The sequence below is a fragment of the Oryctolagus cuniculus genome, chromosome 19 (genome assembly GCF_051225735.1).
Source record: "Oryctolagus cuniculus isolate XC-2025 breed Fujian yellow rabbit chromosome 19, ASM5122573v1, whole genome shotgun sequence".
Lineage (NCBI taxonomy): Eukaryota > Metazoa > Chordata > Mammalia > Lagomorpha > Leporidae > Oryctolagus > Oryctolagus cuniculus.
In genome coordinates, this window is record NC_142885.1 from 24,067,091 (window position 1) to 24,139,179 (window position 72,089).

Below are 72,089 nucleotides of genomic sequence, written 5' to 3' on the forward strand. Positions count from 1 at the left end.
TCAAAATTATATTGTCATAATACAACATTGTACTGCCATAATTACATAGTGATGACATTTTGGTATCACAAACCTACTATTGTGATATCACAGTCAAGTGTGTTGTCAAAAACCATCTATTATGCCATCCTAACCAATTGTCCTGTCATAGACCACCATAAAATATTTCAGAAGTGTGATGTCCTAATCAATATATGATATGCCACTATTGTGATATAATAAACTTACTGGTGTGCCATCACAAATAGTTACGATGACATAAAACTACTGTGTGCCATCATAATCAATTTTGATGTCATAAACTTACATTTAATATCATAACATTGAGATATCATAATCTATTTTCTGATAAACCACATTTTTATATCATAAACATACCATTGTGATGTCATTATCAATTGTGATGTCATACATAAACTATGTCATCATAACCAATTTTGATAAACATACACAACCATTGTATTGTGATAAAAAACATAATCTACGTTTTGTGATAAACTGCCATTCTGATACTATAATGCTATAACTGTGATGTCAAAACTAATTCTGATGTAATATACCAATTGTTAAGATGTCATCATAGGGGCTGGCAATGTGGCGTAGCAGGTAAAGCTGCTGCCTGCAGTGCCAGCATCCCATATGGGCACTGGTTCAAGTCCTAGCTGCTCCACTTCCCATTCAGCTCTCTGCTATGGCCTCAGAAAGCAGTGGAAGTTGCTCCAAGTCCTCGGGCTCATGCCCCCATGTGGGAGACCTGGAAAAATCTCCTAGCTCCTGGCTTCAGATCAGTGCTGCTCTGGCCATTGCGGCCAATTGGGAAGTGAACCAGAGGATGGAAGACCTCTCTCTTTCTCTCTCCCTCTCTGCCTCTCCTTCTTTCTCTGTGTAACTATGACTTTCAAATAAATCTATAAATAAACAACCAAACAAATCTTTAAAAAGAGATGTCATCATAAATGTTGGTGTTATAAGTCATCCAATGTGATCTCATAGTCAATTGTGATGTCAAAAATTAACTGTTTTGTCATAAAAATTGTGATATCATAATCAATTGGTATCTGACAGCCATTCTGTAATTATAAATCTACCAATGTGATACCCTAGAGTTTGTGATGTCATAAACTAAACAATGTCCCATCATAATCAATTTTAATAAAATAAAACATCATTATATTGACCTAGAAATCTGTTGTGAAAAGCATTTTGTGGGGCTGTCACTGTGTCATAGTGGGTAAAGTTGCCTCTTGAAGTGTTGGCATTCTGTATGGGTGCCAGTTTGAGTCCTGGTTGCTCCACTGCTGACCCAGCTCTCTGTTATGGCCTGGGAAAGCAGTAAAAGGTGACCCAAGTCCTTGGGCCCTTGCACCTGCATCAGAGACCTGGAAGAAGCTCTTTGTTCCTGGCTTTGAATTGGCCCATCTCTGGCTGTTGCAGCCATTTGGAGAGTGAACCAGTGGATGGAAGATCCCCTCCGGTAACTCTGCCTTTCAAATAATAAATAAATGAATCTTTTTTTAAAAAAATCAACTGATCAGCCCTTGTCCTGACTGTCGAGGAATAAGTTAATACTTTATTCTTTTTAGTATTTTTTTGTTTTACTTAATATCATTGGTTGAACTCTTTAATTAACACAAGATTATTCTTAGGTATTTAAATTTAACTGAAAAGTGATTCCTGTTAAATATGAGTGGGAGCCGGTGCCACAGCTCACTAGGCTAATCCTCCGCTTTGTGGTGCTGGAACACCGGGTTCTAGTCCCAATTGTGGCACCTTTCCCGGTTGCCCCTCTTCCAGGCCAGCTATCTGCTGTGGCCAGGGAGTGCAGTGGAGGATGGCCCAAGTCCTTGGGCCCTGCACCCCATGGGAGACCAGGATAAGCACCTGGCTCCTGCCATCGGATCAGCGTGGTGCACTGGCCGCAGCACGCTGGCCGCGGTGGCCATTGGAGGGTGAACCAACGGCAAAGGAAGACTTTCTCTCTGTCTCTCTCTCTCTCACTGTCCACTCTGCCTGTCAAAAAAATATAAGAGTGGGAATAAGAGGAGATGTACAGTTCAGCACATGCTAAATCGGACTTGCCCCTAATGGTAGAGTTAGAAACGTGCAAGGGATTCCAATTCAATCCTATCAAGGTGGCATGTACCAATGACATGTCACTAGTCAAAATGATCAGTTTCAGTTCATAATTGATCACAATAATAGGATTAAAAGTCAAAGGGACCACATAAACAAGACTAGTGTCTGCTAATACTGATAGAATTAAAAAGGAAAGAACAATCCAACATGGGATGCGGGATACACAGCAGACTCATAGAATGGCAGATGTCCTAAACAGCACTCTGGCCTCAGAATCAGCCCTTAAGGCATTGAGAGCTAGCTAAAAAGCCAATGAGAGTATTTCAGACATGGAAAGCCAAGGCACTATGGCAAAAGAAATGATCTAAATGAAAGATCTCTGTGAGTGAGATCCCAGTGGAAAGAACGGGCCATCAAAGAAGGAGGTACTTTTCTCTGAAGGGAGGAGAGAACTTCCACTTTGACTATGCCCTTGTCTAAATAAATCGGAGTTGCTGAACTCAAGAGGCTTTCCTAGCCTTGGCAGCTCATGACAAGAGCCTTGGGTGATTACTGACATCATAAATGTGTCAATTGTTAAATCAACAACAGGAGTCACTGTGCACTTACTCCTCATGTAGGATCTCTGTCCTTAATGTGTTGTACTATGTGAATTAATGGTATAACTAGTACTCAAACAGTACTTTATACTTTGTGTTTCTGTGTCTGTGAAAATTGTTGAAATCTTTACTTAGTATATACTAAGTTGATCTTCTGTATATAAAGATAATTAAAAATGAATCTTGAGGAAGAATGGGATGGGAGAGGGCGTCAGAGATGGGATGGTTTGTGGGTGGGAGGGTGGTTATGGGGGGGAAGCAGCTATAATCCAAAAGTTCACTTTGAAAATTTATATTCATTAAATAAAACTTAATAAAAAGCAATTGGTATGTGATAAATGATTCTGGTATTATAGAAGAGCATTGTGCTGTCATAATCAATTATGATATCATAGTCCTACCATTGTGCCATCATAACCCATCATCACACTGTCATAAAACACACTATGATATCATAATAATAATTTTTCAAATGATGAACCACCATTCTGATAACATAAGAATTCCCTTTGCCAATATAATCAATTCTGATGTAAAAGCCTACTGTTGCTGTAATAAAGTACCATGATGCAATCAGCCAGAGCATTATGACATCAGAATTAATTTTGTTGCTGTTAATCACAATTGTTATCATAAGAAATTTTGATGTTATAATCAATTGCTATGTGGTAAACCATGATTCTGATATAAAATACCATTGTGATGTCAACTGCTATGTCATTAACCTACCATTGTGCCATCCTAAAAATTGTGATGTTATAAACCAATCATCTTGCTACATCTACCAATTTTGATGTCATAAACCACTGTTGTATTTTCATTTAACACATTGGAAGATTATAATGTTTGTTATGTTAAACCTCATTTCTGTTATCATGATCCTGTCAGTGATATCATAATCAATTGTGTTATCATAATGAAAACAATATGCCATCATAAGAAATTGTGATGTCATAGATCAACATTATATTTTCATAATAACATCGTAGTATAATCAAATGGTCTGAGTAAAAAACCATTCTGATATCATAAACCTACATTTGTGATATCATCATCAAAAGTGATATAATCTTTTCTGCCTTCATACCAATTTTGATGTCATGTACCACCTTTATTGTCATAAAACATCATGATATAATCTATTGGTTTGTGATAAGCTATCATTCTGATACCATGATTTTACATTTGTGATTGTGATGTCAACAAATCTGTTGTCATATCTCATATATTGTGATGTCATAATTAATGAACTCATAAATATACTACTGTGATATGATTCTGATATGATTATGATGTCATAATAAATTTTGATATTATAAACTTACCATTTTGGTGTCCTAAATGATTGTGATTTGATAATCCACATTGTGAAATCATAATTAATTTTGATGTTATAATTGACTGGTTTCTGATAAACATTCATTCTGATATCATAAACCTACCATTGTGAAGTCCTAATAATTTGTGATGTCATAATCCAAATTTTATGACATCATAATGAGTTTTGAAATCATAAATTGCCATTGTATTATCAAAAACCATTATGTTCTCATAACAAGTTGATACATGATCAATTATAGTTCTGATAGTATAAACATACCAATGTGCTATTGTAACAAATTGTGATATCATACCTACCATTGTTCTTTCATAAACTTTGGTGTCATCATGATATTGTCATAAGACACATTGTGAAACTGTTATCAATTTTTATGTTATAATCTACCATTCTGATATCAACCTAACATTCTATCATAATCAATTCTGATATTAAAAATGTTTCTGATGCCATAATTAGTTGTGATGTCATAAACATTATACCATATAATCAATTTGGATGTAATAAACCCCTTTATATTGCCATAATAATATAGTATCATACATTCTGGTATCAGAAACATACCCTTAATATGTCATTGTCATAACATCGTTTTGTCATAATCAGTTTTGAGTAATAAAGCTACCATTTTTCTTTCATAAATTTTTTGTTAAATAATCACACATTGTGTAATAATAAAATTTGATGTCAGAAATACCCTTGCTTTGTCAAAAAAATGTAATGTTGAAATAAAATGTTAAGTGACACAGTATGTTAATCATCTTCCTGTGGTGCCGGCATCCCATATGGGTGCACATTGGAATCCTGGCTGCTCCTCTTCCAATCCAGCTCTCTGCTATGGCTTGGGAAGGCAGTGGAAGATGGCTTAAGTCCTTGGGCCCCTGCACCCACTTGGGAGACTGGAAGAAGCTCCTGGCTTCTGGCTTCAGATCGGCTGGAGTTGCAGTCATTTGGGGAGTGAACCAGTGGATGGAAGACCTTTCTCTCCGTCTCTCCCTCTCACTGTCTGTAACTCTACCTCTCAAATAATTGAAATCTTTAAAACCCACCATTCTTCTATCATAAAACTGTCTTTGTGAATCAGTTGTGATTTTATCAACAGTGTTCCATAATAACTAATTTTGATGGCATATACTTTCTTTGCATTATCATAGAAAAAATTGTGGAGGCAGGCATTCTAGCATAATAGATTAAATTGCCATGTGCCAAAACAACATCTCATATGGGGACTGGTTCAAATCCTGGCTGCCCCAGTTCCAATCTGTCTCCCTGCTAATGAGCTTGGGAAGGCAGCAGAGGACAGTCCAATTCCTCAGTCCCTGTTCCCATGTGAGAGACCTGGATAAAGCTCTTGGCTCCTGTCTTTGAATTGGTACAGCTTTGGCCATTTTAGCCACTTGGGGGAATGAATATCCTTCTCTACTTCTGCCTTTCAAAAAATTAAATTAAATAAATATTTTTAAAAATTGTGATATCAGTCTATTAGTTTGGATAAGCCACCCTTCTAATATCATAAACCTACTTTTTTGTTGCCATATTCAAATTGTGATGACATAAAACTACCTCATGCCATCATAATCAATTTTGATGTCATAAATGACCATTATATTGTCATAAAACACTGTAATGTGATTCTTCCAACCTTACCCTCCTTCACACCCACATTCCCACACTTCTTCCTCCTCTCTCTCCTATTCTTATTCTTATTTTTTACAAAGATCTACTTTCAATTAACTTTGTTTTTTAAAAATTTTATTTATTTGAGAGATAGAATTACAAACAGTTTGTGGGAGAAACAGAGAGAAAGATCTTCTGTCCACTGGTTCACTCCCCAAATGGCTGCAATGATCAGAGATGGACCAATCCAAAGCCCCAGGCCATAGCCATAGCAGAGACACTGGATTGGAAAAAGGAGCAGCTAGGACTAGAAGTGGTGCCTATAGGGGATGCTGGTGCTGCAGGTGGAGGATTAGCATACTGCACCACAGTACCAGCCCCTCAACTTTATACTCATAAGATTAACCCTACAATATATGAGTTCTACAAATAGTATGAAAAAATTATCTCTTAACAATTGTGACAAGAGTTGTTTAAAACCATTGCATCTAAAAGTGGCAACTTCACTTCTATAGATTACCTTTTAGGTACTCTATTAGTTCCCACAGATCAGGGAGAAAATATGGTATTTGTCCTCTTGTGGCTGGCTTATTTCATTAAGTATAATGGTTTCCAGTTTCATCCATTTTGTTGCATTTTATTTTAAATCACTGTGTAGTATTCCATAGTGTATATAAAAATAATTTACTTATCTAGTCTTTAGTTGATGGACACCTGTGTTGATTCCATATCTTAGCTATTATGAACTGAGCTACAATGACCAAACACTGCCATCACAATCAATGTGGTTGTCATAAACCATGATAGTCTGTGTAGCCATAATCAATTGTTATGTAATAAAACAACATTATCATATCATAAACCATTGTGCCATGTTTGTCAATTGCACTGCCATAAAAATAATATCATGCCCTATTGTGCCATCACAATATGTTGTGATGTCATAAACCAAGGAACCATCGTGAAATCATCAATATTGATGTCATTAAACACCATTGGATTATAATAAAAATTTTGATGTGAAAATCATTTTGTGATAAACCACCATTCTGATGACATAAAACTACCTCTGTGATGTCATAATGTATTGTGTTGTCATAACAACCATTTTGGCATCATAATCAATTTTGATACCATAACCATCATTGCAATATCAAAGTCAATTGTGCTGCCATAATACCATTGTGATATCCTATTCAATTGTGATGTCATAGTACATTGTTGTCATAAACTAATGTTGAGATGCCACAAATTATCATTGTCATAAACCAACCATTATAATATCATAAACAAATTTGAAGTAAAAAATGTTGACATAATCAATTTTGATGTATTAACCATCATTGTGATATTTTAGCCAATTGTGATGATAGAAAATCATTGTGATACCATAATCAATGTGAAGTCATAAACATTTTTGATGTCATAAACTAATATTTAGATGCAATATGCAAAACTTTGTCATATAATAAACCATTTATTGTGAACACACAAAAGAACTGACATCATAAACTTATCATTGACATAAACTTAGCACTGTGATGACCTAAACCTTAAATGACACTACAGCCCAAATGGATCTAACAGATATCTACGGAACTTTTCATCCTACACTTAAAGAATTTACATTCTTCTCAGCAGTACATGGCACCTTCTCTAGGATTGATCACATACTAGGCCATAAAGCAAGTCTCAGCAAATTCAAAAGAATTAGAATCATACCATGCAGCTTCTCAGACCATAGGGGAATGAAGTTGGAAATTAGCAACTCAGGAATCCCTAGGGCATATGCAAATACATGAAGATTTAACAACATGCTCCTGAATGAACAATGGGTCATAGAAGAAATCAAAAGAGAAATCAAAAACTTTTTGGAAGTAAATGAGGATAACAGTATAACATACCAAAACTTATGGGATACCGCAATAGCAATGTTAAGAGGAAAGTTTATATCAATAGGTGCCTACATCAAGAAATTGGAAAGGCACCAAATAAACAAGCTTTCAGTGCATCTCAAGGATCTAGAAAATCTGCAGCAAACTAGACCCAAATCTAGTAGGAGAAGAGAAATAATTAAAATCAGAGAAGAAATCAATAGGATTGAATACAAAAATATTACAAAAATAAGCCAAATGAGCAGTTGGTTTTTTGAAAAAATAAACAAAATTGACACCCCATTGGCCCAACTAACTAAAAAAAGAAAAGACCCAAATCAATAAAATCAGAGATGAAAAAGGAAATGTAACAACAGACACCACAGAAATAAAAAGAATCATCAGAAATTACTACAAGGACTTGTATGCCAGCAAACAGGGAAATCTATCAGAAATGGATAGATTCCTGGACACATGCAACCTACCTAAATTGAACCAGGAAGACATAGAAAACCTAAACAGACACATAACTGAGACAGAAATTGAAACAGTAATAAAGGCCCTCCCAACAAAGAAAAGCCCAGGACCAGATGGATTCACTGCTGAATTCTACCAGACATTTAAAGAAGAACTAACTCCAATTCTTCTCAAACTATTCAGAACAATTGAAAAAAGAGGGAATCCTCTCAAATTCCTTCTATGAAGCCAGCATCACCTTAATTCCTAAGCCAAAAAAAGATGCAGCATTGAAAGAGAATTACAGACCAATATCCCTGATGAACATAGATGCAAAAATCCTCAAAAAAATTCTGGCCAAGAGAATGCAACAACACATCAGAAAGATCATCCACCCAGACCAAGTGGGATTTATCCCTGGTATGCAGGGATGGTTCAATGTTCACATTAACAGACTGCAGAAGAAAAACCATATGATTATCTCAATAGAGGCAGAGAAAGCATTCGATAAAATACAACACCCTTTCATGATGAAAACTCTAAGCAAACTGGGTTTGGAAGGAACATTCCTCAATACAATCAAAGCAATATATGAAAAACCCACAGCCAACATCCTATTGATTGGGGAAAAATTGGAAGCATTTCCACTGAGATCTGGTACCAGACAGGGATGCCCACTCTCACCACTGCTATTCAATATAGTTCTGGAAGTTCTAGCCAGAGCTGTTAGGCAAGAAAAAGAAATTAAAGTAATACAAATTGAGAAGGAAGAACTCAAACTATCCCTCTTTGCAGATGATATGATTATTTAGGGAATCCAAAGAACTCTACTAAGAGACTATTGGAACTCATAGAAGAGTTTGGCAAAGTAGCAGGATATAAACTCAATGCACAAAAATCAACAGCCTTTGTATACAAAGGCAATGCCATGGCTGAGAAAGAACAGCAAAGATCAATCCCATTCACAATAGCTACAAAAACAATCAAATACCTTGGAATAAACTTAACCAAGGATGTTAAAGATCTCTATGATGAAAATTATAAAACCTTAAAGAAAGAAATAGAAGAGGATACCAAGAAATGGAAAAATCTCCCATGCTCATGGATTGGAAGAATCAATATCATCAAAATGTCCATTCTGCTAAAAGCAATTTATAGATTCAATATGATACCAATCAAAATACCAAAGACATTCTTCTCAGATCTAGAAAAAATGATGCTGAAATTCATATGGAGTCACAGGAGACCTAGAATAGTTAAATCATTCTTGTACAACAAAAACAAAGCCAGAGGCTTTCAGGACATACTACAGGGCAGTTGTAATCAAAACAGCATGGTACTGGTACTGAAACAGATGGATAGATCAATGGAACAGAATAGAAACACCAGAAATCAATCCAAACATCTACAGCCAACTTATTTTTGATCAAGGATCCAAAACCAATCCCTGGAGTAAGGACAGTCTATTCAATAAATGGTGCTGGGAAAATTGGATTTCCTAGTGCAGAACCATGAAGCAAGACCCCTACCTTTCACCTTACACAAAAATTCACTCAACATGGATTAAAGACTTAAATCTATGACCTGACACCATCAAATTATTAGAGAGCATTGGAGAAACTCTGCAAGATATAGGTACTGGCTAAGACTTCTTGGAAAATACCCCAGAAGCACAGGCAGTCAAAGTCAAAATTAACATTTGGGATTGCATCAAATTGAGAAGTTTCTGTACTGCAAAAGAACAGTCAGGAGAGTGAAGAGGCAACAACAGAATGGGAAAAAATATTTGCAAACTATGCAACAGATAAAGGGTTGATAGCCAGAATCTACAAAGAGATCAAGAAACTCCACCACATCAAAACAAACAACCCACTTAAGAGATGGGCCAAGGACCTCAACAGACATTTTTCAAAAGAGGAAATCCAAATGGCCAACAGGCACATGAAAAAATGTTCAAGATCACTAGCAATCAGGGAAATGCAAATCAAAACCACAATGAGGTTTCACCTCACCCTGGTGAGAATGGCTCACATACAGAAATCTGGAAAAAAAAAAAAGACCTAAATGGAAGATCTCTGCGAGTGAGATCCCAGTGGAAAGAATGGGACCATCAAAGAAGGAGGTACCTTTCTCTGAAGGGAGTAGTGAACTTCCACTTTGACTATGACCCTGTCGGAATTAGATCAAAGTCGGCGAACTCAAAAGGCTTCCATAGCCTTGGCAACTCATGACGAGAGCCTAGGGAGATTGCTGACGCCATAAACAAGAGTGTCAAATTGTTTAGTCAACAACAGGGGTCACTGTGTACTTACTTCTCATGTGGGATCTGTCCTTAGTGTGTTGTCCAATGTGAAGTAATGCTATAACTAGTACTGAAACAGTATTTTACACTTTGTATTTCTGTGTGGGTGCAAACTGATGAAATCTTTACTTAATATATACTGAATTGATCTTCTGTATATAAAGATAATTGAAAGTGAATCTTGATGTGAATGGGATGGGAGAGGGAGTGGGAGATGGGAGGGGTGTGAGTGGGAGGAAATTATGGGGAGGGAAGGCATTGTAATTCATTAACTCTACTTTGAAAATTTATATTTACAAAAGAAAAAAAAAACAAAAAATATATACTGAATTGATCTTCTGTATATAAAGATAATTGAAAATGAATTTTGATGTGAATGGAATGGGTGAGGGAGTGGGAAATGGGAGGGGTGTGAGTGGGAGGGAAATTATGGGGGGAAGCCATTGTAATCCATTAACTGTACTTTGAAAATTTATATTTACTAAATAAAAATAAAAAAGAGGGTAAAAAAAGACTCCAGAAAACAGTTATGCTCCACTTCAAAAAATGAATAAGAGTTATTACAGGAAGAAAGGGATGTAAGTGTGTTCTTCTAAAGGAAACAGAATGGGCAAAAGATCTGAGGTAGAAGAATCCATGGCAAATCCATGGTATCATCCTATCAGATATTGCCAGGCAGACTCTAGAGGTTGTTAGGATTCAAATTCTACCTCTACTGGCTGATGCTGTGGCTCAATTGGCTAATCCTCTGCCTGCGGTGCTGGCACCCCAGGTTCTAGTCCCAGTTGTGGTGCCAGATACTAGCCCCAGTTGCTCCTCTTCCAGTCCAGCTCTCTGCTGTGGCCTGGGAGGGCATTGGAGGATGGCCCAAGTGCTTGGGTCCCTGCACCTGCATGGGAGACTGGGAGGAAGCACCTAGCTCCTGTCTTTGGATCAGCACAGGACCAGCCATAGTGGCCATTAGGGGAGTAAGCCAACGGAAGGCAGACCTTTCTCTCTCTCTCTCTCTTTCTTTCTCTCTCTCACTGTCTAGCACTGCCTGTCAAAAAAAATCAAATTGTACTTCTACCAACTACAATTTGTGTTACTTTAGGCAAAATATAAAACCATGATAAGTGCCCTTCTAATGTAAAATGAAGACGATTATTTTACTTCATAGGCAGGTTGAATCAAGCAAATTAACATATAGACAGCACATATCTAGTAGTAGTGTTAGTATTATTGTCAGATATTATTTATATATATTATATAATATATTTGATATTTTATACTACTTGTCTAGATAGAATTAAAACATTGATTATTCTTTCTTCTGTTAAAGGTAAAAAGACTGTGCATACATTTGTTTTAATTTTTAGATTGAAATTAAAATTTGTGTATATCACATACATAAAATAATCATACATTCTAACAATACTGTTCAATGACTTTTGGTAAATGTATACCGGTGGGAAACCATCACCACAATCCAGCTTTAGGGAAGTCCCATCACTCCAAAAGTTCTTACAAGCATTTTTGAAGTCTTTCTCCAATTATACCAATTTTACCTGGCAGACCCATGTAAGTCATAAACTGCTATCTCTCCATATATATTTGCCTCTTCTGTATAAATGGAATTATAGACTATGCAAAAAAAAGACTCTGGTAGAATGAGGTGTGTGGTTGAAGAAGGCTTGGAAGGGCAGTGGTTTTATGCTGTGCAGTGCTCCAATGAAGAGCAAAATCAGTAGAATTTCAACTTATTCTTTCCTCCATTTTGGAATCTCCCAAACCCACAGTCAATAAAACCATGAGATTGCAACCATTCTGTTATTTTCACAGCAACATGTTGTAAGCAATGACCAGAATCACAAAACCATCTTTGAGAATTGTGGTATTTACTTTGAAACATGAAAGGAAAATATTCCATAATGCAGTTCCAAGGATACAAAATAACAGTTAATGTCAATTAACTGACATGAAAGACCTAGAACATATTTTAAGTACAAAAGCCATCATACATTTTAAATAGAAATCTATTATGCTCCTTGCTTCATTCAATAATCCTATAAACTCCTAAAATACAGGACTGAATTCACAGACTACACTTGTTACACTACAGGCGTGGACAGACACACATATTTTCAATAAATTCTTTCTGAGTTTATGAGTGAACTTTACCAAGAAGCTAAGAAAACACAGTTTTCTGATTATATCAAGCATTGAGAAATCTGATTGGGATGATTTGCGTGATGCACCTGGCCTTACATGACAGTATTACTCTTTCTTGAGAGGTATAGAAATTTTCCATAGCAGCTCTCTAATGAAAATTGCAAGTGAGGTGGAATCCAGTGTTAATTCTAAGAAACAGTAAAACAGCTTTGTAGGATCAACATTAGAATGGAGTCCTATTGCCACAACACGTGTGTCACATTATATTGTGATTGCCAAGAAAAACAGAGAGAGTATACTCATTCTAAAACTAGTAAGAAAACATGTAAATGAGCTATTTGTCCAGCATACTTTCCAATAATTCATTTTGCAAAAGTTTCTCCATTCCTTCTGGTTCCCCTCTGCCTCTGGGTTTATGTTGCCCCATATTCAGTCCATCCCAATCTTGCTTTACATGTGAAAATAGAATGAGGATCTTTCTAATGTAATTGGACCTAGATATTTACATATTAAAATATATTATTCATTAAACACTTACTGTTTACCTATTTTAAATCACCATTTGAGATGTGTAGGATAGATGAATAAAACTGATACAAATCAGTGGCTTTGTAAACCCTACATTGTATGAGAACCACAGTTTGTCAGACACTGAATTGTATGAGAACCACAGTTTGTCAAACACTGAACCATTTTGTTTTTATTTATTTAAAAGGCACTTAATCGCAGAATAGAATGGTGGTTGTCATGGGCTGAGAGTGAAGGACATGGGAAAATGTTAGCTGAACATACATTTGCAGCTATGAGATAAATTAACAAAATTAACACCTCAAGACCTTAATATTCAACACAGTAAATAGTTGATTATGATATCACATACTCACAACTTGCTAATATCTTACATATTCTTTAATAACATAGGGATGTAATGTGATGGATATGTTAGATTGTCTTAATCATTTCACAATGTATATGTACAAGAGGATTCCAGAGAGTTTATGAAAAAATGTAATCAAAAGATAATGTGAATTGTCCATAACTTTTTAACGTCCCTCACATAGCAAAACATCAGTTTTCATACCTTGATGATACACAAATTGTGTCATACTCTGACAATCGTGAAAAAAATTAAAACAAGCAAAACTAAACAGACTCCTATATTAAAATATAAATCCAAAATAACTTAGTAAACTAGACATATCTACAGGATTTGGAAGACTTTCATGCAAGAAAAATCATTTTTAAAACACACATAAATTTCAGTGGTCAAAATTTCTATTTTGAAAGTGCACATAGAGATGGCACCCTGTACAGAGAAAGTGCAAGTGCTAAGACGATGCCCAAGTACCAAATTACAGGGTCTTTCTGCTTCTCTAAAACCTGGGTGAAAACCCCAAGCCAAGTAAAACTTCTGTTTCTACCTTACTCAGTCTATGTTACTGTGATATTGGAAACATATGAGGGAGTGAGACATCCTAGAAACAGCTGTGTAAAGAGGTCAATGCCCTGGAAAATACCCTGCAGGCCACATATTAAGAAAACTCGGGGGAACCAGGTCCCTGTGGGGAGGGAAGGAGGAACCTACAGCGCCTGTCCTGCATGAACCGCATACGCAGAGCCCACATTCTCCCTAGAGACCGCCCAGTCCCCACTGCACAATCGGGGGAGACGTGGAGCTACTGCCACACAGCTGGCCTGCTATGGCTCCGGGCTGAGAAGTCTCACCCAAGCAGGGAAGGGGCAGGACCTCGGGGGTGCTGGGTGCCGGTAAAACCCCCAACCCACAGGTCTGAGGGGACCGAGGGGAAGCCCTGTGCCAGCGCCAATATGGAGCCCGCAGATGCCGGAGGCCTGTGTCCTCCTGGCCTTCGGCTCCGTTTTCCCCTCTCGGTACAACCAGGTCCACACACTCACCATGTCGCGGTTGTCAGCTTCCGAGGTGCCCAGCGTCCCCGGTGAGTGAAGGTGGAGAGCTGCAGAGGTCGACTTGCTCGGGAGCCTCCTGGCGGCGGAGCTGTCTCCCAGGAGTTCACTCTGCAGGCAAAACTCTGAGAAGATTGTGACGTCCAGGCCCTGCGTGCTGATGCACTGTGGACGTCACCTTGCCTGATTGGACAGTTTGCCAGCCTTGAGTGCACGGAACGTCACAAAGCACGGAGCCAATCAGCGTCCCCCATAGCAAGGACCCCTAACTTCAAGTTGTCCTGGATGGGAACAGCGAGAGACAGACCTGGGTTCAGGTCTGAAATGGCCGCCCCTGGGCTCTGCCTCCCCGCGGCTGGAGGGCTCTCACCTCCGAGCTCCTGCTACCCACTGGCCTCGCCCTGGGTCCCCGTCCTTCTCCCTGTGGATGCTGCCTGGAGCTGGCGGTAACCTGTTGCAGTGAGTTACAGTTCTGTTTATCCGCTTCCGGCGCTTTCGTTTTCCTTGTATTTCTGCTCATTCTGTTGGGTCGTTTGTATTACTTATTGATTTGAATAACACTTAGATGTAACATAATTTACTCTTTTTTTTTCTTTTCTTCTGTTTTCTACTCTGCCTATTGATCTTTTATATTTTCTAGTTATTTCTTGCTGGCACTTGGTAATCTAATGGATTTTTAAAACATCGATCTTTCCCACAACATTAAATTCATTTATCAGTTTATTTGTTTTTAGATTTTATGGATTCTCCCTAAATAAATATTTCCAATATATTGGCAATTTATTGTTAAGAAATTGATCTTTACATCTTATTTTATTTCTTTTTGCTCTCCCCCTCACTCCCAACTACTCCTCCAATAAGAAGTTGGCACTAGTGGAGACTTCCTGGTCTAGGTTTACTTCCAGGGTAAAAGCTGTCAATGATTCTGTATTAATCATGGTTTTCGTTGTAGGATCCTTTTAAAAAATTTTGATCTGAATAAGAAAGCCATTGCTCTTTTTTACTATACTGCAAGCAGTTTTTAAAAATTACATGCTGATTTTTAAATGTTTTTGAACATTAAATTGTCATGTGATTTTCTCCTTGAATTTTTCACCTACCTGGAAAATTTACATGACTTGTTAAGAAATGTTAACCACCTCTTGTATTTTTTATTATATGTGACTTGTTATTCATTATATTTTCATATGCGATTTCATTTATTATAAAAATACTAAGGATTTATACATCTGTATATGAAAGAGAGTTTATACTTAATTTATATTGAAAGTTCTAGTCAACCTTGCATCATTATCAATGTAATGCTGGCTTTCTAAAAGAAATCTGAAAGTATGCTTTGCTTATTTATACTTTGATACATCTGAGAAATATAGGTGTTTTTTATTTCTTAAATGTTTGAAATATTTTGTGTTTCTATAACTGAAGTTTTGTTTCTCTAACTGTTTTATTGGCTGGTGGCCTTCAAATTGGGATTCAACTTCCTTGTTTTAATTTGGAGTTTTCCTATTTTATACTTCTTATATTGGATTTTAGGAATTTATATTTGTGTTTGGGAATTTGATTTTCAAAGTATAGTGGATTTTTATCTCTAGTCAAGTTTTTACCCCAAGAGGTTTTTGTTTTTTTTTTTGTTTGTTTGTTTTTGTTTTTGTTTTTGACATGCAGAGTTAGATGGTGAGAGAGACAGAGAGAAAGGTCTTCCTTCCATTGGTTGACCCCCCAAATGGCCGCTATGGCCAGAGATACACCGCTCCAAAGCCAGGAGCCAGGTGCTTCCTCTTGGTCTCCCATATGGGTGCAGGACCCAAGGACTTGGGCCATCCTCCCCTGCCTTCCTGGGCTACAGCAGAAAGCTGGACTGGAAGAGGAGCAACCGGGACAGAATCTGGTGCCCCAACAGGGGCTAGAACTCTGGGTACTGGTGCTGCAGGCGGAGGATTAGCCTAGTGGGCTGCGGCACCGGCCTTACCCCTAAGAGTTTTACAATATTTTTTTCTAATCTTGACAAAGTTCTTTTCTCTGTAAACAATTGTTTTAATACATGAAAATGGTCACTAGTGTTACTTTTCCCTGTGTTTCCTCAATCACTTTTACTCATAGTTTATAAACTTTGTTAAAATTAAAAAGTATATCCTGGGCTGATGCTATGGCATAGTGGGTATAGCCACCACCTGCAGTGCTGGCATCCCACATGGGCCCCAGTTCAAGTCCCAGGTGCTCCCCTTCATATCTAGCTCTTTGCTATGGCCTGGGAAAGCAGTAGAAGATGGCCCAAGTCCTTGGGCCCCTGCACCCATGTGAGAGACCTAGAAGAAGCTCCTGAATTCAGATAAGGGCAGCTCTTGCTGTTGCAGCCCTCTGGAGAGTGAACCAGTAGATGGAAGACCTTTTTCTCTCTCTGCCTCTGCCTCTCTGTAACTCTGCCTTTCAAATATATAAATAAATCTTAAAAAATATTTCCAGAAATGAATGAAAAATCTGTCCCAGTTGCTCCTCTTCCAGTCCAGCTCTCTGCTGTGGCCCAGAAAGGCAGTGGAGGGCGGCCCAAGTGCTTGGGCCCTGCACCTGCATGGAGACCGGGAGGAAGCACCAGGCTCCTGACTTCGAATCGGCTCAGCTTGCCGGCCATGGGGGCCATTTGGGGGTTGAACCAATGGAAGAAAGAACTTTCTCTCTGTCTCTCCCTCTCATTGTCTAACTCTGCCTGTCAAAAAAATAAATAAATCTATGAGTGTGTGTGTGTATATATATATATACACATATATATGCATATATTATTATATTATATATATTATATAGTTATATAACATAGTTATATAGTTACATAACATATATAATAAACATAATTATATAATTTATAATAACATAATTATATATCAGAATATATCACATTAGACTATATTATATATCTTAAATATAATATAATATATAATATAATAATAACTATATATAATATATATAAAATTATCAGCAAACTCAGTAAGAAGTTTAATTTATTTAAAAATTGAATAAATACAAATTAAAGTATGTGTTTTTCATCAGATTCAAAACAATTATTGCAACTGTTGACATTTTGACATATATGAGGCAATGGCCATTGAATAGAATGTGAATTTGCAAAAGAAATCGGTGATGTGTACCAAAAGTCTTAGCAATACAGATTATGTTTATTATATACTCTTGTCCCAAATAAGCACTTCCTAAAAAAATCTTTCTATGGAAAAAATAGGTTTCAGAAGTGTCTATGGAAACTTTTTCTTAGGGAAACTTGAGGATAGAAAAGTAAATATCTAACAGTACAGTATTCATTAAATAGTATATGATAAATCCATATGAAGAAACACACTGTTTAGCTATAAAATATATTTACATTATTAAGCAAAAAAAAAAAAACCCTTGCAGAGCAGGATGTATGATATATATATATCCACTATTTTTCTAAAACATGCTTATTTATTTTTTAAATATTGATTTATTTATTTGAAAGAGTTACACAGAGAGAGCAGAGGCAGAGAGAAAGAGAAAGAGAGAGAGAGAGAGAGAGGTCTTCCACCCACTGGTTCACTCCCCAGTTGGCCGCAATGGCCAGAGCTGCGCCGATCCCAAGCCAGGAGCCAGGAGCTTCCCCTGGGTCTCCCACACGGGTGCAGCACTTGGGCCATCTTCCACTGCTTTCCCAGGCCATAGGAGAGAGCTGGGTCGGAAGTGCAGCAGCCAGGTCTTGAACTGGTGGCATTTGGGATGCCAGCATTTCAGGCCAGGGCGTTAACCTGCTGCACCACAGCACCAGCCCCCAAAACATGTTTATACAGATATATTTCCTCAAGCCTTGTGTTATGTGAGCGAAGCCATCTGTTTGACTCACATAAGCGTACCTTAAAAAGATTGTGGAAATGGAATTAAAAGTTAAATTTATTTTGGTTCAAAACATGTTGAAATTTATATATACATGGGTTATTTAAAAAGTTCATGGAAAACATGTATTATGAGAAATACATATTTCAAATGTTATGCACCAACATAAACTTATCTTCTCCTTCTATTTCCCATGAAATTTTGAAATCCATCAGAAAAACATGCTGTTCCTGGGAAATATCTGGCCATTATTTAATATACTGTAGAGATGCTAAATCTGCCTGAAGTTACTAAGAAAGAATGTGGTCGTGATTAGACACTTTTTCATTTAACCTCTCTGCGTTGTAACCGATCGTCACATTTACAGAAACTATTTCCAGGTGTTGTGCAATCTGTGATACCGAAATCAGAGCAGAGAGTGTCTTCTTGACGCGGCGGCTCACCGGCCGGTGCCCTAGGGCCAGTTGAAGGGGCTGCCCGCCAGCAGCGAGTCCCGGGTGAGCGTCTCGGTGGGCGTCTTGCCCACCAGGCACAGGAAGTGGAGCTGCGCAATGAGGGGCGCCTGGAGCGTGCTCAGGGCCGGGCGCGCTGGGGCTGGGACTGGTACTGGGCGCGCAATACTCCATGAGAGCCACCTGCGCCTGCTCCTGCAGCCTCTCAGCGCCCGCGGAGGCCCAGAGCGCCATGACTTTGAGGCACCGGACTCCACCGAGTCCCCCTGCAGGCGGCCCAGCTCGTCCACCTGCTCCTGGTCCAGGAAGGCCACGCGCGCTTGGCCAGCGATGGCGCCCTGTGCAGGCAGGGGCAGCGCTAAGAGCAGCCACGCCACCAGCGTTCTCACCTGGTCCATGCCCAGTGCCGCGCTGCCGCCGCCCGCACCTGCCGCGTCCGCAGCTGCACCGGGGACAAGCCTCTGTCCACCACCGCGCCAGCGCCCAGCCAGGAGGGCTGCCAGAGGAGGCGGCCAGCGCTGCCGGGCAGCGATTGCGGGATATGGCCGCGCTGCAGTGCTGCGGGGCGGTAGGAGGGAGAGAGAAGGGCAGGGAGAAGACAGCCAGAGCTAGGCTCTCTCAGAGTCCCCACCCCACCCCACCCCAGCTCCAGGAGAGCCCGGGTGGGGAGGGAGCCTGGGGTCTTCCCCAGGTGGGACTGGGAGCTGGGGCCTCACCCTCAGCAAGCAGGTGAGGTGGGAGGAGGGAAACCGAGGCAGGGAGGGCTGGCTGCCAGGCAGGGCAAATTAAGGAGCCTTAATGAGCCCGCCCACCTGGCCTGATCGAATCCATGAGCTCCAGCCTTGGACCAGCCTCAGGCCTCACACAGGGCACATTACCAGCCCTGGAGGGGACTCAGGCTGGAGGTGGAGCTGAGTCCTGCGAGGGTGGGAGTCAGCTGTCCAGTAGGAGTGGCCAAATGGGGCCCAAAAGTGCTGCCCTGGTTATAAGCCCCGCCTGCACCACTCCTCCCCCCATCCTACCCCAGGGCCTTTGCACCTGCTCACCCCCCCCCTTCTTAAAACCCCCACCCCAACTCTTCCACCTCCAGCCCAGGCTAGGGCATAGGGTTCAAATCCCACCCACAACTCCCTCTTTAACACCAACCCCCGAATTAACAAATCTGCTTTAGAGCAGTATTGGCCATGAAGGAAAAGCTACCCTGGTGGCAACTGAAGCCATGGGCTATTTATTGAGGGCCAACTGTATGCAGAGACCCTGGGTCACAACAGTGCACAAGACAAAGAGAGTCCCTGGAGAAGTCATTGGGTTCCAAAGCAAAGTAAGGGGTTGTGAGCTGTGATGGTGGGAAGCCGCGCATGGGGTGGGGGATGCAGCACGTGGCTGTAGGCGCGCCAACCTGAGGGCTGGGCCAGCGGGATTTCAGATCAGCCACATGAGAAGAGGGGCACAGGTGAACCCCCCAAGCTGAAGGGAGTGGCTTTTCCAAGGGGCTCTGTGCCGACTTTATCAGCTTCCCTCACAGACCCAGTGAGGGGGGAGGACTTCAAAAGTGTGAGAGACTGGAGTCAGACCCTGGGAGGAACCGGCAGACAGAAAGCAGGTATGGGGTGCGCATTTATCCTGAGGCTGGAACCCCCTCTACCCCTACCCCGAGACCACCGCCCTCCCTCCCCATGTGGAGCCTGGAGAAACTGCAGGGCATTGGAGTTTAGGGCCGCGCTGCTTGGACTGTGTCTGCCCTGGGCCAGGCCGGGGCTCCTGGGGAGAGAACAAGAGTGGGGTCCCCATGGGCTCAGGATGCCCAGCTCCTGCCTTAAGCAAACAGAGGCAGGGGTGGGAGCAACGGAAACCAAATAAATGTGTGTATGTGCGTGTGTGTTTGTGCATGTGTGTGCATGTATGTGTGTGTGTCTGTGTGTGTCTGTGTATTTCTTCAGGATGCAGTGGCCAGGCCTGGGCAGGGGGACCGGGCCCTGGCCACAGCTGTAATTGGATTCCTGTGCCAGTACAGGGTGCAATGGCCCTGGTCTTGTGGTTAGCAGGTGCCAACCCCAGGCCCCACCGGCCGACTGCAGGGAGAATGGGGGCCGCTCACCCTCCTTCCGCAGGCAGCGGGGCTGGGGTGCCATTCACCCACCTACCGCACGCCCCCACCAGGCTGCAGCGGGGCTGGGGGCCACTCACCCTCCTTCTGCACAACCCCCCTGGAAGCACTTCTTGAGCCGGCAGGACTGGCACTGGTCACGCTGATGTTGGTCCATCTGACAGTCCCAATTGGACCTGCAGGTGTAGCAGTGTTAGGAGCCGATTGTCTAATGAATATACAGGTGTGTGTTTTTAAAGCCTGATAATTTTAGGCATAACTTTCTCCACGTTTTATATTCCTATATTTTAGTTTTCATGTATCCATTTGAAAGGCAGAGAGTAATTCTACTGTGTGTGTGGCAGGAACCCAATTCCTTGAGCCCTCCTGTGCTGCCTCCCAGCATCTGCATTAGTAGGAAGTTGAAGACAGAAATGGAAACAACACTCAGACACCCTCATTCCATTGTAGCAAGGTTGTCTCAAGGGGATTCTTAACCACTTGGCCAAATGCTCGCTCCTGCTTACTACTTTTTAAACACCACTCTCTTACATTACATAGGCCCAGGATCACAAAAATTACCAATTCCAATGTTGGCAAAGCCAATGAAAATGGAGCTCTCACAAAGAAAATGAAAGCCAAGCAAATTATTTAATTAGAAGTATTAGCTTGAATAAAATAATACTTTGAGTTTCATGTTTCATCAGGTTAGATAAGTGATGGATTTTGAATATCAATATACACTGAACATAAAAAAGATGTACAAATATTTTCAACCATCAATATTACACATTTGCAAAAGCAGTGGATGGTTGACTAGTTCTACAAAAATGTGTTCTAAAATCATGTGATTAGTCTTTAAATAAAGGAAATGAATGTTTATCTCAATGAACCATTTCCAAAAAGGCAGAAATACAAAATAAAGCCCCTAACAGGAACTGGATATGACAATAATTATCTTTGAAAATTCATTTTGTTTTAAGAACTGTTTCTGAAAACTATATTTTTTAAGAAGTAAACAATATTTTAATGGGGAATTACTAACCATGATATAATAAAATATTTTCTGGAATTCTTGATCACAGTTTGAAGCCAGATTTAATTTAAAAAGTTACTAAAGGTGGGAAATAAGGCATACAAGAAAAACTATTTTTAATTTTTAAATGTATCTATATCTAAGCATATCAAATGTCAAAATGAGATTATTGAGAAAACACATGGTAATAGAGAATTATTAGATTTATTTCAAAAATTCTTATTGAATTTTTATAGGCTCTCAAAACTTGATGTAGCAATCTATTTTTTCTGGGACCACGTTTGTTCCTTTGTCCACTCCTGTTAGCATTATTTGGCAAAAGTTGAACATTGAGGTACACGTGAGAGAATTATTACTCAGTTTTCCTGGCCAGTTTTAGGTAAGAAATCAGGAAACAACCACAACCACCACAACAAACACCACTTTCTCAAGAGCATTTGCAGATCAGTTCTGCAGACTTCAAACGTTTTCAGGTTTGGAATGTTTAGACTACCGCTCTCATGCTAAATTCTCTGTGGCTTTCTTTCTATTTCTGAATTGCTTTTTACAAACAGAATGCAGCATAAGGGACTGACAGCAAAATACACTGTTCCCCAGATGGTTCAAATAATAGCTATGCCAATTGTTTGTATTTATATTGCAAACATCATATTTTCACCTAAGTATCACTTACCTCAAATGTTAACTGAATAGTTTTATAGAATTGTTTTTTAAGATTTATTTTCTTTGAGAGGCAGAGTTATTCTACAAAAAGAAATAGATATCAATACAAGCATAATTTTTATTCCTTCAAGTGATTGATAGAAAGGCATATTTTGTACCTTTAATTTGAACAGGATCTCCCCAAAATTAAATTAGATATATTGTTTACCAGTGTGATAAAATGTATCTCACAAAGAGAAAATATGATACAAAAATATAATTTACTTTATTTCTTGAATACTCATATATGTCTTGCTAGACTAAGTTAGAATAGAATCAATATATTTTTGTCAATCTAATTCTGAAATAAAATCAAATAATGAGTAATTTGGAAATGTTTATGAATTATTTTTCAGTTTATTTCTATGGAGGAAGGAGGAATGATGGTAATGTTTCCAAATTCTTCTGGTTAAATGTGGAACAGTTAAAAAATAACATGATATAGTTGTAAGTAGGTCTTAGGCATCCAGTGCATGTACAACCATACATGACACGAAATGTATTAAGTTAATACACTCATTGACTTTTTTTTTTTTGACAGGCAGAGTGGACAGTGAGAGACAGAGAGAAAGGTCTTCCTTTTGCCGTTGGTTCACCCCCACAATGGCCAGGATACAGGTGCTTCTCCTGGTCTCCTAGGCAGGTGCAGGGCCCAAGCATTGGGCCATCCTCCACTGCCTTCCCGGGCCATAGCAGAGAGGTGGACAGGAAGAGGAACAACCGGGACAGAACCAGCACTCCGACTGGGAGTAGAACCCCATGTGCAGGCACCACAGGTGGAGGATTAGCCTATTGAGCCGTGGCACCAGCCTATAATCATTGTCTTCTGATACCTGTGGTGTCCATTCCAATGAAGATTCTGATTTGCTAGCTCAAGGACTCTGGTTGGTGTGACTTTAAAACAACTATTGGATTGATTCACATATGTTAAACATAAATTTTAAAATATATGGCTACTTTACTTATTTGTCGTGGCAGTTAGTGTTATCTTTTCTCTTTGCTTTGTAAAACACACAAAAACATTAATTTGCCATATTCTTCAAATTAAGAAAATGGTTTACTGTATGATGATGTTTAGATTCTCTTCGATCACCCAAAGATTGCTTTTTTTTCTTGCCATAATAAATCTACAAATGAAAAACTGATTCATTAATGATCTTGATCTGAATTAGCACAGAGCAGTTGAGTCTGGGGCACTCTTAGATATGAATATTAAAATCTATAGAAATTAAGGAAATCACAATGGGGAGACCAAAATTATTTATAAAGGATCATTTATTAAACATTTTTCACAAAATACAAAGATGGTTGTTCTGCAAGAATACATCACATATTAAAAAATAATGTGTTTTTACTGAATTTAATTTGAATACATTCAGAATTGTTTTGTCTATCCCCTTGGGGAGCCCATTTGGCTTTGCTCCTTGTCTGACACCATTTCTAAGAAGGAAGAAACATTTTCTTGTTAATTAAGTCATATTCATAACAGCTTTAATTTTATAGAAATAAAATCAGTGTCTGCCACAACAAAGCTCTTTCCACAAAGTAACTGATTTGCCTATGATCCTATTTTTTTTCAAGCTACAAGATAGGACGAATCAAGGAGGAGCTAGGTAAGTTGTATAACAACTTATTAGCAGCAGTTGATAGTAAATGCAACATAATGTTTGTTTTGTCTGTGGTACAAGAATATGTCATATCAGACTCTACTGTATGTTTCTCTACTTGTACACAAGTAAGTGCATACGGATTGTCTCAGAATGACACATGCATAAAAAGGCAGGAAGCTGGCCTGGCTGGCATTATCAGTGCCTATTTTCATCAGCTGAGAGTTTAAAGCAAGTTCATCTTCAACGATTTCACTCTGGAGGCATCTCGTGTAGAAATGTGTCATAATTTGTTCTTGGGTACCCATTTAATTTTTCAGTACAAGCAAAGGCAAACCTACCTGCTCACTGTCATACATACAACCAAACATCTCTGACTATTCAAAGAAAATTCACCTTCTGATTTTCATCATGGAAGCATCTTTGATAAGTGGCACTTAGTATAAATCCTCTATAAATCATGCAAAACAGACCCATGATGCCTGAATTTGATAATATTAAAAATCATGGCCATGGCCATCTCTCTGTGAAAACTCTGTTGGGTAAGACTTGCCATCACGGTGCTTCTTTCCTGAGGATGGAGTTGGTCCTGTCTGTGTGGATCATAAGTGTGCATGCTCTGAGCTGTGGTCGCTGTTGTGGCTGTCTTCATTGTCCGGAGAGTCCCCTGTTTGCTGGAGCGTGGCTGCACCGATCTCTGATATCTCTGAAGAGAACAGGGTTCCTTTCTTCACGTTCACCAGTTCCTTTTCTCAGGCAGCAGTGCCCAGCTGGCCCAATTTTACCCTCTTCCACTTCATCCTCCTGTTCTGGAACCACACTTTCACCTTGGACAAAGAAAGGAAACACACGAAGCAAAACAGAACATTAAATTCAAGTGTTTTCTCCTTTTGGTCTACCTAGGAGAACCAGATTCTCAAAGGCTTACACGAAGACACCATGGAAGAGGAGTAAATATAAAAATAATCCCACCCTGAGTTTAATCAGGTTGCATGTTCGTGATAATAATTTATAAACATTCAGAAGATGCACACAAATGATTACCTTTCATATTTAACAACAAAGGGAATTCATTGTAGTATTACCTCCCAGTTTTTGCTTTGTGGATTTAAAAATTAAAAATCACAATAATAAAGAGAAGTAGACAAGAAAGGGCTTATCATTCAGGATGTCTCCAAGGTATTTGGTTCTGCTCTTGCATGATAAACCTGTGATGGGACCTATGTGGATACGTAGCCAGGAGCTTCAATAGGTTGAATGTTATGTGAATGTTCATCTTAACACACTAATGTGAAAAAAAAAATGTTTCCCAAGGTTGTATCAGTTTAGTTTTCTTATTCATTCCAGGGCATAAAGGTTCAAGTTCACCCAAATCTTTGCCGGCATTTGGATTTACCAGGTTCAACTTTTTTTTTTACAACACAATGACAATAAATGTTATCTTACTGTGCTTTTATTTTGCCTTTCCTGTTTTCTAATGGAGTCAAGTATCTTTGAAGAGTTTAGGATCCAGAGTTGGTGTCCATGTCCCATGTTGGAGCACCAGGAGTCCTGGCTGCTCTGTGTCCAATTCACTCCCTGCTGCTGCACCTGGGAAGTGCTGCCATTTGGGGAGTGAGCCAGTGTATGGAAGGCCTCTCTCTCTCATTTCTCATAGATAAATTAACTTTGTTTTTTAAAAAAATAATGGCCCACTGTAGTGCTTCTATGAAATACCTCCATGTATCTGTATGAATTCTTTTTAAAATTAATCTTACTCTTTATGGACTTTAAAATGTCTGAGTCCTAATTTCATACCTTCAGTTGTATGGAAGCTACTATCTTCTCTGTTTTGTGCCCTCCCCTTTTCTTGGAGTATTTGTTGATGATCAGAAGCTCTTAATGTATTTATATTTACACACTGTTTCTTTAATGGTTAGAGCTATCGAAGGATACTCTCTGCTGAGGCCACAAATGTATTCTACATCTTCAAAGAGTTTAAGGTTTGCGTTTCAAATTGAACCTGTCAAACCAGGAAGTATTGATTTTAGTATACAGAGGAAAGCAAATGCTTCCATTTATTCTGTGTGAATAACAAGTTATTCTTGGGGCCAGTGCTGTGGTGCAGCGGGTTAACACCCTGGCCTGAAGTACCAGCATCCCATATGGTGCCAGTTCGAGATCTGGCTGCTCCACTTCCAATCCAGCTCTCTGCTGTGGCCTGCAAAAGCAGTAGAAGATGGCCCAAGTCTTTGGGCCCTTGTACCCATGGAGAAGATTGGGAAGAAGCTCCTGGCTCCTGGCTCCTGGCTTCGAATCAGTGCAGCTCCAGCCATTGCAGCCAACTGGGAAGTGAACCAGTGGATGGAAGAGCGCTCTCTCTCTCTCTCTCTCTTTCTCTCTCTCTCTCTCTCTCTCCCCCTCCCTCCCTCCCCTCTCTCTGTGTAACTCTTTCAAATAAGTAAATATTTAAAAAGAACAAGTTGTTCTAGGTAGCTTTTTACAAAAGTCACCATTTTCTCAGTGATCACTGTTTCAATTCCATCATCAATAAAGCTTCCATGTAGAAAGTGGCTTCAAAAAGCTCACAGAAAATGGAATTAAATGATAACTTCTTGTGTTCCAAGAGGTTTCTGAGGGTTTTTTTTCAAGATTTATTTTATTTATTTGAAAGTTATGCTAATGGAGACAGAGAGAGAAACAGAGAAAGAGAAAAATCTTCCATCTGTTGGTTCACTCCCCCACTCAGATGAGCCCACAACCATGTCTGGGTCTCCCATGTGGGTGGCAGGGAGTAAGTACTCAGGGCATTGTCTGCTGCTCTCCCAGGTGCATTAGAAGGGAGTTGAATCTGAAGCAGAGCAGCCAGAACTCAGACTGGTGCTCCACATGGGGTGCTGGTGTTACAAACAGAGGATCAGTGCCCTGCACAACAGCACTGGCCCCATCTGTGAGCTTTTGAAGGCCCCTCCTATGCACAGCTTTCTGCTCTACTCTGTTCTGTCCCTGGGTCAGTTTTTACCTGTGAGAACATCATATTTTCATTCTTGCTGTAATTTTATACCAGATCTTTGTATCTGATAGGGACAGGTCTGCTTCACCACCAAATATATTTCATTCTTTACACCAAATATATTTTGAATGTTCTGCATTTTCATATTTGAAATAATCTCAATTTCTGTGAATACACAGTGCCAATGGGAATGTGATGAGAAATAACTCAAATTTCCAAAGACATATTTATATCTGTAACCTTCAAATCACATGATTCATAAAAGTTAGTATAAATTCCTTAGACATTTACACAATTCAATACTGAAATTGAGATGATTCTTAACTAGGGATTGTCACTGATTTCACTGCTGGGCTCAATTAACATCATGTCTCATTTATTACCTATCTATACACTAGTCCATTTGACAAAAATAATACAATATAGTAAAAATTTGATTTAAAGTTCAGTGGTGAGGGGCCAGCACTATGGCATAGCATGTAAAGCCACCACCTGAAGTGCCAACATCCCACATGGGTGCCAGTTCAAGTCCTGGTCACTCCACTTACAATTCAGCTCTCTGCTATGGCCTGAGAAAGCAGTGGAAGATGGCCCAAGTTGTTGGGCCCTGCACCCATGTGGGAGACCCAGAAGAAGATCCAGACTCCTGGCTTCAGATTTGCTCATCTCTGGCCATTGCTGCCATTTGGGGAGTGAAATAGCGGATGGAAGACCTCTCTCTCTCTCTCTCTCTCTCTCTTTCTCTTTCTCTCTCTCTCTCTCTCTCTCTCTCTGCCTCTGTCTCTCTGTAACTCTCTGCCTTTCAAATAAATAAATAAATCTTTAAAAAATATTTGATGAGAACTGACATATTACTGCTTACTACTCATAAGGATCACTGCATGCATCATGTTACAGCATATGTGCTACCTGTGCTTTATTTCTAATACAGTTTCCCCTCATGTTGTGAACATTATTTCTGTGTTATAAATGAGACAATTGAGGTAAAGTTTACATGAACATGACACAGATGGAAACTCTAACCCCGGGATTTAAACACCTATGTCTTTATCTGGCTCCAGAATTGGAGATTGTTTGTTTGTTTGTTTGTTTGTTTTATTCGAATTCTATCTCAAACTCCTGTTTATAGAGCATTCAGGATAAGAAGGTAAAGTACAGGATTGTGAAATGTGTGAGCACCATCCATATGGTGACTCTCATTCACGTAATTCCTCTACTTGCTGTGACTGGGTTGGTAAATGGGGCGCTATTTTCCTGCCCTGTACTTTAGGTAATTACACTACTCAGTCTAATCACCATGTGAGCTTGACAGTGCAGGTTGCATTAGATTTGTTGCACATGAGCTGGGTACTACTCTTGGCTTCACTTCTGAGTTTTTGTGTGAATTTGGGAAAACCACACTTTTCTGTGTCTCAATTTTCATATTTGTGATATTGGAATAATGAGGCTTTCAAGATTCTCCATAGGGATATTTTCTCCATTGACCATTCCAGATGGGGAAAAAAAAAAAAAAAACACGTAAGTCATCATCATAATCACTGTCACCAAGACTGAAATGTTCATGCAAAATAATCTTGACAGGAAACAAAAAATGGGAGGAATAGAGTTATTGAAATCCATGCTTATGTACTTCTCTAGGAGAGGAGGTACAGTAATTCTGTAATACCAGCATCCATCTGTCATATGCAATTTCACATGAGAAAATTCTAAGAAGAAGGTACGGATTTTAGGAATACCACTTTGTATTTAAGAGAAAGTATGTCTGTTGGTTTTTTTTCTCACCATATGATATTTTACCATTTAATTTTAAAATATTATTTGTTTTTATTCATTTGAAAGGCAGAATGAGACAGTGAGAGTGAAAGAGATTATCTTCCATCTCTTGGTTCACTCCCCATAATCACAGGATCCAGGAGTGGGCCATACCATTGTCAAGAGCCAAGAACTCCACCTGGGTCTCCCACCTGGGTGGTAGGGACCCAAGTAATTCATCTATCATCTGATGCCTCCCAGGGTGAGCATTAGCAGGAAGTTGTATAGGAAGTGGAGGTGTTACTGGAATCCAGACACTTTTCACTACATGGACATCCCAAATAATGGCTTAACAGGTGCATCACAACAAATGATTTCCATTTTAATTTTTAAAATAGACATCATAGTGGAAAATAAGAGCCATGTACCTATAAATAGTAATACACATTTACACATATAAATATATGCATATAAAGTTATATACACATATTTATGTGGGAAAAATCTTTGATGATTTCATAGTAATTGTAATGCCTTATATACTATTTTCTTTCAGAGTTACACTGCATATTTCATACCAAAATTCCACAAATTTAGTAATGGAACAAAAAAGACAACAGATACATAATGGACACATCTTGTAGAAAATGGAAGGACAAGTACAGAACTCCAAAAGTCAACACATTTCCATTACCATTCAAATATACTAAGAAGATTGGAGTGAGTTGAAATAAGAGGAAGATTTGGGGGAGACATGTTTCTTTATCTTCATCTCAAGATGAGCAAACACAATCTGAAAAAAATAATTCCAGATTATAAATATTTCTATTAAAATAGTGTCATCATGGTAGACTTATACATAAAAATTTTTATAGTCCAAGTTAGTATCACTGTATTAATCCAGCTTCATTGACTGGAATGAAAAAAATTATTTTTCTACTTTTGTTTTGATGGCAGCTGAAGTATGAAGTGTCTTCAAACTGTTTAGGGAAAGTGTGTGTTTTGAAAAAAATTATTCACTGTGTTCAAAACTTTTTGCACCAAGATGAACTTTTAATTTTGTTTTCCACTTTTTGAAATTCCTTTGAATATTCATCCAAATGCCTAAGACTTCAGCTTTTCAAAATAAGTATTCTAATGATTTTTAGTGAAAATATACAAGCATGGTCAAGTCACTGTTTCTCAAACAGCTCTTGTGCTGACTGTTGATGTACAATGTAATACTTTATCCATTTTAGTATTTTTTTTTGTTCTAGTACCATTGGTTGAACTCTGTAATTAACACACAATTATTCTTAGGTGTTTAAATTTTAACTGAAAAGTGATCCCTGTTAGGAATTTGGAAAACATTATGCTGAGTGAAATAAGCCAATCCCAAAGGGACAAATACCACTTGTTCTCCTTGATAGGTGACAACTAACTGAGCACCAAAAAGGAAACCTATTAAAGTGAAATGAACACTATGAGAAACGGTGACTTGATCAGCCCTCACCCTGACTGTTGATGAGCAACTTGATATGTTATCCCTCTTAGTATTTTTTTTGTTTGTTCTACTTAATACTTTTGGTTGAATACTGTAATCAATACACAATTCTTCTTAAGTGCTGAAACTTAACTGAAAAGTGATCACTGTTAAATATAAGAGTGGGAATAAGAGAGGGAAGAGATGTGCAATTCGGGACATGCTCAAGCTGACTTACCTCAAACGGTAGAGTTAGAAACATATGCAGGTGCTTGGTATAATTGGAGCTATTTTATTTATTACTTTACCTGGACACAAAGACAAATAAAACTATAGGTAAAATTCAATTTCACAAAATTGCCTTAAAATAAAAAAATTTGAAGAGGAAATAGATTCTTCAATTCATCAGTGGTTATCCAAAATATTATTCTATTTATGGAAACTATCTCTAACTTATAATAGATCCCATGTGTATATGACCAGATATCACACATTAAAGGCTACGAGGTACCAAAATATTCAGGCACTTCGTTAGCAGGAGCTACATCACTGGAATGTTCAAAATCTGAAGCTAAGAAAATGTATCGATGTTTATATTCATAAAACAAGGATGAAAAATGACTTAGGTAATCATAAAACCTGATTCAGAGAATGGTATCTTACACCCAAGTAAAGCGTTTTGTCAAATTTCATTGTGTTCACTCAATGGCAGTAGCCAACATTTTAAATGATGCTGAGATTTATTTTTATTGGGAAGGCTAAAACTTAAGGTTTCAATAGGGGCACCGGTTTGAGTCCTGGCTGCTCCACTTCCGATCCAGCTCTCTGCTGTGGCCTCGGAAAGCAGTAGAAGACAGCTCAAGTCCTTGGGCCCCTGCACCCACGTGGGAGACCTGGAGGAGGCTCCTGGCTCCTGGCTTCGATATACTTCCAGTGTTGTGATAAAAGCCAATGTTTTCAAGCACAGAGGGAAAAGGGGTAATGAACAAAACATGTTTTTTTTTTTTCAGTTTAAGAGTAGAAATCAGCTTACAGGGTGTCAACATAATGGCCTCCATTCATAGTTACTATTAAATAAAGATTAAATGTTAAATATTTAGCATCAAATTTCTAATCTGAAGGAAAACTTATATATTGTCATATCTTGCACTTAATGGTTTTCCTTTTCAAATATTTTAGAGATTTACACAGAACTGGAAAATATTCCCATTTTTATTTACATTCTTCCTTTCATTTATTGATGGCTTTCAACAATAAAGCATCTTCATTTCGAAGCGTTCTTACCCCAAAATTAATCTACTACTCCAAGAAATAGATTCTATAGTTTTGAGACTTTTAAATTGTTCAGCATTATCCTTAATCTTTGAGATGCAACAGAGTATTTTTTCTACTCTAAAGAAAATACTAAAATACACAACTCAGTAACACAGAAATGAATAGTAAAACACAATGATGGAATATCTAGGAAAAATTACAATATGATGCACAATCAGTTTGAGTAAGATGTAACTTAGAGTTTAACTTTCAGTTTATTAAGTGCACTGTGTACCTGTCATTCTACAATGCCAGGCATATAGACAAACACTGTTCCACAACAAATGTTTTATGAGTTGGTAGCTATAAATAAAATATTTGCCATTCTACAAAAATCTAATATAATGCAACATCTAATAAAATTCATGTCCCCAAATCATGTCCTGTTTTGGATTAAGTTCTGATTTTTAGGAAATACATACTTATATTCACTAATTTGAAAGAACATACTTAAAATATATATTGTATATCCCCCACAAAAAAAAAAAACTAGCATTACACCAATTAATCAATTTTAGTTATTTTAACTGAAAGTGGGCAGTTTATACCCAGTTCCCACACTGCTTGGAGAACAATCAAATGCATTGGAAGCCAAGCAATTGACACTATTTATAGACATTCTCAGAACCACCTACTTTGTATTGATTGTTTTAAGCACCACTGTAAACTTTTGATTTTTAAGAGTCCCTTTGAAGATGTAGCAGACGTTGGCTTGCTAATCATGCTGGAAAGCATAGTGGGTTCAAAGTTACAAAAATTTCAACACATATAAATTAGTATTAAACTTGGTTATTTTCAATTGTCAATAAACTATAATGAAGGCCTAAAGTCCATAAATATTTGTTTCTGAACCCCTAAGCTTCTATGATTTGTACGTGTGTGCATTCATGTGTGTTTGTGAAAGGGAAATGCATATAAACGCGTACTGGGAAATGTTACACATTGTACTTTTAGCATCATTACTGTGAATACAGATGTGAGGTTTGTAAATATTTGGGTGCTTTTCAATATTTCTAGTGATTCAAATGCTGTTAGAATTTAGCATGGTCATTAACACTACATGTACAGTTCGGTGTTAGATTCAGGCGTTCAGACTTTACCATAGTTGTATGCATCATGTTCACTCTCCACTATAACTAGACAGTGATTATAAACTTTATGACCAAATGCACATGATCTCCCCAATGCATGATCTGCATTTTACTTAACACAATTTCAATTTTCCAGAGTTCAGAAATCAACTTTATTATAGGTTTCAGAAATATTAGAGGGAGCAGGGGCAGGCCCTGGAGGGCATGGAGGGAAGTGGGGTCCCGCACTGAAGGGAGGCTAGGGGAGCAGGGTCAGGCCCTGGAGGGCGAGGATGGGAGAAGGGCCCAGGCCCTGGAGGGCAAGTGTGGGAGTGGGGCCGGATCCTGGAGGGCGAGGAGGGAAGTGGGGTTCCACACTGGAGGGCAACAAGGGGAGCAGGGTCCAGCCTGAGAGGGCGAGGAGGGGAGCTGGGCCCAGGCCCTGGAGGGCACAGAAGCCAGAGGGTCAGGCCCTGAGGGCGGTGAAGGGAGGGGAGCCTGGTCCAGGATGGTGAGGAGGGGAGCAGGGCCTGGCCCTGGAGGGTGAGGAAGGGAGTAGAGCCTGGCCTTGGTGGGTGGCAAGGGGAGCACGGACAGGCCATGTAGGGCAAGGAAGTGAGCAGGGTCTGGCCCTGGAGGGTGGAGAGAGGAGCAGGGAAGGACCACAGAGGGTGAGGAGGGGAGCAGGGCCTGGCCCTGGAGGGTGAGGAGGGGAGCAGAGAAGGACCATGGAGAGTGAGGAGGGGAGAAGGGCCTGGCCCTGAAGGGAAGGAGGTGAGCTGGACCTGGACCTGGATGGCAAGGAGGGCACCGGGGCCTGGCCCTGGATGGTGAGGAGGGCACCGGGGCCTGGCCCTGGATGGTGAGGAGGGCACTGGGGCCTGGCCCTGGAGGGCATGGAAGGGAGCTGGGCCCAGGCCATGGAGGGCATGGAGGTGAGCAGGGCCTGGCCCTGGAAGGAGAGGAGGGGAGCAGGGCTCAGCCCTGGAGAACAAAGAGGGGACCAGGGTCCTACACTGGAAGGCAGCTGGGGGAGAAGGGCCAGGCACTGGAGGGCAAGGAGGGGAGTGGGGCCCGGCCCTGGAAGGCAGCGAGAGGTAGGGGGCCTGGACCTGGAGGTTGAGGAAGGGAGCGGGGTCAAGCACGGGAGGGCAACAGGAACAGGGCCAGACCCTGGAAGGTAGTGAGGAGATCAGGGCCCTGGCCATGGAGGACATAAAGGTGAGCAGGGCCAGGCCTTGGAGGGTGAGGAGGGGAGTGGGGTCAGGCCCTGGTTGGTGGCAAGAGGATCCAGGCAAGGAAATGGAAGGCAGTGAGTGGAGCAGTGTAAGGCCCTGGAGGGCATGGAGGAAAGCAGGGTCAGGCCCAGTAGGGCAGCGAGCGGAGTGGGGCAAGGCCATGCAGGGCGAGGAGGTGAGCAAAGCCCAGCCCTGGGGGGTGAGGAAGGCAGCAGGGTCAGGCTCTGGAGGGTGCAGAGGGGAGTGGGGCAGGGCCATGGAGGTTGAGGAGGGAAGGAAGGTCTGCCCATGGAGGTCTGTAGGGGAGTGGGGCCCAGCCCTGGAGGCAAGGAGGTGAGCTGGGCCTGGACCTGGATGGCGAGGAGGGCACCGGGGCCTGGCCCTGGAGGGCATGGAAGGGAGCTGGGCCCAGGCCATGGAGGGCGAGGAGGGGATCAGGGTCAATCCCTGGAGGGCGAGGAGGGGAGCAGGGCCCAGGCCCTGGAAGGTGAGGAGGTGAGCAGGGCCTGTCCCTGGAGGGAAAGGAGGGGAGCAGAGTAGGCCCTGGACAGCGGCAGGAGGAGCAGGGCCTGGCCCTGTAAGGCAGCAAGAGATGCGAGGCCTGGCCCTGGAAGGAGAGAGGGGAACGGGGCCCATGCCCTGGAGGACAGCGATGCCCGTTCAAGAGGGGCATGGGGCCTGGCCCTTCAGGGCAAGGAGGGTAGCAGGGCTCGGCCCTAGAGGGTGAGTAGGGGACCGCGGTCCTGCACGGGAAGGCAGCTGGGGGAGAAGGGCCCGGCACTGGAGGGCAAGGAGGGCAGCAGGGCCCGGCCCTGGAGGGTGGCAGGGGGAACAGGGCCTGGCCCTGGATGACAGCAAGAGGTGCAGGGCCTGGACCTGGAAGGCAAGGAAGGGAGGGGGGGGTCCATGCCCTGGAAGGCGAGGAGGGGAGCAGGGCCTGGCACTGGAGGGTGAGGAGGAGAGCAGGGTCCAATCCCTAGAGGTTGAGGAGGGGAATGGGGCCTGGCCCTGGAGGGCAAGGAGTTGAGGAGGGCCCAGCCCTGGAGGGCAAGGAGGGGAGAGGGGCCAGGCCCTAGAGTGTGGCAAGGGGAACGGGGCCAGGCCCTGGAAGGCAGTGAGGGGAGCGGGATAAAGCCCTGGAGGGCGTGGAGTGGAGCGGGGTCAGGCCCTGGAGGGCAGCGAGTGGAGTGGGTCAGGGCCATGGAAGGCAAGGAGGGGAGCGGGGCCAGGCCCTGCAGGATGAGGAGGGGAGCAGGGCCTGGCCCTGGAGGGTGAGGAGGGAATGGGGCCAGGCCCTGGAGGGTGAGGAGGGCCGTGGGGCTCAGGCCCTGGAGGGTGAGGAGGGCCGTGGGGCTCAGGCCCTGGAGGGTGAGGAGGGCCGTGGGGCTCAGGCCCTGGAGGGTGAGGAGGGCCGTGGGGCTCAGGCCCTGGAGGGTGAGGAGGGCCGTGGGGCTCAGGCCCTGGAGGGTGAGGAGGGCCTTGGGGCTCAGGCCCTGGATGGTAAGGAGAGAATGGGGCACAGGCCCTGATGGACTAGGAGGGAGGCAGGGCCCATGCCCGGGAGGCAGTGATGGCAGTGCCCAAGAGGAGTGGGGCCTGACTCTGGAGGGTGAGGAGGGGAGGGGGACCTAGCCCAGGATGGTAAGGAAGGCTGCAGGGCCCTGGAGGGCAAAGAGGGGAGCAGGGCTGGGCCCTGAAGCGTGAGTAGGGGAGCAAGGCCCGACCCTGGTGGGCATCAAGGTGAGCAGGCCCAGGCCCTGGAGGGCAAGGAGGGGAGCAGGGCCTGGCCCTGGAGGGTGAGGCGGGGAGCGTGGTCCTGCCCTAGAGGGTGGCAGGTTGAGCAGGGGCCAGCCCTGGAGGGCGGCAAGAGGAGCAAGGCCTGGCCCTAGAGGGCAACATGGGGAGCGAGGTCCATGCCCTGATTGGCAGCGATGCCTGTTTATGAGGCCTGGGCTCTGTTCCCCTCTTCACCCTCCAGGGCCAGGCCCTTCTCTCCTTAGGAACAGCCATCACTGCCCTCCAGGGCATGGGCCCTGCTCCCCTCCTCACCTCCAGGGCCTGACCCCACTCCCCTCCTCTTTCTCCAGGGCTGGACCTTCCTCCCCTCCTCGCCCTCCAGGGCCTGAGGCCTTGTGCCCTCCTCACCCTCTAAGGGCCAGGCCCTGTTCCCCTCAGGCATGGCCATCGGGCCCTGCAGGGCATGGGCCCCGCTCCCCACTTCACCCTCCAGGTCCAGGCCCGCTCTTCATGCCGCCCTCCAAGGCTGGACTCTGCTCCCATTCTCACCCTCAGGGCCAGGCCCTGCCCCTTTCAGACATGGCCATCACTGCCCTCCAAGGCTTGGGCCCCACTCCCCTCCTCACCCTCCAGGGCCAGGCCCGCTCATCTTGCTGCCCTCCAGGGCAGGGCCCTGCTCCCCCGCTGCCCTCAAGTGCAGGACCCCACTCCCCTCCTTGCCCAAGAAGGCCGGGCCCCACTTCCCTCCTCGCCCTCCAGGGCCAGGCCCTGCTCCACTCTCCTCCCTCCATGGCTGGCTGGGCCCCGCTCCCTTTGCCGCCCACCAGGGCCAGGTCCTGCTCCCCTCCTAGCCCTCCATGGCCCTGCCCTGCATACCTCCATGCCCTCTAGGGCAAGGCCCCACTCCTCTCTCTCATGGCCCTCACTTCTGTCCTGGGCATGGGCCATGTTCCCCTCACTGCCTTCCAGGGTCTGACCCTGCTCTCCTCCTTGCACTCCAGGGCCAACCCTGCTGCCTTCCTCACCCTCCAGGGCTAGGCCCCGCTCACATGTACACCCTCCAGGACCTGGGCCCACTCCCCATGATGCCCACCAGGGTCGGGCCTCGCTCTGCTACTCAGGCTCCAGGGCCCAGCCCTGCTCCCCTCCTCACCCTCCAGGGCCAGCTCTGCATCCCTTCTACCATCCCAGGCTAGGCCCCCCTCCCCTCCCCGCCCTCCAGGGTCAGGCCCCACTCCCCTCTGGCATGGCCATCACTGCCCTCCAGGGCATGGGCTCTGCTCCCCTCCTCGCCCTCCAGGGCCTGAGCCCCGCTGCCCTCCTCACCCTCCTTGCCATCCATGCTTGCTCCCCTGCTTGCCATCCATGGTGCTGTCCCCTCCATTCGTTGCCCATCAGGGCTTGACCCCACTCCCATCCACACTCTCCAGGGCCTGACCCCGCTCCCCTCACTGCCTTCCAGGGTCTCACCCAGAAATCCTCACCACCAACCAGGGTCTGACCCTGCTTCCCTATTCACCCTCCAAGGCCTGGCCTTGCTCACCTCCATGCCCTCCATGGACTAGGACCCACTCACCTCACTGCCTTCCAGGGACTGGCCCTATTCTCCTTGCCACCCTCTAGGGCCTGACCCCGCTCCCTCCCTCGTTCCCCAGGGCTGGACCATGCTCCTCTCCTTGCCCTCCAAGGCCTGGGGTCCGGTGCCCGCCTCACCCTCCAGAGCCTGGGACCTGGTGCCCTCCTCACCCTCCAGGGCCAGGCCATGTTACCCTCAGGCATGGCCATCAGTGCCATCCAGGACATGGTCCCTGCTCCCCACTTTGCCCTCCAAGGCCGGGCCGCTCCTCTTGCCTGCCTCCAGGGCAGAGCCCTGCTCCCCCACTACCCTACAGTGCAGGACCCCAGTCCCTTCCTTGCCCTCCAGGGCTGCACCTTGCTCCCCAACTCACCCTCTAGGGCCTAGACCCAGCTCCCCTCCTTGCCCTCCAGGGCAAGCCCTGCTCACCTCCTGGCCCTCTAGGGCCTGGAACCTGCTCTCCTCTTAAACCTCCATAGCCCTGCCCTGCATTACTCCATGCCCTCTAGGGTAAGGCCTCATTCCCCTCAGTTGTGGCCATCACTACCCTCCTGGACATGGGCCCTGCTCACCTCACTGCCTTCTAGGGCCTGACCCTGCTCCCCTCCTTGCCCTCCAGGGCCTTTCCTGCTGCCTTCCTTGCCCTCCAGGGCCAGGCCCGGCACCCCTCCTTACCATCCGGGCTAGGCCCCCCTACCCTCCTCACCCTCCAGGGTCAGGCCCCACTCCCCTAAGGCATGGCCATCACTGCCCTCTAGAGCATAGGCCCTAGTCCCCTCCTCGCCCTCCAGGGCCTGGGCCCCACTGCCCTCCTTACCCTCCGGGGCCAGGCCCCGCTCCTCTTGCTGCCAAAAAGGGCCGGGCCCTGCTCCCCCTGCCACCCTCCAGTGCAAAACCCTGGTCCCTACCTTGCCCTCCAGAGCCAGGGCCTCTCCCCTCCTCAACCTAAAAGGCCAGTCCCTGCTCCCCTCCTCACCCTCCAGGGCCAGGCCCGACTCCCTCCTTGCCCTCTTGGGCTTGGCCACACTCCCCTCAGGAAGGGCAACACTGCCCTTCAGGGCATAGGCCCTGTTCCCCACCTCACCCTCCAGGGCCAGGCCCCACTCCCCTTGCAGCCCACCAAGGCTGGTCCCTGCTCCCCTCCTAGTCGTCCAGTGCCTGGCCCCTGCTCCTATTGCCCCCGACCAGGGCCAGACCCTGCTTCCCTCCTTACCCTCCAGGGCCTGGGACCACTCCCCTTGATGCCCACCAGGGTCGGGCCTCGCTCCGCTACTCAGGCTCCAGGGCCCAGCCCTGCTCCCCTCTTCATCCTCCAGGACCAGGCCCTGCACCCCTCCTTACCATCCGGGCTAGGCCCCCCTCCATTCCTTGCCCTCCAGGGTCAGGCCCCACTCCCCTCAGGCACTGCCATCACTGCCCTCCAGGGCATGGGCTCCGCCCCCCTCCTCATCCTCCTGGGCCTGTACCCCATTTCCCTCCTTGCCCTCCAGGGCCTGGCTCTGTTCAACTCCATGCCCTCAAGGTCCTGCCCCACTCCAGCTCCACTCGCTGCCCTGCGTGGCCTGACCCAGTTCCCTTCCATGCCCTCCAGGGCCTGACCCCACTCCCCTCCACTCCCTCCAGGGCCTGGCCCAGATCCCCTCGCCATCAACCAGGGCCTGACCCTGCTCCCCTATTCGCCCTCCAAGGCCTGACCCTGCTGCCTTCCTTGCCCTCCAGGGCCAGCCTCCGCTCACCTGCACGCCCTCCAGGGTCCATTACAGGACCCTGCTCCCTTCCTTGCCCATGAGGGCCGGGCCACACTTCCCTCCTCAACCTCCAGGGCCAGGCCCTGCTCCACTCTCCTTACTCCAAGGCTGGCTGGGCCCAGCTCCCCTTGCCACCCACTGGGCCCTGCAACCCCCGCCTCTCTCCAGTGAAGGACCCCACTACCCTCCTTGCCCTCCAGGGCCACGCCCTGCTACCCTCCTGGCCCTCTAGGACCTGGACCCTGCTGCCCTCCTAGCCCTCCATGGCCTTGCCCTGCATACCTCTACGCCCTCTAGGGCAAGACCCTATTCCCCTCAGTCATGACCATCACTTCCCTCCTGGACATGGGTCCCGCTCCCCTCACTGCTTTCCAGGGCCTGACCCTGCTGCCTTCCTTGCCCTCCATGGCCTGGGCCTTCTCCCGTTGATGCCCATCAGGGTCAGGCCTTGCTATGCTACTCAGGCTCCAGAGCCCAGCCCTGCTCCCCTCCTCACCGTCCAGGGTCAGGCCCCACTCCCCTCAGGCATGGCTATCACTGCCCTCCAGGGCATGGGCCCAACTCCCCTCCTTGCCCTCCAGGGCATGGGCCCCATTCCCTCCTCACCCTCCAGGGCCTGGCACTGCTCACCTCCATGCCCTCCATGGCCTGGGCCCCAATCCCCTCACTTCCTTCCAGGGCCTGGCCCTGTTCCCCTCGACACCCTCCAGGGAGTGACCCCGCTGCCCTGCTGGCCCTCCAGGACCTGACCCGCTCCCCTCCTCGTTCCACTGCCTGGCCCTTCTCACATCCACGCCCTCCATGGCCTGGGCCCTGTTCCTTCCCAGCTCTCCAAAGCCTGGGCCCAGTTCCCTCCTCACCCTCCTGGAACAGACCCTGCTCCCCTCCTCACCTCCAGGCCTAGGCCCTGCTGCCCTCCTCACCTCCAGGGCCAGTCCCTTCTCTCCTCAGCCATCACTGCCCTCCAGGGCATGGGCCCCACTCCCCTCCTCACCTCCAGGGGCAGGCCTGCTCCTCTTGCCAACCTCCAGGGCAGGACCCTACACCACCCCCGCCTCTCTCCTGTGCAGGACGCCACTCCTCTCCTTTCCCCAGAGGGCCAGGCACTGCTCCCCTCCTCGCCCTCTAGGGCCTGGACCCTGCTACCCTCCTTGCTTTCCAGGGAAGGGCCTTGCTCCCCTCCTAGCCCTCCAGTGCTGGGCCCTGCTCCCTTCCACGCCTTCAGGGCCTGGGCCCCACTCCCCTTACTGCCCACCAGGGCCTGACCCCGCTCCCCTCCTTGACCCCCAAGGCCTGGCCATGCTCACCTACATACCCTCCATGGACTGGGCCCCGATCCCCTCACTGCCCACCAGGGCCTGACCCCGCTCCTCTCCTTGACCCCCAAGGCCTGGCCATGCTCACCTACATACCCTCCATGGACTGGGCCCCGATCCCCTCACTGCCCACCAGGATCTGACCCTGCTCGCCTCTTTGCTCTCCAGGACGTGGCCCTTCTCACATCCATGCCCTCCATGTCCTGGGCCCCGTTCCTTCCTAGCTCTCCAGAACCTGGTCTCAGTTCCCTCCTCGCCCTCCAGGACTGGACCCTACTCCTCTCCTCACCTCCAGGGCCTGGGTCCTGCTCCCCTCCTTTACCTTCCAGGGCCTGGCCCGGATCCCCTCGCCACCAACCAGGGCCTGACCCTGCTCCCCTCCTCACCCTCAAGGACCTGGCAATGACACATCCATGCCCTCTATGGCCTGGCCCTGTTCCCTACTCACCCTCCAGGGCCTGGGCCCTGATCCTCTCGCCACCCTCCAGGGCCAGGCCCTGCCCCCTCCTTGCACTCCAGGGCTGGGCCCCCTCCGCTAATTGCACCCAAGGACCAGGCACTGCTCCCCTCCTCACCATCCTAGGCAAGGCCCCACTCCTCTTCTTGCCCTCATAGCTCAGGCAATTTCCCCTCCTTGCCCTCCAGGGCTTGGCCCCCATCCCCTCTCGCCCTAAAGGGCAGGGCCACGCTCCTCTCATCGCCCTCCAGGGCCTGACCCTTCTATGCCCTCCAGGACCAGGCCTCACTCCCCTCCTCGCCCTCAACAGCCTGTACCTAGCTCCCCTCCTCGCCCTTCAGGGCTGGGCTCTGCTCCCCTCCTCACAGTCCAGGGCCGGGCCCCACTCACCTCAGGAACATCACTGCCCTCCAGGATATTGGTCCCGCTCCTCTCCTCGCCCTCCATGGCCAGTCCCCGCACCTACTGCCACCCTCCAGGGCCAGGCCCAGCTGCCCTTGCTGCCCACCAGTGCCAGGCCCTGCTCCCCTCCTAGGCCTCCATGGCCTGGCCACGCTCCCCTCCTCACCCTCCAGGGCCTGGACCCACTCACCTTGATGCCCACAAGAGTCAGACCTGGCTCCACTACTTATGCTCCAGGGCCCGGCCCTGCTCCCCTCTTCACCCTCCAGGGCCAGGCCCTGCACCCCTCCTTAAAATACTGGGCAAGGCCCCCCTACTCCCCTCGCCCTCCAGGGTCAGGACCCACTGCCCTCAGGCATGGCCATCACTGGCCTCCAGGGAATGGGCCCTGCTCTCCTCACCCTCCAGGGCCTGGGCCTCATTCCCTCCTCGCCCTCCATGGCCCTGCCCTACTCCACTCGCTGCCCTCCAAGGCCTGACCACACTCCCCTCTTTGCCCTTCAGGGCCTGAACCCGCCCCCCCCTACTGCCTTTCAGGGCCTGGCCTGGCTCCCCTCCTTGCCCTCCATGGCCTCACCCCTCTCTCCTGCCTAGACCTGCTCACCTCCATGCCCTTCATCGCCTGGGCCCCAATCCCCTCACTGCCTTCTAGGGCCTGGCCCCATTCCCCTCACCACCTTCCAGTGCTGGATACCACTCCCCTCCTAGCCTTCCAGGACTGGGCCCTGCTCCCCTCCTTTCCTCCAGGCCTGGACCCCACTCCCCTTGTTGCCCTCCAGGGCGGGACCCTGCTTCCCTCTATGCCTTCCATGGCCCTGCCCTGCTCCCCTTGCTGCACTCCAGGGGCTTACCCTGCCCACTTCCTTGCCCACCAGGGCCTGGGCCGTGCTCCCCTTGCTGCCCACCTGGGCCATGCCCCGCTCCCCTCCTCGCCCTCCAGGGCCAGGCCCTACTCCCCTCCTCGCCCTCCTGGGCCAAACCCCACTCCCCTCCTCCTCCAGGGCCTGGGAGCTAATCCCCTCGCTGCCCTCTAGGGCCAGGCCCTGCCCTCTCGTTGTCCTCCAGGACCAGCCCCCACTCCCCTAATCGCCCTCATGGACCAGGCCCTGCTCCCCTCCTTGCCTTCCAGGGCCTGGGCACTGCTGCCTTCCTCACCCTCCAAGGCAAGGAATGGAGCAGGTCTCATATCCTGGAGGGCATGATGGCCATGCCTGAGGGGAGTAGTTCTTGACCTTGGAGGGTGAGGAGGGGAGCAGGGACAGAACTTGCTTGGTGGCAAGTGGAACGGTCCATGAACAGGAAGTGGAGAGAGAATGGGGCACAGGCCCTGGAGAACAAGAAGGGGAGCAGGCCCATGTCCTGGAGGGCAGTGATGGCCGTGACTGAGGGGAGTGGGGCCTGACCCTGCAGGGCAAAGAAAGGAGCAGGGCTGGGCCATGGAATATGAGAGGGGAGCGAGGCCAGACTCTGTGGGCATCAAGGTGAGCAGGCATAGACTCTGGAGAGTGAGCAGGGCAGCGTGGCCTGGCCCTGGAGGGTGAGGAGGGTGCTGGGCCCAATCCTAGAGGGAGTTGAGGGGAGTGTGGCCCAGCCCCTTAGGGCAAGGAGGGGATGGGGCCCAGACCCTGGAGGGTGAGGAGGGCCTGGGCCCTCCAGGGTTGGCTGTTCCTGAGGGGAGAAGGTTCCGGTCCTGGAGGATGAGGAGGGAACTCGGCCCAGGCTCTGGAGGGCTACGAAGAAACGGGGCCCAGGCCATGGAGGTCGTGGATGTGAGCAGGGCCAGGCCCTGAAAGGCGAGGAAGGGAACAGGGTCAGGCCCTCTAGGGCAAGGATGGGAGTGGGGGCAGGTCCTGGAGGCTACAGAGGGGAACAGGGCCAGGTCCTGGAAAGCAGTGGGGGGATTGGGGCCCAGGCCAATGATGGCATGGATGTGAGCAGGGCCAGGTACTGGAAGGCAAGGTGGGGAACAGGGCCTATGCTCTGGAGGGCAGTGATGCCCTTCCTGAGGGGAGTGGGCCCTAGCCTGGAAGGCAGTGCGGGGAGTGAGACCCAGGCCCTGGAGGGTGAGGAGGGGAGCAGGGCCCAGTCCCAAGAGGGCAAGGAGGGGAGCGGGTCCCAGGCCCTGGAGGGTGAGGATGGGAGCAAGGCCTGACTCTGTAGGGTGATGAGGGGAGCTGGCCCGGCCCAGGAGGTCAAGGAAGGGAGCTGGGCCTGGACCTGAAGGGTGAGTTGGGGAGTGGGGTCAGTTCCTGGAGGGCGGCAAGGGGAACAGGGCCAGGCCCTGGAAGGCAGTGAGAGGAGCGGGACCCAGGTCCTGGAGGGTGAGGAGAGGAGAGGGGTCAGGCCCTGGAGGGTGGCGAGGGGAACAGGGCCAGGCCCTGGAAGGCAGTGAGGGGAGCGGGACCCAGGTCCTGGAGGGCAAGGAGGGGAGCAGTGTCCTATACTTGAGGGTGGCGTGGGGAGCAGGGTCCGGCACTTGAAAGTGGCAAAAGGAGTGTAGCCTGCCCCTGGAGGGTGAGGTGGGGAGCAGGGCCCAGGCCCTTAAGGTCAGTGATGCCCTTCCTGAGTGGAGTGGGCCCTAGCCTGGAAGGCAGTGCGGGGAGTGAGACCGAGGCCCTGGAGGGTGAGGAGGGGAGCAGGGCCCAGTCCCAAGAGGGCAAGGAGGGGAGTGGGTCCCAGGCCCTGGAGGGTGAGGATGGGAGAAAGGCCTGACCCTGTAGGGTGATGAGTTCACCCGGTTCTGGAGGTCAAGGAGGAGATCAGGGCCTGGCCCTGGAGGTTGAGGAGGGGAGTGGGGCCCATGACCTGGAGAGCAGTGATGGCTGTTCCTGAGGGGAGAAGGGCCTGGCCGTGGAGGGTGAGGAGGGCAGCAGGGCCTAGGCCTGGAGGTGAGGAGGGGAGCGGCGTCAGGTCCTGAAGGGCGAGGAGGGGAGTGTTGTCAGGAACCAGAGGGTGAGGAGGGGTGAGGGGACAGGCCCTGGAGGCTGGCGAAGGGAACAGGGCCAGCCCCTGGAAGGCAGTGAGGGGAGCGGATCCCAGGTCCTGGATAGGAAGGAGGGGAGCTTGGTCAGGCCCTGGAGGCTCACGAGGGGAGCAGGGCCAGCCCCTGGAAGGCAGTGAGGGGAGCGGGGTCAGGCCCTGGAGGCTGGCAAGGGGAATGGGGTCAAGCCCTGAAAGGCAGTGAGGGAGCGGGACCCAGGTCCTGGAGGGCAAGGAGGGAAGCAGGGTCCTGCACTGGAGGGCGGCGAGGGAAGCAGGGTCCGGCTCTGGAGGGTGGCGGGGGAAGCAGGGTCCGGCTCTGGAGGGCAAGGTGGGGAGCGGGGCTCATGCCCTGGAGGGCAGTGATGCTCTTCCTGAGGGGAGTGGACCCTAGCCCTGGAAGGCAGTGAGGGGAGTGAGACCCAGGCCCTGGAGGGTGAGGATGGGAGCAAGGCCTGACCCTGTAGGGTGAGGAGGGGAGTGGGGCCCATGACCTGGTGGGCAGTGATGGCCATTCCTGAGGGGAGTGGGGCCCGGTGCTGGACTGTGAGGAGGGGAGCAGGGCCCAGCCCTGAAGGCCTAGGAGGGGAGCTGGGACCAGGCCATGGAGGGTGAGGAGGGGAGCGGGGCCTGTTTGGAGGGCATGGAGGGGACCTGGGTTAGGGCCTGGAGGGTGAGGAGGGGAGCTGGGCCCAGACTTGGAGGGCAAGGTTGGGGCAGGGCCCAACCCTGGAGGGCGAGGAGGGAACTTGGCCCAGGCTCTGGAGGGCTAGGAAGGAATGGGGGCCAGGCCATGGAGGGCGCGGATGTGGAGGGTGAGGAGGGGAGCAGGGACAGTTCCTGGATGGTGAGGAGGGGAGTGGGTCAGGTCCTGGAGGGCGAGGAGGGGAGTGGGGTCAGGTCCTGGAGGGCGAGGAGGGGAATGGAGCCAGGCCCTGGACGTTGGCGAGGGGAACGGTTCTAGGCCCTGGAAGGCAGTGAAGGTATCGGGGCCCAGACCATGGAATGCATGGAGGTGAGCAGTGTCAGGCCTTGGAGGGCGATGCGGGTGGCGTGCCTAGGCCCTGGAGGGCAAGGATGGGAGCAAGGCCTGACCCTGTGGGATGAGGAGTGGTGCTGGGCCCAGCCCTTGAGGGCGTTGAGGGGAGCATGACCTGGCTTTTTAGGGCAAGGTAGGGATGGGGACCAGGCCCTGGAGGGTGACAAAGGGAACTCAGTGGCCTGTGAGGGGAAGGAGAGGATGGGGGCCTGGCCCAGGACTGTGAGGAGGGGAGCTGGGCCTGGTCCTTGAGGGTGATTAGGGGAGGGGGGGCTGGCCCTGGAGGGCAAAGAGGGGGCAGGGCCTGGCCCTGGAGTGCTGGGAGGGGACCAGGTCCTAGGCCCTGTAGGCGGAGGTGAGGAGGAGGGCCTGGCCCAAGATGGTGAGGAGGGCAATAGGGCATAGCCCTGGAGGGCGAGGAGGGGAGCGGGGCATGGCCCTGGTGGGCAGCAAGAGGAGCACAGCCCAGGCCCTGGTGGGCAAGGAAGTGAGCAGGGTAAGCCCCTGGAGCTCAGCGAGGGGAGCAGGGCAGGGCAATGGAAGGCATAGAGGGAAGCAGGGTCCTGCACTGGAGGGCAGCAAGGGGAGCGGGTCCGGCCCTGGAGGAAAGGAGGGAAGCAGGGCCCAGGCCCTGGAGGGCGAGGAGGGGAGTGGGGTCCTGCCCTGGATGGCAAGGAGGGGAGTGGGGTCCTGCACTGGAGGGCAGCGTGGGGAACGGGGCCCAGGTCCTGGAAGGCAACAGGTGAGCTGGGCCCGGCCCTGGAGGTGAGAGATCTGAGCCTGGATCACGGTTCACCTATTTTAGACTGGGCCTCCATCTTGTTATTTGGGCCTGATAGCCACCCTCCAGGCCAGACACCACTCCCCTCCTCACTCACCAGGGCCTGGGCCCTGCTCCCCTCAGCTCCTTCCAGGGCCAAACCCAGCTCCCCTCCTTGCCCTAAAGGGCCTTGGCCTGCTCCTCTGCTTGCCCTAAAGGGACTGGGCCCTGCTCCCCTCCTTGCCTTCCAGGGCCAGAAAATGCTCTCCTAAGGTGCAGGCCTCCTCGCCCTCCAGGGCCCGGCCCAGCTCAGCTTGCTGCCTTCCAGGGCTGGAGGATGCTCCCCTCACAGCCCTCCAGGTCCGGACCCCACTCCCCTCCTCACACTCCAGGGCCTGGGCCTTGCTCCTCTGCTCGCTCTCAAGGGGCTTGGCCCCACTCCCCTTCTTGCCATCCAGGGAATGGGCCCCGCTCATGTCATCACCCTCCAAGCTGGACCCCGCTCCCTTCCTCGCTATCCAGAGCCTGGGCCCCGCTCCCCTCCTCACTCTCCAGGGACGGCACCACTCCCACCTCACACTCCAGGGCCGGTGCCGTGCTCCCCTCACCGCCCTCCAGGGCTGGGCCCTTCTCCCCTCTTTGCCCTCCAGGGAGTGGGCCCCGCTTCCTTCCTAGCCCTCCAGGGCCTGTGCCATGGTCCTTTGCTCGCCCTCCAGGCACTAGGTCCTGCTTCCCTCCTTGCCCTCCAGAGCCCAGCCGGGATCCCCTCCTCACCCTCCAGGGCCTGGGCCCTATTTCCTCCTCACCCTCCAAGGCCTGGGCCCTGTTCCCTCCTCGCCCTCCAGGGCCATACCCTGCTCCCCTTCTCACCCTCCAGGGCCATACCCTGCTCCCCTCCTCACCCTCCAGGAAATGGGCCCCACTCCCTTCATCGCCCTCCAGGGACTGGACCCCGCAAACCCTCCTCACCCTCCAGGGCCAAACTCTGCTCCTCCTCTAGCCTTCCAGGGACTGGGCCCCGCTCCCCTTGCCACCCTCCAGTGCCAGACCCTGCTCCCCTCCTCGCTCTCCAGGGATGGGTGCCACTCCCCACCTCGCACTCCAGGGCCTGTGCCCTGCTCCCCTAGCCACCCTCCAGGGCTATACCAGGCGCCACTCACTGCCCTCCATGGCCAGACCCCACTCCATCCTCGCCCTGCAGGGCCTGGGCCCTGCCCCACTTCTCTCCCTTCTGGGAGAGACCCCACTCCCCTCCTGGCCCTCAAGGGCCTGGTCCCTGCTCCCCCATCACCCTCCTGGGAGTGGGCCCTGCTCCCCTTGCAGCCCTCCAGGATCAGACCCTGCTCCCCTCCTCACTCTCCAGGGCCTGGGCCCTGCTCCACTCCTAGCCCTCCAGGGCCTGGGCCCTGCTCCACTCCTCGCCTTCTTGCCAACCTCTGCTGCACTACTCGCCCTTCAGGGCCTGGCCCTGCTCCCCTCCTCACCCTCCAGGGTCTGGGTCCAGCTCCCTTCATCGCCTTCCAGGGCCAGACCCCGCTGCCCTCCTTGCCCTCCAGGCACTGGGCCCAGCTCCCATCCTCCCCCTCCAGAGCCGGACTCAGCTCTGCTCCTCATTCTCTGGGCAAAACCCCACTCCCCTCTGGCCCTCTAGAGCCTGGGCCCACTCCCCTCCTTGCCCTCCAGGGCCTGGCCCTGCTCCCCTCTGGCCCTCCAGGGCCTGGGCCCCACTCCCCTCCTTGCAATCCAGGGGCAGACTCTGCTCCCCTCCTCAGTCTCCAGGGCCTGGGCCCTGCTCTACTCATGACCTCCAGGTCCGAAGCCCGCTCCCCTCCTCGCCCTCCAAGTCCTTGCCCTTTTTCATTTTACCTTCTCTGACCCCCCATACTGAAGGCCTCAATGAACGCCCATGCAAATACAGCCTGTTCAGGCTGCACTGCTTCACTCTGCAATCTGTTCATCAGGAACTCCATGCAGTCACTGCCACAATTCTCCTGCTTCTTAAAGTTGTTCTGACCCACAGCTGATTTTAATTTCCTCCCACTCTACCTGGTTAATGAGCTCTACCCCCCCCCCCCCAGCCCTCCAGCCCACTACTCTCCTAAGATAGAGAATCTGCAACAATCTTGCCTCACTGCCAGCCATTCCTACCAGGTGTGAGAAGAGCAATTTTCAACTAGAAAAAATTATATCCCTCTTAAAACCTATCACTATTTACCAAATCTATCGATTCAGATGTAAGCAATTATTTTATTTCGCTCTCAACCATTCAGAGAACATACAGATGTATGCACATATGACATTCCTGATGGATGTATCTAAAAATAAATTTCTATTTAATATTAACCTATGAAAACAGATCATAACAATATGCTCCTGAATTATTTGGAAACAGAGTCACTAAGTAGTTTCTATACAAGTGTTACCTATTAAATCTCCTTTTTATAATTTCTTTCAGTGCTAGTTGCTTATAGCATTCATAAAAGTATATAATCTTGTGGCCAGCACTGTGATGTAGCAGGTAAACACATCACCTGCAGTACTGGCATCCCATACGGGTGCTGGTTTGAGTCCTGGGTGCTCCACTTCTGATCCAGATCTCTGCTATGGCCTGGGAAAGAAGTAGAAGATGGCCCAAGTCCTTGGGCTCCTGAACTCCCATGGGAGACCCAGAAGAAGCTCCTGGCTTCTGGCTTTGGATCAGCACAGCTCCAGCTATTGTGTTCATCTGGGGAGTGAACCAGAAGATGGAAGACCTCTCTTTCTCTTTCTCTTTCTCTTTCTCTTTCTCTTTCTCTTTCTCTTTCTCTTTCTCTTTCTCTTTCTCTTTCTCTTTCTCTTTCTCTTTCTCTTTTTCTCTGCCTCTGCCTCTGCCTCTCTGTAACTCTGACTTTAAAATAAATAAATAAATCTTGAAAATATAAATCATCTAATATGGTTTCCTCCTCCTATCATGAATCTGAATAAAATGTGAATGTGAATAAAACATAAGCTGGACAGTGGCCATGGGGTAGGGGATGGAGGGAGAGTTGACGAGGTCAAGGTGGGAAGGCTAGGTTAACACTGTGACTCGCAGGGTTTTATAGTAACAGATTGCTGGTTTACTCACTGTACAGGTCCATCATTTGTGTCAGGGGACTCTCCTCACAGAAGTCATACTATCTTTGTTACCCAGGCGTGCCAAGCAAGCATAGTAGAATCCTGTCCCATGACAGCACAAGGAAAAGGGAACGTGGTAACACAAAACCTATCCCTTTCAACTTCTGCCTCACATGGCTCTCATTAGTCAACACAAGTTAGTCAAGCCTAACCTACACCTGGGAGGGGAAGTGGCTGCTGATCAAGTGTATCTTTTTAAAATTGAATTTATTTCTTTGTATTGCAGATCAAAAGCAACATTGAGAGAAAAAAGGGAGAGAGAGATTTTCCAACTGCTGGTTCACACTGCAAATACCCGCAACAGCTGGGACTAGGCTAGGCCAATGTCAGGAACCAGGAACTCACTCCACAAGGGTGGCAGGAACTCAAAGACTTGGACCATTTTCTGTGTCTCCTCGGCACATTTATAAAAGCTGGAAAAGAAGGGCCGGCGCCGTGGCTCAATAGGCTAATCCTCCACCTTGCGGCGCCGGCACACCGGGTTCTAGTCCCGGTTGGGGCGCCGGATTCTGTCCCGGTTGCCCCTCTTCCAGGCCAGCTCTCTGCTATGGCCAGGGAGTGCAGTGGAGGATGGCCCAGGTGCTTGGGCCCTGCACCCCATGGGAGACCAGGAAAAGCACCTGGCTCCTGGCTCCTGCCAGGATCAACGCGGTGCGCCGGCTGCAGCGGCGGCCATTGGAGGGTGAACCAACGGCAAAGGAAGACCTTTCTCTCTCTGTCTCTCTCTCTCACTGTCCACTCTGCCTGTCAAAAAAAAAAAAAATAAAATAAAAGCTGGAAAAGAAGAGTAGCAGGGACTCAAACTAAGCATTTGATACGGGACATGGGCACTGTAAGTGTTGACTTAACCTACTGTGCCACTACGCTCACCCTAATAAAGTTTATTTTATGAAAGATTCTATGTGCAGCAAAACTCATGTTCAATTCATATGAATATGAATTATGAGCATGTTCTTAATTTTTGTTGTTGTTTTCACCTGAATCTTTACTGTTTCTGAAGGTAAGTTCTTTCTCTCACTAAATAAAAAGCTTAAAATTTTAAGAAAAAAAAAAGACAAGTGCTAAAACTCTTCCCATATTAACCTACATAAGAATTTAGAATTCTATATCTTCCCACTGAATTGATAACTATATCATTATGAAATCTCTCTGAATATATCTAGTAATAGTTCCTGCATGAAAGTCTGTCTTGTCAGATCTCAAGAGAGTCTTCTATTCAAAATGTGTAGGTATATTTTCAACATTTTTACTCTTAAACATTTAAGGATTGTATCCTAAATAGCAAATAATTAACTGGTTTTCCATTAAATAAGAAAATTTTTATTTCTAGCTGGATCACTTAGTTAATTTACATTTAAAATTTTGTGATATGTTTTACCTGAATTTAGCATCTTACTTTGTTTCCTGTTTTAGTAGTTTCCTCTTCTCCCTCATTTTGAATCTATATAGTTTGTTACTTAATTTCCTCTCCATTGGTTTGTTTTTTTTTCTTTTTTTAACTTTTATTTAATGAATATAAATTTCCAAAGTACAACTTATGGATTACAATGGCTTCCCCCCATAACGTCCCTCCCACCCGCAACCCTCCCCTCTCCCACTCCCTCTCCCCTTCCACTCACATCAAGATTCATTTTCGATTCTCTTTATCTACAGAAGATCAGTTTAGCATACATTAAGTAAAGATTTCAACAGTTTGCTCCCACACAGAAACATAAAGTGAAAAATAATAGATGATTTTTTAAATGATGATGAAATCAGATCAGACCTATTGTCATGTTTAATCCCAGTGAGAGTCAAGTTCGGAATTGATAATTTCTTCTTCTTCTTCTTTTTTTTTTTTTTTTACAGAAGATCAGTTTAGTATACATTAAGTAAAGCTTTCAACAGTTTGCACCCCCATAGAAACACAGAGTGAAATACACTGTTTGAGTACTCATAGCATTAAGTCTCAATGTACAGCACGCTAAGGACACAGATCCTACATGAGGAGTAAGTGCACAGTGACTCCTGTTGTTGACTTTACAAATTGACACTCTTATTTATGGCTTCAGTAATCTCTCTATGCACCAGTCATGAGTTTCCAAGGCTATGGAAGCCCCTTGAGTTCTCCGACTCTTATCTTGTTTAGACAAGGTCATAGTCAAAGTGGAGGTTCTCTCCTCCCTTCAGAGAAAGGTACCTCCTTCTTTGAAGACCTGTTCTTTCCACTGGGATCTCACTCACAGAGATCATTCATTTAGGTTTTTTCTTTTTTTTTGCCTGAGTGTTTTGGCTTTCCATGCCTGAAATACTCTCATGGGCTTTTCAGCCAGATCCGAATGCCTTTAGGGCTGATTCTGAGGCCAGAGTGCTGTTTAGGACATCCGCCATTCTATGAGTCTGCTGAGTATCTCGCTTCCCATGTTGGATCACTCTCCCCTTTATTTATTCTATCAGTTAGTATTAGCAGATACTAGACTTGTTTATGTGCTCCCTTTGACTCTTAGTCCTTTCATTATGATCAATTGTGAACTGAAATTGATCACTTGGACTAGTGAGATGGCATTGGTACAAGCCACCTTGATTGGATTGAATTGGAGTCCCCTGGTATGTTTCTAACTCTACCATTTGGGGCAAGTCAGCCTGAGCATGTCCCAAATTGTACATCTCTTCCCTCTCTTATTCCCACTCTTATGTTTAACAGAGATCACATTTCAGTTAATTTTCAACACTTAAGAATAACTGTGTGATAATTACAGAATTAAACCAGTAGTATTAAGTAGAACACACAAAGAAAACTACTAAGAGGGATAATGTATTAAGTTGTTCATTAACAGTCAGGGCTATGCTGATCACTGTTTCTCATAGTGTCCATTTCACTTCAACAGGTTTCCTTTTTGGTGTTCAGTCAGTTGTCACCAATCAGGGAGAACATATGGTATTTGTCCCTTTGGGACTGGCTTATTTCACTCAGCATGATGTGTTCCAGATTCCTCCATTTTATTGCAAATGACTGGATTTCGTTGTTTCTTACTACGGTATAGTATTCTAAAGAGTAAATATGCCATAATTTCTTTTTCCAGTCTACCGTTGATGGGCATTTAGATGGGTTCCAGGTCTTGGCTATTGTGAATTGTGCTGCAATAAACATTAGGGTGCAGACCGCTTTTTTGTTTGCCAATTTAAATTCCTTTGGGTAAATTCCAAGGAGTGGGATGGCTGGGTCGAACGGTAGGGCTATATTCAGGTTTCTGAGGAATCTCCAGACTGACTTCCACAGTGGCTTGACCAGTTTGCATTCCCACCAACAGTGGGTTAGTGTCCCTTTTTCCCCACATCCTCGCCAGCATCTGTTGTTGGTAGATTTCTGTATGTGAGCCATTCTAACCGGGGTGAGGTGAAACCTCATTGTGGTTTTGATTTGCATTTCCCGATTGCTAGTGACCTTGAACATTTTTTCATGTGCCTGTTGGCCATTTGGATGTCCTCTTTTGAAAAATGTCTATTGAGGTCCTTGGCCCATCTCTTAAGTGGGTTGTTTGTTTTGATGTTGTGGAGTTTCTTGATTTCTTTGTAGATTCTGGTTATTAACCCTTTGTCTGTTGCATAGTTGGCAAATATTTTTTTCCCATTCTGTCGGTTATCTCTTCACTCTCCTGACTGTTTCTTTTGCAGTACAGAAACTTCTCAATTTGATGCAATCCCAATAGTTGATTTTGGCTTTGACTGCCTGTGCCTCCTGGGTCTTTTCCAGAAATTCTTTGCCTGTGCCAATATCTTGAAGGGTTTCTCCAATGTTCTCTAATAACGTGATGGTGTCAGGTCATAGATTTAGGTCTTTAATCCATGTTGAGTGGATTTTTGTGTAAGGTGTAAGGTAGGGGTCTTGCTTCATGCTTCTGCACGTGGAAATCCAGTTTTCCCAGCACCATTTATTGAATAGACTGTCCTCACTCCAGGAATTGGTTTTAGATCCTTAATCAAATATAAGTTGGCTGTAGATGTTTGGGTTGATTTCTGGTGTTTCAATTCTGTTCCATTGGTCTGTCCATCTGTTTCTGTACCAGTACCATGTTGTTTTGATTACAACTGCCCTGTAGTATGTCCTGAAATCTGGTATTGTGATGCCTCCAGCTTTGTTTTTGTTGTACAAGATTGCTTTAGCTATTCGAGGTCTCTTGTGCCTCCATATGAATTTCAGCATCATTTTTTCCAGATCTGAGAAGAATGTCTTTGGTATCTTGATTGGGATTGCATTGAATCTATAAATTGCTTTTGGGAGAATGGACATTTTGATGATGTTGATTCTTCCAATCCATGAGCATGGAAGATTTTTCCATTTTTTGGTATCCTCTTCTATTTCTTTCTTTAAGATTTTGTAATTCTCATCGTAGAGATCTTTAACGTCCTTGGTTAAGTTTATTCCAAGATATTTGATTGTTTTTGTAGCTATTGTGAATGGGATTGATCTTAGAAGTTCTTTCTTAGCCATGGCATTGCTTGTATATACAAAGGCTGTTGATTTTTGTGCATTGATTTTATATCCTGCCACTTTGCCAAACTCCTCTATGAGTTCCAATAGTCTCTTAGTAGAGTTCTTTGGATCCCCTAAGTACAGAATCATATCATCTGCAAAGAGGGATAGTTTGACTTCTTCCTTCTCAATTTGTATTCCTTTAAGTCCTAGAGAAGGTTCCATGCACTGCTGAGAAGAATATGAAGTCTGTAGATGTAGGATTGAAAGTTCTGTAGATATATGTTAGATCCATTTGGGCAATAGTGTCGATTAAATCTGCTGTTTCCTTGTTGATCTTCTGTCTGGATGATCTATCTATTTCTGAGAGTAGAGTATTGAAGTCCCCCAGTACTATTGTATTGGAATCTAAGTCTCCCATTAAGTCCATTAACATATCTTTTATATAGACTGGTGCTGCGTAATTAGGTGCATATACATTTATAATAGTTACATCTTCCTGTTGAATTGAACCCTTAATCATTATATAGTGCCCCTCTTTGTCTCTCTTAACAGTTTTTGTATTAAAGTTTATTTTGTCTGATATTAATATGGCTACACCTGCTTTTTTTTTTGGTTTCTGTTGGCATGGAATATCTTTTTCCAACCTTTCACTTTCAGTCTGCATGCCTCTTTGTTAGAGAGATGTGTTTCTTGTAGGCAACAAATAGTTGGGTGTTGTTCCTTAAGCCAGTCAGCCAGCCTGTGTCTTTTAACTGGACAGTTCAGGCCATTCACGTTTAATGTGACTATTGATACATAGTGACTTTGCACTGCCATTTTCCCAGAGATATTTTCTAGTATATGCTTTGAGCTTCCTATGCTCATTTTACTGGTAGGTGTTCTTCCTTTCCCTTCTTTTATATTGATGGCCGTGTTTCTGTGTTTCTGAGTGTAGCGCATCTTTAAGTATCTTTTGCAGGGCCGGACGAGTGGCCACAAAGTCTTTCAATTTCTGTTTGCTATGAAAGGTCTTTATTTCACCTTCATTCACAAAGGAGAGCTTAGCAGGATATAATATTCTGGGCTGGCAATTTTTCTCTCTTAGTACCTGTGCTATGTCTCGCCATTCCCTCCTAGCCTGTAGTGTTTCTGATGAGAAGTCTGATGTGAGTCTGATTGGAGATCCTCTGAGAGTAATCTGACGTTTCTCTCTTGCACATTTTAGGATCTTTTCTTTATGTTTCACTGTGGTGAGTTTAATTACAATGTGTCATGGTGAGGATCTCTTTTGGTCATGTTTACTGGGGGTTCTGTGAGCTTCCTGTACTAGGATGTCTCTGTCCTTCTCCAGACCCAGAAAGTTCTCTGCTAGTATCTCACTAAAAAGGCCTTCTAATCCTTTCTCTCTCTCCATGCCTTCAGGAACTCCTAGAACCCGAATGTTGGTTTTTTAAATAGTATCCTGTAGATTCCCAACAATATTTTTTAGATTTCTAATTTCCTCTTCTTTTCTTTTTTTCACTGTATCCTTTCCTGTTCTCTGTCTTCTAAGTCCAATATTCTCTCTTCTGCTTCACCCATTCTGTTTGTAAGGCTCTCTAATGTGTTTGTCATTTGATCTATTGAGCTCTTCATTTCATTTTGATTTCTCTTCACTATCACACTTTCCTACTCTACTAGTTTCTGCGTTTCATTTTGATTCTTCCTTAAAATTTCATTTTCACGAGAGAGATATTCAATCCTGTCCAATAAGGATTTCTGTAGTTCAAGGATTTGCTTTTGAAAACTTCTAAATGTTCTTATCGTAAATTTTTTGAAATCCGTATCTTGCATTTCTTCTATCTCATCATCTTCATAATCTTGGCTTGGGGTGTTTTGTTTATTTGGAGGTGTCATAGTGTCATCGTTGATCTTGTTCCCTCGATTTCTGTGTTTGTTGCTTGGCATGGTTAATTCTGTTTCCCTCACTGTGAGGTTTTTTTTGTTGTTTATACTGTGTCCCCGTTAAGTGGACTGCCTGCTGTTGGAGGAGCCTTGGAGGCTTGATATGGGTGTGGCCTGAGAGCTCTGCTTGGTTCTTCAGGGTTACAGGTGTGCAAAGGTGACACCCTCAGGTTATGTGTGGTAAATCTCTCTTTATTTATTTATTTATTATTTTATTTTATTTTATTTTATTTTTTGTTCAGGAGGTAAGTAATATTGCAAGGCTGAGCAGAATGGATGGTATTTAGCTTCCGCTGGCTTCTACCCAAAGAGTCTGTGCAGGCTTCCTTTCTCCTGCGGACTCCCACTGGGTTGCCTAGGCTACTGAATTGTAGCCTTAACTCTCCCCTTTTATTATGTATATCCCAGCTCTTTGTCTCTTGCTTGCCTTTGCAAGGTTGGCGGAGAGTGGAATTTGTCTGCACCAGTATGCCCCCACCTTTTTATTTATTTATTTATTAATTTTTCCTTCTCTCCTGTGGTCAGTCTATTGAACTTTCCCGCTTCAATGCCCGCTTCCCTCTAAAATTCTGTCCACCGTTTCCCCACCAATGTCTCCAGTTACTGAGCTCACCTCCGCTTCCAGCGCCAATGTGTGGACTCGGAGCCCTGGGTGTCCCTCCTCTCCCCGCTGGTGTCTGTGTCACATCGACTCCCCTTCCTGCACTGGCTCTCAGACTCTGCAGCTCCCGCAGTTTGGCTTCCACATGGTGGGCGACCCTGCTCTCCCAGTAGGTCCTCTGAGTCACAGTGAACAGCTCCGGAAGAGTTTCCTCTGCAATTTTTTCCTGATCCTTTTTCTGAGGCTACCGTAACTCAGCTTTTATTAAACTAAATTTTCCCGGACTATCAGTGCGCGCCCTCACTATTCCACCATCTTGGCTCTGCTGAGGAATTCCTTTCTAGTCTGCCACATGGGTAGCAGGAGCCCAGGTACTTGGACCATCAGGTGCATTAACAGAAGGCTGGATTAGAAGCAGAGCAGTTGGGACTCAAACCTGCACTCTGATACAGGATGCCGATGTCACCAGCAGTGGCTTAACCAGCCATGCCACAAAGCCTGCTCCTTGATGAGTTTTTTTTTTTTTTTTGACAGGCAGGAGTGGACAGTGAGAGAGAGAGACAGAGAGAAAGGTCTTCCTTTGTCATTGGTTCACCCTCCAATGGCCACCGTGGCGGGCGCGCTGCAACCAGCGCACTGCACCGATCCGATGGCAGGAGCCAGGTACTTCTCCTGGTCTCCCATGGGGTGCAGGGCCCAAGGACTTGGGCCATCCTCCACTGCACTCCCTGGCCACAGCAGAGAGCTGGCCTGGAAGAGGGGCAACCGGGACAGAATCTGGTACCCCGACCAGGACTAGAACCTGGTGTGCCAGCGCCGCAATGCGGAGGATTAGCCTAGTGAGCTGCGGCGCCGGCCTGAGTGTTTTTTTTTTTAAATAAATATTGTTTATTAAATTGATTCCTTTTTCCTGATCTTTTTGGATCTTAAGGAAAGATAGTTCATATTTTCTGTGCAGCAGGACTTCTTCATAAACCAGTGATTCTCAAACTTTGTGAGCACTGGAGTAATACAAGCCTTTTCCAAAGATACAGAAGCCTCTTGGATTACATTAAGTTCATCTAGAGTGGAGCTGCCATGTGTTAAATTTGACAATCCATGGAAATCATAGCATGAAATGGGAGAATGGGGTAGGGGATATGTGCACGTCCTGTTCAGTGTTCCTCAGCACATGACAAATGACAGCTCATTTCTGCCATCCTAGTCTCTGTTCTCATTTTTCCCAGTAATTTGGTGCAAGTCCCAAGTGTCTCATCATTTCATCGGGACACTGTCAGCCTACAAAAAGTCCCCAGGTGATTCTTACACACCATCAGGGTTGAGAATTCCAAGACAAGAAGAGTCTCTTTTCTCAATGAGAGGACAAGCACTTGTCCTCTTGATGTCATTCTTTTAAGACATGTCTGCCCAACAAGGCATTACAGATTTACTACAATGCACGGCTTGTATCTGTGGTTATCAGAGATAATTGTAATATTCCCTTTTATAAAAATATTTGTTTTATTTTATTTATTTGAAAGTCAGAGGAACAGAGAGACAGACACAGGCAGAAAGTGATCTCTTATTTGCTGATTCATTCTGCAAATTGCTGCCACAGCTGGGGTTGGGCCAGGGCAAAGCCAGAAGCCTGGAACTCCATCCAGGTCTCCTGTGTGGGTGGCCCTGACTTAAGTTTTTCATTGGTTACCTGCTGCCTCCCAATACATTAGCAGGAAGCTGTAATTGGAAGTGAAGCCAGGACTGCAACAGTGACTGCAATCCAGGTGCTCAATCCACATAGGACACAAACATTCCTGCCTGTTCCATTATAATGCTCTTTCATGCTGTGTAGTAAGGGAACAGATAGCCACTTAAGGCTTTTTAAATTTTAATTAGGTAAACTTAAAAATGCAATCCATTGATTCAGTGAACCACATTCCATGCACACCATATCTGTGTGTGGCTAATGTATGGGATAATGCAAGTGCAGAACCCTTCCTTCCACTAAAGTGTCCTGTGGGTTTAGACATAAGGACCAACCTTCTTAATCTTCAGCTGCTGAAAGAGGGACCTTCTCAATAGAACAAGAAATTATGAGAACTACAACACCAAGAGAAACTAAATATGATAAAAAATGAAGCATCTTTAAAAGTGAAACATAAAAGAGCATGATTTTACAAAAGAACTTTTTAAAAATAGACACTTGCATCAACCAGCTGTTTTTTAGAAGAAAATGCAAGCATAGATTTGAGGACAAATATGCATCTTAAAGTCATTCTTAATTGAGGACAATGTATAAACATCGAATTTGGGCAGTTATCAAAAGACAAATGGACTCAGAGATACTGAGATGTTAGATCAGTAAGTTGTAGATCCACAATTAAAATACAGTCAAATGCACCATAACAATGGATATGAGTGTCAGAGAATGGTATTGTGGAAGTGAGAAGGCAAACAAAAAAACATATTCAAAAATGTAAGGTCAACTAGGAAGAGTTCCAGGCCCCTAGAGGAACAGGGAGGAGACCATTTTTTCTGGGAAAGGTTGGGGAACATGCCAGAAACTAGGCTAGAATTTCTAGGGGAAAAGTAAGAAAGCTTAATAGAATCAGACAGTGGCAATTAACAACATAGAATCATTAACCTTCATAGCCTCATGAAAGATTCAGTCTTTTCGAATTTCCAGTCTGAATTCCAGAATTGCCAGTCAGGCAGCTGACAAGCAGAAGGAGTTCCTAAAGGAGATTTGAAGCACTTTTAGCAGGACAGTGGGGATAAAGCGTTCATCTTGGATTTGTGGAGAGTCGACGTAGAGAATTTTGAGGGGGTGCAGCGTCTCTCCCATGAAAACATCTGGGCCTGCTGGGTTTCCAGCCATACATTGTGCAGTGAAGCTGCCCCAACAAAGGGCATGAGGATGTGGGAAGCAGGAGGACTATTCACTTGTGAATTTTTTAAAATAAAGATTAGTTGGGAATTAATTGAGGATTGCTCTGTAAGCCTTGTGTGGTGGAAAAGGCATTATTACTACTGAACATTAGCAAAGATATCCCTGGGTGCAATTATGTTAGAATATATGAGTTGAGATTGCTTATTAAAAGTATGGAAATGTAGAAAAATGTTAATGATTAGATTCAGGATATTTTAGAAGCCCAGGAAAGAAATATGTATATATAGTACAGCACTAAACAAAACAAATAAGTGTATAGGCAACTCATTGTTTGTTAGAGGTTTTGGAATAGAAAAAAAAAATCCAAACCAAATATAATATGCAGTTAAGTTTTATTGGCAGTGTAGAAAAAAAGGGGCAGGAAAACATTTTAGTCTTTTTAGGTGAGTGAAATTTATCCCTACTCTTCCCGGAATGTTGGACTCTCTGCTGGACTTCAGCTCGTTCCTGACTTCATGATAGCTTGTCAGCATCACCATGTCCCTGTTTAGTCTTCAGAGCCCATGGTCCCCTAGATCAGACGCCTGTACTTTTGCCATCCCCCTTCCTCTCTGTTGTGACAACACTTTTTCAGCCCACAAACAACTGCCTCTCTCAGCTTGTCATTCATTCAAGGCCCCGCATGGCCTTAACCTATCATTCTGCAATCTGTTTCTCATCGCTCCCATCTGTATTTTGTACTCCAGATACTGTTTTATGCCTCCTGCTCATGTTTTTTGCTTTTATTTTTCTTGTCACCTGGAAAGCCCTTTTCTGCCACTGTAGAGGCTCTCTCCTTTCTTTAAGAGCCGTGGTACACCTGATCTGCTCATGAAAGCTTTTCATGGTTCCCCAGTTGCATGTGCCTTTTTCTTCTTTGATGACCAATGGATGTTTGCATCTCTCTTCAGTCACTCAATCAGTACTTTGATGTTACTAGATATTTATGAACTTATTTTTATTCTTGTTCATGATTTGCCCTCCTGTACCACCCCCACTTCCCATACCCCCAACACCCCACCTTCCACCCAACACAAGCCCACTACTTCCATAAGCTACTTAATTAAATCACATGGTATATTATTTACTCATCAGTTTCCTAGTGAGGAACAGAATACCTCCCACTGCAAATATTCAATAAATATGGGTTGAGTGGAAGTCACTTGGTAAGTAACATGTTGACAATGGCGAATTGTGGAAGACATGGGGATGAATCCTAGAGGAGATCAGCCCAGGGAGCAGTTGCCATGCTTAAGGAAAGAGTACAGGGAAACAAAGATGGGGATGCCCAGGAGCAGCAGGTGCTTGGGGGACTCAAGGAATTGAGAGCCCTGCTCAGAGCCCAGGGCGGTTGTACCTTAGTGAGTGAATGACCTGGCTGCCCACACTTGGGCAATGCCTCATCATCACCAGGTAGGCCTTGCTGCTGCCTTTTTATACCTCTGCTGGCAAGGGGGTGCCCGAGGAAAAGGGAATTCCCTTGGTAAGTAGACTGCAGACCCAAAGCTTCCCACTTCCTGTGAGTGACTCATCACTTTGAGAGATTCTTAACAAAGGACCCTTGATTGGGGTCCCAGAGCACAGAGAATTAATGCAGGAGCACTTTCCTGCATCTCAGTTCAGAGAAACTTTTTTCCAAACTCATTTCTATTTCTGGCAGTAACTCTTCAGTTTGGGAACTGTAGTTCCAGCCAAAATAAACTATTGTCTCAGGTCTGTATTTTTCCTGAAAAACCATGGCATTTCTATGGAATGTGGAGACAATTTTATGTAAGACTTTGAGAGTGACAGTGAAGGACCCAGATCAGTTCTCTAGCCTGACCTGCCTGCCTCTGTGTCCCAGCAAGGATGATGCAGCTTCCAAAAAAAAAGGGGGGGGGCGTCTGAGCCTCCCAAGCACAGTCCCTCCTGCAAAGGCTGGTGATGTGATTTCTCCTTCTTTCTCCAATTATTGTCCCTGTGTAGCTGGCTCCATTTTAAAGAAACAAAGCGATCCCCACACCTGGAGTGCACCGCTCAAACTTGTCTTTTTATTCAACTAAAGAATGCTAATACAGCTTTCTTTTTCAAAGTAGCTGTTTTTTATATGAATACTCATTAGTTATGCAGTTAATAATAATTCAGAGAAGCAAGTATTACACTAAGTCCTAATGGCTTCTTAAATATTACAATCATATTGATATATAAATATAATGATATTATATCATGACATAATTAAATTAATATTAATTAATTTTTAAAATAAATAGCGGACATCATTAAGGAAGGATTTGAATGCCACAGGAGTATCTCTAGCCTGATGCAATCAACAAAGTAATAGTCATAATTTTGAAGACTAGATTCCCTTACTTCAACAAGTGAGTAAAAGACATTCTTCTGAAATTATTCTGCTTCCATTAGTTGAGTTTGTCTTATGAGCCCTTCAAAACAGTGTGTAAAATGAGAAGTTCAAAAATAAAAGAATTCTGAAGTCATTTCTTTATAAGATGAGCTAATGCACTCATGGTAATCCTAGGAAAATTGATTATTTTCTTAAAGTTGATTAAAATTTCAAAGTCTTATGTTGTATTAAATGGTTATCTCTTAAAATGAGAAATTTACATTCTAGACATTTCTTAAAGTTGATTAAAATTTCAAAGTCTTATGTTGTATTAAATGGTTATCTCTTAAAATGAGAAATTTACATTCTAGACATTTTGGGAAAGTTGCTGTAATGAAATTTTTCATAACTTGTTGTTGTTGGCTCCTACAGTTAGAAAGTTCCGCTAATATGTAGGGACTGTTCACAGAAGCTTTAGTTTCATGTTCCATAAAATTGAGCTTCCTCTCTTTACCTTTTGGAACCTAGAATATGATCTTTGAGAATTTCCATGAGTACGTAAGATTGCTAAGGAAAGGAAATAGTGTAACATGAGGAGACAAAGAAATAGTACCATCAAAGTAGACCCTTGCCTTTTGAGCTTAGCTGTAGAATTTACTAAAATCTGTTTATGACCTGCATGTCTCGACTATCTTACCAATTAATTTTTTTTTAATTTTTGACAGGCAGAGTTAGAAAGTGAGAGAGACAGAGAGAAAGGTCTAACTTCCATTGGTTCATCCCCCCAAATGGCTGCTCTGGCTGGTGCACTGTGCTGATCCAAAGCCAGGAGCCAGGTGCTTCCTCCTGGTCTCCCATGCAGGTGCAGGGCCCAAGCACTTGGGACATCCTCCACTGTCTTCCCGGACCACAGCAGAGAGCTGGCCTGGAAGAGGAGCAACTGGGACTAGAAAGCGGTGCCCCAACTGGGACTAGAACCTGGGGTGCCGGCACCACAGGAGGAGGATTAGCCTAGTGAACCATGGTGCCAGCCTTACCATTAATCTTGAAAGTACAGGATGTCTTTGAGACACTGTCCTGATGAGCTCATGAGGCAAACTTACATTATAGGTAAATATTCTCATTGAGAATGTTCTTCCAACACCCACTCTGTGTATGTTTGAGTGTTAAAGATTTATGAAAATTGCATGATTATTCATTTTTCTGAACAGAAATCTATGTTTCTCCTAATTTGAAAAAAAAACTTTTCTTAGAACAAATTAAATACCTATATTAAGGCTTTCCCCTGAAATATTGAATTTCATTTGTGAATATTAAAGTGTAAGCTTTACCTATGATTTATTTATTGTGATAAATACATATGCTATATTTATTTTTCAGTGCATATGCATTTAAACACACTGGATACATGGATAATACTATATAAGAATTTCATTTAATGTGGCAAATACATTTTTTTATTTTTTTATTTTTTTTTATTTTTTTATCTTTTATTTAATGAATATAAATTTCCAAAGTACGACTCATGTGTTACAATGGCTTCCCCCCATACCGTCCCTCCCACCCACAACCCTCCCCCTTCCCACTCCCTCTCCCCTTCCATTCACATCAAGATTCATTTTCGATTATCTTAATATACAGAAGATCAGCTTAGTATACCTTAAGTAAGGATTTCAACAGTTTGCTCCCACACAGAAACATAAAGTGAAATATAATAGATGATATTTTTTAAATGATGATGAAATCAGATCAGACCTATTGTCATGTTTAATCCCAGTGAGAATCAAGTTGGGAATTGATAATTTCTTTTTTTTTTTCTTTTTTTTTTAACAGAAGATCAGTTTAGTGTACATTAAGTAAAGATTTCAATCGTTTGCACCCCCATAGAAACACAAAGTGAAATATACTGTTTGAGTACTCGTTATAGCATTAAGCCTCAGTGTACAGCACGTTAAGGACAGAGATCCTACATGAGGAGTAAGTGCACAGTGACTCCTGTTGTTGACTTTACAAATTGACACTCCTGTTTATGGCATCAGTAATCTCCTTATGCACCAGTTATGAGTTTCCAAGGCTATGGAAGCCCCTTGAGTTCTCCGACTCTTATCTTGTTTAGACACGGTCATAGTCAAAGTGGAGGTTCTCTCCTCCCTTCAGAGAAAGGCACCTCCCTCTTTGAAGACCTGTTCTTTCCACTGGGATCTCACTCACAGAGATCTTTTTGCCAGAGTGTCTTGGCTTTCCATGCCTGAAATACTCTCATGGGCTTTTCAGCCAGATCCGAGTGCCTTTAGGGCTGATTCTGAGGCCAGAGTGCTATTCAGGACATCCGCCATTCTATGAGTCTGCTGAGTATCTCACTTCCCATGTTGGATCACTCTCCCCTTTATTTATTCTATCGGTTGGTGTTAGCAGATACTAGACTTGTTTATGTGCTCCCTTTGACTCTTAGTCCTTTCATTATGATCAATTGTGAACTGAAATTGATCACTTGGAATAGTGAGATGGCATTGGCACATGTAATGTGGCAAATACATTTTGAAGTAAGCACTTGAACACAGTGAATATAGTAATTGATAATAATGGAATATAAAGAGAAAACACCATTGAAATAAATTACTACCTTCAAAAGGAAGAATGGACACAGATTTGCTAACTCGTTCATCATTTTTTGATACTCTGGACTTTAGTTGTATGTCAGTGTGATTTTTTTAAGTGAAAAATCCTTGCAACCTTGCCAAATTTGTTATTAGATATAATTTTGAATTATATAACTCTTCATTATAGAAACCTTATCATTTTCCATGCAGTACTCTTTTTTCATGTGACATTGTTTTATAGCTAATTATATGACAGAGCTCTTTCAAAATAAAGGCATTAAAATATAATCAAGTAAGGAACAGTATCTCTAACACTCCAGGCCTTCACTGGCATGAACTTTACCAAGTTTGACATACCTCCTCACACTTACGTCTTCTGTGTTGTAGAGGAGCCTCTCCCTCAATTGAGGGATAGCATATTCCAGTGTAGAAGGAGTTGGTTGTGTAAGTATATGAGAGAGATGAGAATAGAGAACGGATGTCACTTAATCTAATATAAGAGTTGGAATAAAGTACAACCGTGTTGTGAAAATATGTTTTCAATATGCCATAGTCACTTCTCGGATGACATTCCATATTTATTTATGGGACAGCTTGTAAAGTGATTTCCTGGATATTATCACATTTGGCCATTTAAGGAATCTAGAAAGCTGGCAATATATAGAAAATAGAGGGATTACAACTGTTAGGTAGCAAACAAAATGACAAGGCTGTTGCCATTTACATTCCCATAGCTATCACCACACAATAGAGCTGCAGGGCAGATTAATTATGCTGTGTGGCTACTAATGGGGAGTTGAATCATAAAAACATTCTTATTCATGTTTAGTGTTTTGCAGTAAGTGCCCATGTAGGGAAGATTCCCCTTGATATTGTAATTAATATTAGGTATAAAGTAGGAAAACTTATCTTTAGGAATGCCATAGTAAATGCGTAGAAACACACAAAACTTGACTACTCAAAAATACCCATGCACACTACCCAGAAGACAAGATGTGTTTGTGTATTCCTGTGGCAACTTCCCTTCTGTTCACCCCGTGTAAGACAGCTCTTTTCTAGAGAGCAGGTACTTGTACGCTTCAGGTACATTGTACAGTGCTTCAAAGTGTGGTCAAGTGAGATTTGAGCAAGGCTTCTTTTGAGTAGAGTCTTGCCAATTTGGATTCTCTATTACTTCCAAAGCTGAGTTGCCAATCCCTCAAGTAACACCAGTGTAGAATTATTATAATGATTCCAATATCTATCCTGAAAGAAACATGTTCTTACAATCAGGAGAAATGTGTAGTTTCTTCCCACTGGTGTGAAACCATTTCTCTACTTTTACATTCTAATATTGAGATCTCAAAGGGAAGTTCTTTGTGCTATAATTTTTTCTATGCTTTGGGATGGACATATCTATTATTTAATTTAAAGAACAAAACATTTGGATGTGGTGATCATTGCTGGATATCCCAATAATCTATGAGTAGCAATTGTTAATGCATGTACACTTGTGTTACATATGATGGAAAAGAAATATATTTCACTATGTACAACAGTGCTGAGGATTTTCTTTGTATACCATGACTTCAGCAGAGCAATTTATATATTTCAATGGGTTCTTTGTCAGATCAACACAGCAAGAAATATAAATAATGAATCAGAAAAATGTTCTGAGCATTACAGTTGAACTTTAGAATACCACTCTACGTGGAGGGTGGGACTTATGCCCCAAGATGGAGACCCACCATGGGAACTTCCACCCTCATAGTAAGATGGGCAACAGACTCCACCCCAAGGTGGTGGCCCCCATGACCAACCACATACTACATGGCTGATTAATAGAGCAATGTATATTAAATCATATTTTATTATATTAGCTTGTTACTTTCACCTCTGAGCTGGATTTTATTATGTTAGTTTGTTATTTTCACCTCTGAATGAGATTTTACAATGTTATTTCCTTATTTTTCTCTCTGAGTGTGATTTTATACATTAAGCTCTATAATAGGTATAGTAGCTCTGAGATGTCAGTGTTAAGGAAGATGATCAGAGATATAACTGGGCCAAAGCTTAGCCCTATTTACCTCCTGTCTCCCCAGGTTACAAGGTGATTTTAAAAGATTTATTTATTTATTTGACAGGTAGAGTTACAAACAGTGAGAGAGACAGACAGAATGGTCTTCCATCCAATGGTTCACCTCCCAAATGGCCACAACAGCTGGAGCTACGCTGATCCAAAGCCAGGAGTCAGGTGCCTCCTCCTGGTCTCCCATGCAGTGCAAGGGCCCAAGCACCTGGGCCATCCTCCATTGTTTTTTCTGGGCCACAGCAGAGAGCTGGACGGGAAGAGGAGCAACCAGGACTAGAATCCGGTGTCCATATGGGATGCTGGCTCTTCAGGCAGAGGATTAGCCTAGTGCACCACAGTGCTGGCCCCACAAGGTGATTTAACTATGGATAGTTCTACATCTTCTCCTTTGGAGACTCCATGACAGATCTACACTTAATAATTGGGAGGCCCTTTGACTAGAAGGATTAAGAAATTATAGCTAATGTAATGTATCCATGTAAAATGCTCAAGAATAATTAAGCTCATGAAGGCCTGTGTCTGTTTTTATTTTCTCAGGTCCTACAGAGACTGTAAAGCTGTATAGCTCTGCATACATTCCTACAGACTTACTTCTAAGGGTACAGTTTAAAACTTGATATGGGATCGCAAATCCCCTCGGGCTAGATGGTAATGCTAACATCTTAAGTTTTAAAGTGATCCTGTCTATAGGATTAAGTATTAACTTCTAATAGTAAATAAAATTAAAGAGGAGTGAATGCTCCAATATGGGAGGGAGTCCTTACAGCAGACTCACAGAGTGGCAATCTCCTTAAGTAACACTCAGTGACCTCAAAATCACCCCTGAAGGCATTCTGGTCTGGCTAGAAAGCCCACAAGAGCATTTCAGGCATGGAAATCCAGGGCACTCATGGAAAAAGTGTCCCTATGTGGAGAACCTCCCTGGGTGAGACCCCAGTGGAAAGGAGTGGTCATCAAAGTAGAATGTACTTTTCTCCAGAGGGAGGAGAGGACTTCCACTTTGCTCATGGCCTTGTCTGAATACTGATGGAGCTTGTGGAACTCAAAAGGCTTCCATGGCCTAGGCAGCTTATGTCAAGAGCCTTGGGTAATCACTGATGTCACACATAAGAGTGTTAATTGTTAAATTAACAACAGGAGTCACTGTGTATTAACTTCCCATGTAGGACCTCTGTTCTCAAAAGAGCTACAGTATTAACATTAATGGTAAAACTTAACTCCAAAAATTTACTTTGTGCTATTGTGTGATATTATGCATCATAAGTTCTAGTTGTGGCTAAGTGTCAGGCTCCATTGCCTGTATTCTTAGGTATTTATTTAAAGTTTATTAAGTGCCTCAAATGTAAAATCTTGGATACATGTCTCTCTGTGAAATTTCTGTCTCATATGTTTTAACATAGGGTCAGCTATTTAAAGGCAGCTGAGGAGATTTCTGAGAATGACAAAATTCTGTGGAATTTGGATTCCAAGATTTGAAATCCAAGCTTTTGTATACAGCTTTAAAGAGGCCCTGACGCAGACTCTGTACTGAAAAGTGTAGCTGCTAAAGTTGTTCCAGAGAACTAAGGAGCGTCTAACTAAAAGCTCAGGTATTGGGAATTGCTGATGACAGGATTCTATGGAATTTGGATTCCAAGATTTGGATTCCATGCTTTTGTATATAGCTTTAAAGAGGCCCTGATGCAGACTCTGTACTGAAAAATATAGCAACAAAAGTTGTTATGGATTCCAGGATTTGGATTCTAAGCTGTGTGTTTGCTTAAAAAGCCTCTGACATAGACACAATGTGCTGGGCATGGGAGCTACAAAAGCTGTTCCAAGGAATCAAGGCGTTTTTAACAAAAACTCCAACATTAACAATTCCTGAGCAAACCATTCATAAGATTCTCTTCAGATCAGTTTCAGCTTAAGTGAAAGGGACCTTACCAGGTGATATTGAGCATGACTACCTCCGTTAAATTAGGATTAAACTTCTGCCTCTTACATATTCACAGGTGAATGCAAAAGACATGCTTGATTATTCTTGTAAGCCAGAGACCTTAGTACCTCTTCAAAGCAATAAGGATAAGTAAAGTTTTGCCTTTGTCACATCAAGGCTGCTGTACCTTAAGGCAAAAATGCTGTACCTGCATTTCTTCATTATCTCTGGGAACTGTTATTGATAATAAAGCTACCTAATGAGTTATGCTATTATAATTCTCTATACTCAAGCTAAATGGGTTATAATCTACATAAGGGTAACCTATCACTACCCACTATCTGGGAATCTGAAAAATACATTGTTTTCATCTTAAGGGGCACCCCATTTATAATTGGTTTTGTTCCAGTTTTGTTTATGCTAATCAGCAAACATATGTTTCAGAACTCAACTTCTGGGAGTAACTGACCTTGCAGGGGACACAGACATTGGCAATGACCAAGAGTGCTCCCGCTCACAAAGCGAATTTGTTAGGTAGGCTATGCAGAGAATTCCAGACCCATAGGCAGGGCCTGCACTATGCCCCCATAAGCAGGAAGCATTTACAGAAGAGATAATTCTACACCTATCAACTTCCCTTAGGATTAAGGGATGAAGTCTCTGAGGGGGAAATGAAGTAGACAGGCATACAAGTTAACACTGATTAGGCTTGTGAGCTGGAAGACCATGCCTTTGCCACGCCCCTGTGTGACCTCATGCCCCTACCTGGCCACATCTGAGCACCCACTGGCCAATCAGGTTAATTAGCCACTCCCCTTTGATAATGGATTAAAAATCTGTGACACAGTGTATCTATCCCCCCTTTTATTCCTTTTTGTCACCCTGGCCTCTTGCCAGTAGGGGGCTGGCTGTAGCCCTGTGCCTTCAGGGCACATGGCCTTTGGGCCAACCTGCCCTATGCTTCCTGGCCTGGATTCTCTTCCACATGGCTGGTTCCTGGTACTTGGTATGAACGCAGATCTATCTCTCTCCTATAAATAAAGCCTTCACTCTCCTATGTATCTTTCACACTAAATAAAAGCTTAAAATGTAAAAAAAAAAAAAATTAGAATACCACTCAAAATACTAGTGTCTGATCATTACATCACTTGTGAAAGAAGTAATCCTATCCTCTTAGACTCATCAAACTTCTCTCTTAACGTGTTCTCACTATCCAACATTGTATAACAGCTTTTGAACACCAGGATTTCATTTTTTTGAAATAGTAAAGTGTGGCAGTCTTGAGTGTGATGGAACAGGTTAATAGGGGCTTCAGGTAGCCAGTTGTTAAATTTTCCATAAGTTCAAGAGCTGTTTGATGTCATCTTAGCTTTCAGCTTTGAAATTCCCTCTGTGCAGGGAACATGTCCCATGGAACATGGCCAATTGTACAAGTCAGAGCAATTTCCCCATTCTGCACCACACAAATTAGTTTTAAATAAAGAGGATTCTGAAATTTCTTTAGTGAGTGATGATCAAAATTCTAAACGTGTTTTTATATATGTACCAAAAAACTTGCATACATTTGACTAAATTCATCTGTGATAAATGATGATTCAATTTAAAACATTTAAAATATTTAAACTATAAATCTGAGAGGATTTCAAAAGGTTCATGGAAAATGGAATTAAAGTGTAATTTTATTTTGGGGTACAAAAGATTTGGAGCCATGCATGTTGGAAATCTTTAAAGTTCATGAAAATTGCATATTATTTAAAAAGTGTATATAGTTTTAAAAGTTCTTCACACTGACATAAACTTAACTTTTTAAAAAACATTTATTTGAGAGGTAGAGGTGATTATATCAATATATTTAAATTACACTAGATAGCAATTATAAACATTCAAGGTTATTTTGTATACAATGATTAACAACAAAATTTCTCTTCATATTTCTCTATAGCTAAGGCTGCTCAGAAAGATATTTTAAATATAGTGAGTTTCAAATGTAGGCTTACTTTCTTCAGATTAGGAAGTTATCATGCATTTAAAATAAATGCTATTGAAAATAAATTACATAGAAAAAGTACTTTTTCAGATTATAATTTTACTTTCTTAAAATATTTATATATTTACTTGAGAAGCAGAGTTACAGACAGAGAGAGAGAGAGGTCTTCCATTGCTGGTTCACTCCCCAAATGCCTGCAATGGCTGGAGATAGGCAGATCCAAAGCCAGGAGCTTCTTCCAGGTCTCCCATGCAAGTGCATGAGAGCACTTGGGCCATCTCCTGCTGCCTTCCAAGGCCACAGAGCTTGTTCAGAAGTGGAGCAGCTGGGACATGAACTGGTGTTTTGGGATGCTGGTGCTGCAGAAGGAGACTGTGTCACAACCCAGAAACTTATCTTTTAATTTCATTTTCCCTGAATTATTTGCACACATACATAAAATATATATAAACATTTTTTAGTTTGACTTACTTTGAAAGTAGATGACAATGTCATTAAATTATGTTTAAAAACTGACTTATGCTTCAGTTTGAGGAGTTTTTAGAAACAGAGCTATAAAAAGATAGTATGAGAGAAATAAAAGCACTCAGACCTGCTAAAACACTTTTATTTCTTAAAAGCAAGCATACTTAACCCTAACTGATGGGCCAAAGGAATTGTGAGCACAGCCACGTTTTTAAAAATATGTATTAGTAGAAAGAGCATCACCTCCTTTATAAAATGAATTTCATTTTTTTAAGAAAAGAAAGATGCATTTTACTAAATGCTACATGTCAAGTGACGGTGAAGTGATTTAAGTGGAATTAAAATACCAGTAAATGTGTCAGTAAAAATTTCAGTTGAGGGGCCAGCATTTTGGTGCGACAGGTTAGGCTGCCACCTGCAAAGCCTGCATTCCATTTGAACCCCAGTTCGAGTCATGGCTGCTCTTCTTCCAGTCCAGCTCCCTGCTAATGTGCCTTAGAAAACAGCAGAAGATGGTCCAAGTCCTTGGGTCCCGCCTGCTCCCCATATGGGAAACTTGGATGGAGTTCCAGGCTCTTAGCTTTGGCCTGGCCCAACCATTGAGGGGATTGAACCATTTCCTGAGTGAATCAGCAGATGGAAGATGTCTTTTTCCTTATCTTTCCGTCTCTCTGTCACTCTACCTTTCAAAAAAACTAAGGTAAATCCTTAAAAATTGTTTTCAGTTAATTAAATCTCACTCATGGTACATTTTATTTGATATTATCAATAGTAAGTATTATTACTAAACTTATTTTCTATCTCCCACATCTGTACTTTAAATTCTCTCAATTTTCTGTTTGCAACAATCATGCATCAATTCTATAGATTAGGAATCTGAACTTGAAAAGAGAATTGGCTTAGAAGACCATGGAAGTGGCAAATTGCAATGATTTTCAACTCAAGTCTTCAGTGTCAAACCTTCTGCTATTTTCCCCAAGTCATTCTTCTTTTCTGAATCTGTAAATGTTTTAAGCAAAAATATGCCCATTACAAACTAATTTTAACCAGAGTTCCAGTTAATCAGTGCAAAACTTTAAAAACATGTGGAGCTACTAAGATTTATTTTCTACTCTGACAGTTATTGCCATATGAAACAAATGATGTGCTTCACTCGTGTTTCTGTGTGCTGTGTGTATGCAAGGGTAGGGATGCTGGTAAATAACATTTAGGAACAAATCATGTCCCTTTTTGAGAGTGCCAGCTTACATGTTAAGTACAAGAAAAATGTACAATCCCAGTTCATTTCCCCCCTCAGTGTAATGAAATGCTATCTTCTATCTAGTATATAATTCTAAAAACTTATTAAATATTTCAAAAGTTATGAGCCATGATATATGACATATGAAAAAATATCAAAGTATGGGTTTGGATGGAGTGCCTTGATCCAATACACAATTAGTACCCTTGGATTATCTGCAAGGTGAAATCTTCAGATTCACATAAGCTTACTTACATTCACATAAACTTACTCATATGCCATTTGGGAGAAATTAGAAGTAGGTGTAGAAATTTTTTTTTTGTATCTAATCTAAAATTTGGCTTTTAAAAAATATATCAGATTTTAGTTAAAGCTACCATCCTAGGAAAATTTGTTTAACATAATATTCAGGTTAGTCTCTGAAATGCATACATAATAACAGAATTAAAATTCCTGTTTAAAATTTTAATTTATTTGTTTATTTGAAAGGTAAAGAGAAAGAGAGAGACTTACCATTTGTTGATACA

At 44.8% G+C, this 72,089-nt stretch overlaps 1 long non-coding RNA gene across 1 annotated transcript; it reads right to left on the reverse strand.

Annotated features, from left to right (window-relative positions):
- Nucleotides 1-29,032: 29,032 nt before the first annotated feature.
- Nucleotides 29,033-47,939, reverse strand: LOC149120426 (uncharacterized). The gene is made up of 3 exons (XR_016225655.1): nucleotides 47,784-47,939; nucleotides 30,520-30,589; nucleotides 29,033-29,612 (listed from the first exon to the last, which is right to left on the reverse strand). It is a non-coding gene; the product is annotated as an uncharacterized LOC149120426 (long non-coding RNA).
- Nucleotides 47,940-72,089: the final 24,150 nt, after the last annotated feature.